The sequence below is a fragment of the Elephantulus edwardii genome, unplaced genomic scaffold (genome assembly GCF_000299155.1).
Source record: "Elephantulus edwardii isolate Elephantulus edwardi_28Jun2011 unplaced genomic scaffold, EleEdw1.0 scaffold00227, whole genome shotgun sequence".
Classification (NCBI taxonomy): Eukaryota; Metazoa; Chordata; class Mammalia; order Macroscelidea; family Macroscelididae; genus Elephantulus; species Elephantulus edwardii.
Window position 1 is genome coordinate 1208592 of NW_006399977.1, and position 72089 is coordinate 1280680.

The 72089-nt window shown below is 38.8% G+C and overlaps 2 protein-coding genes across 2 annotated transcripts in view; one reads left to right on the forward strand and one right to left on the reverse strand.

Annotated features, from left to right (window-relative positions):
* Positions 1-2202: 2202 nt before the first annotated feature.
* Positions 2203-37841, reverse strand: LOC102861415 (uricase-like). The gene is made up of 8 exons (XM_006898374.1): positions 37782-37841; positions 35879-36097; positions 31942-32058; positions 31775-31853; positions 11744-11930; positions 8850-8973; positions 5604-5687; positions 2203-2277 (listed from the first exon to the last, which is right to left on the reverse strand). The coding sequence occupies exons 1-8, from the start codon at positions 37839-37841 to the stop codon at positions 2203-2205; spliced, it is 945 nt and encodes a 314-aa protein (XP_006898436.1).
* A 16751-nt stretch (positions 37842-54592) lies between these two features.
* Positions 54593-72089, forward strand: part of DNASE2B (deoxyribonuclease II beta) — a 26135-nt gene continuing 8638 nt past the window's right edge. Inside the window, exons 1-3 of the mRNA XM_006898375.1 lie at positions 54593-54705; positions 62300-62465; positions 70698-70779. Of these exons, the coding sequence (XP_006898437.1) occupies positions 54593-54705; positions 62300-62465; positions 70698-70779 (361 nt within the window). The remainder of the gene's footprint in view (positions 54706-62299; positions 62466-70697; positions 70780-72089) is intronic.

Sequence of the window (72089 nt, forward strand, 5' to 3'; positions counted from 1 at the left end):
ATAACAAGAAACAAAGGTACTCATCTCACTCAGTAAACACATGCAGAAGTGTGTATGTGTCAGCCACAAGAATCTCCACAGCTCTATATAGACAGTAATACGTGTAATCCTCAAAAACTCTGGGTTTTTTGGTTAGGTTCTTTTTTTTTTTTGCCTTCATTTTACAGGTGAGAAAACTAGGTCATAGACAGAACCAAGATTTAAACTGAATTTGTATAATTGACCACAACACTACGCTACTTAGTTAGCAGTATGCCTCTTCTATACAAACTACCTCAATATCCAAATTACTGTGTTTCCAACAACTTTGAAAAATGCTCAGGCAGTGTCTTCAATGGTGTGTGTGCCCTGTGGGACTACAGCTAAGTCCAAAGTGCCCCCTATGGGTCCTTGCAAATTATATCAAAGACACTCCAGTTATGATGAATCCATGCAGGAAGGGATGTCTTACTTCAGCCATCGATGGTACAGGGCAATGGTAGCATGGCTCAAGGTTGGGGGCAAGCAAAAGAAGACTAGGCAAAGACCCAAAGCTGCTAGGAAGTCAGTAAAGGGAAGACAGAAGGGATCCCACAGGTCATTGGTGCAGGACTGTGCTGAAGGAGGATAAGTGGGGTCCTTGCCCCAAGTAGGCAGCGGGAATCAGTGGGCTCAAGGGATTATCCAACCACAACCCCTTTCTCACAACAACCATTAGCTCTGTGACTTTAATGGAGCGGAAGGTATGGTGGAAATGTGGGACCTGCTGTAAGAAGTATGTATTAAGACTTAATAGGGATGCTCAATGGCCAGTGTGTATGGCCTTGATGCCTCTATGATACCAATTGTACATAATTACCTGGTCTTTGAAACATAACCATGTTGATAGGTGAGGAGCTGTTATAGTATTATAAAGAAGAATTAAACAGCTGTTACTATCAAATAATTATAAATGCCTATCTGTAAGCATTTCTTTGAAAAATCAAAATTGTTCAGGGAAGTTATCTACAATGTTGCTTTGGATAGGTTTTCATTATGAGCTTCTAAAATTATAATTTATGACCTTATATGCTTCACAAATATACAATGGTAATTAGTTGATTGATATAAAAAGAATAACTGCTCAAGTATGTGTGCTTCTCTTAACCATCCATTATGTTTATTCCTGTGATCATTAAAGCAGTGACTTTTCGTATTTGGAAGGTTCAGAAGAGAACTTGGCAGAAACATAAGCACAACATGGAGGGGGAAAAATCATTGTTGATAATTTCATTTGTATGTGTATCTTTCTGTAGATAGATAGGTAAGTGTAGACTTGAGCATACAGCAGATTGTGATGATGGCATAGAAGAGGGCAAGGCTCGAATTTGTTGTTCATAGGATTGCTGTGGGTAGTAGTCAACTAGATGGCACATAACAAATTTACACACACACATTTAGTCTTCTTTCTATTTGTATATCCATCCATCTGTATAGTGAAAACATTTATTAAATGTGGCTCTTTGTGCCAGGGGGATACATTTTTTAAATAGTAACAACAATTTTTATTTTTTTTTATTGTCCTGATGTGTACTAAATATTCTTTAAGAATTGTTAAAGCCATAAAATCGAACATTTCTCTTAATACAAGATAGTACACGAAAGTACTATCAAATAGAAATAAACTCTCAATAATACTCGTGAGGACGTTCTTAAAAATTCAAATATTTAGTCTAGTTGAAGTTCAAGTTGTGATGGAGTTCCATCTGCTTTTTTATCACGTTTTCTGTGTCACTCAGAAGCAAAGTTTTAGCATCAACAGAATGAAAGCAAATATTTCCTTCTCACGCTGATTCAAAAATTAATTGGTGTTACGCCTCCATTGACTGATAATTATTTTCTAAATGAATTAATTCCAAGTCTTCTCTATAATAAGAAAGACCCAAGACAAACAAAAAGAGTTATTGATTTATAATTGTTTAATACTTCTTGGTATATTAAAGGTAAACTGTATCCAGAATGCTTGTGCTAATTACTAATCAGATATCTGCAGAGCACCTTGTTGAGCTAGTTGTAGAAGAAAGAAATGATTTTATGCAAGAGGCAAGTGAACACTACATATCATCTGTGCTTAAAAATCTACGTTAAACATTTCCAAGGCTTCACACAATAACCTCCAGCATTGCGTGAGTGGCTGCAAGGAATCCTCCGGCTGCTGGTGGACTCCTATTGGTGGCTGCAACATCACAGCCGTGAGGAGAGCTTCCTCCTGACTGTACCAGTAATTTTGCCATATGGATTGTCTAAAGGTAGCAAGACCTGCAGAAAAATAGAAATGTTAGCGTCATTGGCATTAAAATACCTCCCCTTCTTTTCCTATTAATCACTATTTGTGCCAGAGTGACCTGTTAAACAGGAAGGTGTATGTGTTGTGTAGTAAATTTAGTTCTAGACTGCCAGTGCCTTAATTTTCTGGCAATGGTAAGAGATGAGTCAATTTATCAGAAAATTTAGAAATTTTGAAAAGTGTTTAGTCATTGGAGCATAAACGTTTCTAAAACACATTACAAAAGAGTGTAGAGAACATAATTTGACCTTTTCTTGATGATTCACTTTGCACATCAATCGTTTTCCAATGCTGAGATACCGTCTGCTCCCAGGAAAATAAGAGGTCTGCAGGGCTGGGAGCCCAGCACTAAATGGCTCTAGACAACAGCATTTTTAGAACTCTTGCTTCTTACTCTGTCATTTGTTACTTCTCTGCTCTTGTCAGAATGTTCTGACTCCTTGCTTTTTCTGTGATGCGTTCACTTTGTACTTACACACCTACTGGGGCAAAGTGGCCTCAGCCCACCCTAAAGTGTAGAAGCACATGCAGAGAGTTCTTTCGGCCTTTATGCAGACCCCTGATGCATAGGGACTCAGATTCTCCTGCCTCCTCTAGATCCTTGGGTTCTAGGATGAAGCTGAGGGAGCTGCAAATCTGACTTCTTCAACAGAGACACTAGGACCTCAGCCCACTGGTGAACCCTAGAGCTGGGATCAGTACAGGCCTGAGGCATCAGAGATTCTGAAGATGCCCGGCTGGTGTCCTGAACACTACTCCAATGGAGGCATGACATCAGACTTTTTCCCTGTTTGGGCCATTTAATTTGCCTCATGGAGTCCCCATGTGGTGAAATGTGAGGCTAACAGTTAACATGCTAGGCTGTTAAGTGAATGAGTGGAGCTTAAAGTCCACTGAGAAACAGCTTGGAGATAGGTGATCTACTTTAAAAAGATTTTTTGGAAGCCCTATGGAGCACACGTGGGGTCACCATGACTTCCAGTAACCTTGATTTTACAACCGATAGTTGCAGGTAACTGGTATTCGATTGTTTGCTCTTTTTCCTGGTGGACCCAAGCAGGATTTCCTTCAGGCCCTGTCTTCTGCCCTTTAGGAGATACTTTAAAAGAGGCTTTAAGTTTGAACTAATAACATTTCAATATTCAACACCATCTTTTGAAGTACACAGCACTATCATTCTTCCAGCTGAAAGAACATCACTTGGAATCAAAGTTCCTCCCCTTTGCAACTCTGGATTCTATATCACCTGTACTAGGAACCTAAGCAAGACCTTCGTCCCCAGTGACAGGCAGAAAAGAACACCTGTGGCAATTCCGTTTTAAATGTAAATGTACTGAATGCTCTCACAGCTGCATAGATGGAAACCATAATGGTTTCAAAGAAGAACCTAGGTGCAGGCTCCTTCCCACCAGTAGTGCCCAGGGAGTGGCCATACTTGCCATACCTTATTATATGCACCTCGGTCCCCAACAGCTACCTGCTGCTGATGGCAGGGCAAAGCCCAGTGGAGCCTGCTACTCATCAATGCAGAAGAAAAGGTAAGGTATTTGAAGAGGAACTGTAATTACTGAGGCTTCTCTATCAGCAGACCTAGAATGCAAAGTCTTCTCAAAGGAGACTTAATTGGCTTTTGGTCAACCAAGGATATATGAGTCTAAGGCAGCAGAGCTATGCCTCTTCTCTCCCCTCAGCACTCCCACCCCAACCACAACAGGAAAAGTGACAAAATGGTGGGGTTTTTAATTATAGAAGTCTGTGGGAGGATGAACCAAATAGAAATTGTATCCTTTTAAAATTAGTCCCTACATGGTACGAATGGGTAAGTGCTTGGCTACTAGATGAAAGGTTGGTGGTTTGAAGCCAAACAGTGATGCCTCAGAAAGCAGAATTCAAAACCCAAAGGAACTCAATTCTATTCTGTGCACATGGGACATTAATGAGTTAGAATTAACTACAGGGAAACTAGCATCGTTTTGAAAGTGGCCCAAAAGGGAAGGACAGTTCAAATATCACATAATTGCCTATAAATTGTCCAAGATTTCAACCTATCTACAAAAAACTCCTGTGTCATAGTGTGTTATATGTTGAACTGCTTACTAAAAGGTCAGTAGTTCAAATCCACCAGCCATCCCCTGGAAGAAAGGTAGTTTCCTCCTGCGAAGATGTACAGTTTTGTAAACCAATAGAGAGTTGCTATAAATGGGAATAGACACAGCAGCAATGCGGTTTATTTTAGTCACTTGCGCAGGTTAAGTTTTGTTGTTAGGTACCATTGAATCAATTATGACTCAACGAATAGCAGATGAATAGCATGTCTGAACCCTGTCCTATCCTGTGCCATCCTCACAATCTCTGACCTATTTGAGCCGATTGCTGCAGTCACTGTGTCAATCCATCTCATTGAGGGCCTTCTTCTCTGCCCACCCTCTATTTTTCCAAGTATGATGTCCCTTGCCAAGGACTAGCCTCTTCTAACAATACTCAAATTATATGCCAGCTATATGCCAATATAGCAATAACAACACTTAAGACAGCTTTATCATTCTTGCCTCCAAGGAGCACTCTGGCTGCATCTTCTCCAAGCCAGATCTGTTAAGTGCTGGGCTGCTAATTGAAAGAGAGGCATTTTAAATCCACCAGGCACTCTGCAAGAGAAATGTGTGGCAAATTGCTTCTGTTAAGCATTGCAGCCTGGGAAACTATACGGGCCTGTAGGGCCGATGTGAATTGGAGTTGATACAACAGCAATGGGTTTGGTAGTTGAATATACAAAGTGGTTTAACTTTCTGACATAGCTAAAAATGAATCAGAGTAAGTGCTTTTTCCAAGATGAGGTTTCCTTTCAAAAAGAACTTTCTTATCCTGCCTTCTGTAAGTGCAATTAGAAGCACAAACACCCTTTCATCTTTTTGTGTGTTGTAGATGCTATTGAACAGACTATTTAATAAGTAAGTAGAGATGATGGATAAACTGAAAATAGCATCTGTTTCTCCCTCTCTGTTGCCTCATAATAGAAGAATAATGAAGCTGTAACCTTGTGTGGCACCTTTTGAGGAAGTAGATCTCAGAGCTGTTTCCTTGGGCACACTCTGTTCTTCTTTTGTTTCTCCCTCAGCAGATTCCCACCCTCCTATAATTATTCATCCACTTCGAGGGTACTCTAGCCTCAGACATTGAAAGGTCCAGGTCTGAGAGAGCTCTAATCAGTGGCGACTATAAATATTCCCCAAACCAACAGCTGCTGAGAGTTTTAGTTGGTGTGTGGGTGAATGTGAATATTTTTTTGAAGTTCTCTTACCTCGTCCTTGTTGATCAGTCCCATTTTGGACATGTCTATGTTAAAGTAGTGAATGTTTGGCAGGCTGATTTCCATGTCTTCTATCTGAAATGCACAATAATTTGTATCATGTTGGGCAATTAAGAGTATCACTGTTCTGTCTTACTCAGGCTCCACCTCTAGGCTTGAGGCTGCCTTTCGACTGAAGAATTCTCTCCTACAAGTCCTATTAGATGATGGGTCCATTCTTCTCATACAAAACCTGCTCCTCTGAAAAGTAAGAGTTCCTTGGATCACAAACCTGGAGGAGCGGTTAGACATCCAATTGGTTCCCATATGCCAGCAAGTCAACCTCCCTAGTTCCATTCCCTCCTCTCTGGGACTCCAACATTTTTAAGCTCTAGGGTAAGACTACTCGATACCTGAAGGCCTAAAGGTTAAAATCATAAAGTTGATTATTTTTTTTAAGAAAAGAAAAATATATTCTAGCTTTCTAACTCTATAAAAATAGCTTTAAGAAACATGGCAACATAAGTCAATCTCAACCTTGGCCAACCTGCCTTCTCTCATAGACTGACATTAGTGGACAGGCTAGCCTGCAAATCAAATCCCATTCATAGATCCTGCAAACAACTGCCCTACTGACAAGCCTCAGACTTAAGGATGTTTATGTCAATAGCTTGATCTGCTCTTAAGAGGGTAGATCTGGGGAAGACACCTACACCTGCTTACAAGTTAACTCAGGGATATTTGGGCAAGAAATACTGGAGGCCTAGCCTTGATGGTACTCAACCACAACAACAATAACAGGTATCCAGAGAGTGGTTTGGCTCTTGAAGAGTTTATTCCCTTGACCCCATAAACCCTTCATTTGGAGAGCAATACGGCTAGTGTAAGGTCTAAAGGGGTATCTAATGAATTGGGTCGTGGCAGGAGCTCCTCTCACTCAGGCCTCTCAATCCCACCGTCACTTTAGCTCAGACTTTCCTTTCCAGATTACTGCCATTGCTCTCACCTGGTCTCCTTGCTTGTTACCTGTCAGTCTTGAAGTTAATCACACTTCTTTTTCTTTTATTGCTCTGTTCATTTTTAATTAGATTTCCCTCATTTTGCATCATTCTATTTAAATATTGATAGTTAAATCCCAAATACTGAATGAGAAGCAATGGTATATAATAAACTAATGGAAAAGAATTCTGCATTAAATTTAAAGTTCACTTGGTTTATAGAGTATGTTCTGCCTTCCTAAACACAGCATAATTCAGAATAAACAATCCCTACTCAGACCACCAAATGTGTTTTAACAAACACAGTACCTTTCTTCAATAACTAATGTCTCGAAACATAACAGACATTCAAATTGTTTGCTGAAACTTTGAAAACCCGAAATCACTGCTTTGGAGACCAACGATTTGTAGCTACTCTCCGGAGGGTGTTCCAAGGCTGTAAATCGCACGGGAGGAGATTGCTCTTCTTTCTCCGCACAGTTACGGGTGGATTCTAATCACCAGAGAGGTGCCACCTTTGCGTTAGCACAACTCCCTACCCACTACACCACCGAGAGCCTTTTGCAGGTGAACATTGTTTCCTTCTCTTTTTCTGCAGGTCTACTGGCTCTCGGATATTTTTGTTTCCCAACAGTTGCTCAGACACATCAGCAAAAGTAATTTCCTGCTTTACACTTATGGGGACATTAAGTGCATACTGTAGTCCTTGAAGAAGCTTCTCAAGCGACTCCATCTGCTCTTCATAATTTTTTACTGTCTCCTCATGAACCATGACTTCATCCTGTGATATCATATCCTGCTGTCTCATTTCGCTTTCTTGTAACACTTCATCTGCAGCAAGGATCTCCTGGAGAGGGATACTCTGATCTTGAACACTCACACTTCTTATAGAGTGATTTTCCAGAGTATAAATATGGTAAAACTACATTCTGCTTGTATCATAACAGCTATCAGAATAAACTGAAAAATTCCATAGCTCATCCCAGACTAATACTTCCTGATCTAGACCCTAGCTCTCATTTTCAAACACAACTGCCGTCAAACTTGATTCCTACTCATGGCAGCCCTTCATCAGATTTCTGAGGCTGTAAATGTTTATGGAAGGAGCCTTCTCAGTTCTCTCCCGTGGAGTGGCTGGTGCATTGGAACTTCTGAACTATCAGTTAACAGTCTAACACACAACACACTATGATGTTTTCACTGTGATACTCATGGAGCATCACATTTGGCCAATAAGCTCAACATTAAACAAGTACCATGCTATCTCTTGTCATCATCATTTTCCCTATACCTCCATCCTCAAGTGTGGTCCCATATAAACTCTTCCTATCCCTAAAGTCTCAACTCAAGTGCTTCTGCCTCTAGAAATCCTGAGTGATAAACTTAGTTGGTGTCTTCCATAGCTTTGTTGTTTGTTTTCTATTCAATAATTCATATGCATTTTGTTTTATAGCGCTAATTACAACTGCTCAGTGTAATTTATTACAACCTCATCTTTCCTTTCACCTTACCCATCCACCCACTAATCACTGCTCCCCTCTCCCTCTCTTCCCAACCTCATCAAAACTCCATAATTGTGTAAACCTTTCCTTAGCTTCCCCCCAGTTTAAGATTTCATCAGTTGTGAATATCTTGTTTCCTAAGGTTAATTAAAATACACATATCTGATAACCTATTCATTCCACATTATCCTTCTGTCTTTGCTTATTCCAATAAAGGGTTATGGTCTATCCATTGTGGGCTTACTCTTTTTCCTTCATTTTTTTCTTTTTGCACTGTATGACGAGTTTTTTCAGGGTAGGGGACCATTTCTAATTTACCTTTGTATCCTCCATGTGCTGCAGAGATATTATAGCTATTCAATGGCATCAAATGGATGGATGGAGGGTTAGATGATGGAATCTCTCTACATCTAGCCTTTATTCTCAGACTCCTCTTAAGCATAGGTTCTCCATTTAATTATCCCCCTTCAAGCCATTCAGGTGTTCTGAATATGAGGGTTAAAATCAGTAACACGTTAAAAAGGCTCACAGAATTCCCTCCAAAATTCAAGAACCACAGCAGTGGCCTATGTTTTTAAGTTGGACAGATTTTTCCATTTTTTGCTCTCTTCTCACTTGCTATAACAAGCTTTTGAACAATAACAGATGTCATTTTTCCTGTGTCTTACAATTTCTTATTTTAACTCTAAACTCTTTATTGGAGTTGACAGGAAACACAAGTTCTCTAAATCCTCAATATGGCAAGTGAAAAAACATACCTCAGGAACCCGACTCAAGGAAAGCACCTGGATGTCATAGAGGGTCTTCTGCACAGAGGGCGAGTACTCGCCTTTGTCATAGGGCCCAGCAAATTTCTCCAGGACGGTGTCCCGAACAACATTCCTGAAACCCAGAAAAGGAAACCGAGGATGTTCACAGGGTCACCTTTCAAAAATTCTTTAGAACCAACGAGATACTGAACCCTGCAGGATCATAAGGGCAGCATTTGTCCAAGGATGAAAGTTCAGAAAGTAGGAAGGAAGTGAAAATGACAGGATGAATGCAAAGCAGAACTGCAGGGAGATAGTGGGAAGAGTGATGATAGTATATGGAGATTGTAATCAATATCATAAAACAAAATATATGTGAATGGCTGAATGGAATATCAATCTGCTCTGTAACCTGTAATTTAAATAATTTTAAAAAGATAACTCATTAGAAAGCTGAGAAGTGGTGGCCTTTCTGCCCTCCAGAAAACAATTTATTGCCAGTTTTAGAAAAGATACATATAATGCCAAGAAACCTCACTTCTCATTTCTCTTTTTCTGTCAATCATATACACACATGCACATCCTACCACTAGCACCATATCACAAACATGGAGTTTCACAGGGCGCTTTTTATAGCCTGATTCCAAGGCCAAATGAGCATTCCAGGGTCAGCATCTTTCCACATTTCAAGATTATATGAGAACTCACCAACATTGAGATTCTTACTGCTCAGCTTTATTGGGCTCTTTATTGTCACAAAATTCAGGTATAGCCATTCATTCATTTTCTTTTTCTTTCTAGCATTTTTCATGACTACCATATTACTCTTGTTTATTTGTGTCTTCTATAAAGTTAAGCTCCACAATGCTAGGAATTTTAGCTGTTTCATGTTATTGTTACAATGCTAGTAACAATCAATGCTGAGAATTTACTGGGGAGCTTTGATGGGGTAGGGAGTTATTCTGCTAACCCGAAGATGCTTCTCGGGTAGTTAGAATGAACTAGCTCATAGGCAGAAAGGGGGGAAAACTCTTCCAGTTTGATTCACAGCCTCTGAAACTCAATGGCAATGAGTTTAAGTTAAGGAGCACTGGTGTGCATGGTGCATACTGGGCCGGGCTGCTAATAGAAAGCTGAGCAGTTTGAATCCTCCAGCTGCTCTGGACGAGAATGAAGAATAAGATGGGCAATCGTCCTGTTAACATTTTCAGTCTTAGAGACTTGATGGAGGACACCATGAGCCAGAATTAACTTGATGGCTGTGGGTTTGAGTTTGGTTTGGTTTAGATATTAATTAGAGAAGTCTGATGGTACAGTGGTTAAGAACTTGGCTACTAACCTAAATGTCAATGATTTAAATCCACACTGTTCTATGAGAGAAAGAGGAGGTATTCTGCTTCCATATTTACAGCCTTGGAAACCACAGAAGCCAGTTCTACTCTGTTCTATAGGGTCACTGTGAGTTGAAATCTACTAGACGGCAATCCTATTTTAAAAATATATTTTTGTTTTGCATAGTTTATCCAACAAGAAGTCCTTAATAAGCCAAACAACTTTCTTTTTGAGCTGTCCTAAGCCACTGTGCCTTTTCATTTAAATTGGATGTTGTGATTGTTGTTAGGTGCTCACTGAGTCAGCTCCAACTCACAGCAATTCTATGCACAACAGAATGAAACTCCGTGATACTAATACAAAGAAGACATGATCTTTGTACTGGTGTGTGAGACTTACATGTAAACAAATATTCATTCAAGAATATTTGTTTTCCCACTAAACACTAGGCAACACTTTGTAAAATTCATTGTGCACAAAGGGCTAAGTTTCCCATGACTGGATGTCAAAGGACAACTTTACCCAAAGAAGACATTTGGAGCTGAGTCTTGGAGGACTGATAGAGGTTTACCAGCTAAGGATAGAGAAGGGCATCAATAGGCACATTCACAGAAAGAACATGAGAGTCAGTCAACTCGGGGAACTTGGGAGTGTTCTTTTTCTAGTTGAGAAGGAAGAAAGTGTTCGCAATTGTTGCAGAGCCATACTTGCATATAATGACATAATCAAAAGGCACACACTAACACAGTATCAATAGGAGGCAGCTACCAGAAGCACATTCCATCTCATCAGGGTGAAATTTCCCAACAATTTTAACTTCAAAGAATAGAGATACTTGGTCAAAAAGCAAGTAGTTTGTTTCTGTGAGTACAGTGGCCTTATTGCTTCTTGTCCAAGATGCTTTAGTAAGAATCATACTTTTACCTTTTAAAGGCACATAACAGTTACAGAATGCTCCCATGGATATCACTGCATTTTTAGTTCACCTAAGGCGGCCAATTATCTAGGTTTTCCTCCCAACTAAAGGGTTTCCGAGGACATAGGAATTTCATTGATAAAACCACAAAAGTCCTGGGCAAACTGGAAAGAATTTGTCATTTTAAACTAGTTTGTTCCTCTCTGCAACCTTTCGAGGCAGGAAGACCAGATTCTACCATTTGCTTTTAATCTAGTGGCTCTTAAAATGTGAGTCCAGTAACAACTGAATCAGCTGAGAGGTTGTTAGAAATGTGCATTACTGGGTCCTATCCTAGATCCAACGAAGAAGGATGGGAAATCTTCTCTAGTGTAATTAACCGTCTCTGAAAACCCACTTGAGGGTCAGCTATGGATCAGTTCCAACTTGATGGTACACAACAACAATAGCCCCAGACCCACAGAATCAGAAACTCTGTTTTAACAAACTCTCCCAGCGATTCTAATGCACATTATGTTTCAGAACCACTGATTTAATAAATTAAAAGCAAAGGGCCTTAAACTAGAAATCCTTTTCAGATACAAGGCTCTGTGAACTCTGAGTCCCAGCAAACAGAAGAAATCCTGCCTGCCCCTGAGCCAGATCTCGTTCATACCAGGCGGCCTCAAAGTCCACATCTCTGTACTGGTGATAGCGCCACTTGCAGTACACCTGGGTGGCAAAGCACCGGTCCTTCACCTCAGGGAGCGTGGTAAACTGGTCTTTAAGGAATCCTTCAAATCCAGACTGAGTTGTTTTCAAGACCTTGAGGTCTTTAATCCCAGAATGAATAACAGGAGGTCCTGTTTTAAGTTTAAAAAAAAGAAAGAAAGAAAGAAAGAAAAGATGGTGGTAATTAGAGGAAGTAAAAGAAGAGGAGGTTATAAACAAAACAATCTTTTTTATTGAGAACATTGGTCATAAAAACACATCAATTATAACTACACTTTGGCTTTTCTTTCTCTTCGTCGCCTCTTTGGTGGTAGTGATAGAGATTGTGAGCCTTTGCCTTCATGTGTTGCTGTTACGTACCATCAAGTTGGAACTGACTCACAGCTGACCCTCCAGTGGGTTTTCAGAGGCAGCATACCGCAGGGAGGGAAATGGCCCATTTTTCTCCTGTGGCGCACTGCTAAATTCAAAACTGTGCCTTTGGTTGATAGTACAACTCCTTACTCATCAATCCTAATTAATTAATCCTCGTTCTGGTATAATAAATCCAAACACAAAATTTAGAGGGCTCACAGCATCCACACACAGCTGTTTATAAGCCTTCTGACACAAACTGAAAGTTCAGACTTTTTCAACTTTATCTTCAGGTTTGATAATTCCCTAGAAAGATTCATGAGGAAAGGTATTATTTCACAGTTGCCATTTATTTGGAAGTTCTAGTGGCCTAGCAGGGAGTTCTGGTGGCTTAGTGGCAAGAAGCTGCACTACAATTCCAAAGGCACACAGTTCGAAGCCACCAACTACTCTGTGGGATAAGGATGGGCAATCTCCTCCTGTGTGATTTAATGCCTCTGTACAACTGTTAGAGGGTCAGTTATGGGTTGATTCCAACTTGATGGTAGTGGGTAAGGGTATTTTGTTGTTGTTTTTTTTGTTTGTTTTGGTTTTTTTTTTTTTTCCAAAACAAATTAGACGGTTTGAATCCATCAGCTGTTCTTAGAGAGAAAGCGAGGCAATCTCTTCCGATGTAATTCTTTAGCTTCTAAAAACCCATGGGACTATGAGATGATTCTGACTTGAAGGCACATAACAACAACAAACATTAATTTCAGGGAAAGGACACAAAATCAACAAAGACAAAAAGTTCATAAGATGGTCCAAAAACCCTGGAAGACCTGAGGATCTCTTCTATGGAGATTACAGTCCAGAAAACTCTCTGGAGCAGTTCTTCAACAACATGGGATCACTGTGAGTCAGAATTTAGTCAAAAGCAATGGATTTGGTTTTTTTTATTTATTATACACAGAGAGAGAGAGAGAGAGAGAAAGAGAGAGAGAGAGAGAGACAGACAGACAGACAGACAGAGATGGAGATAGATACCCAATGAAAACAAACTTGGAAGCAGGAGTGGCATCCACTTCCGAGACAGCTTGCCTCCAGAAACTCTATGAACTTGGAGAAACGATGAAAGTTATACAAATTTTCAGGTGTTTTTCTCACAGGATCACTATGAGTCATCTACAACTCAACAGAACTTAACAACAATATACTTGTTGGTTTGTTTGAACAGTTAATTTTTAGGAAGATTTTTACTGTTGTTAGGTGTCATTGAATCTAGTAAAACTCATAGTGACTCTATAAACAACAGGTCTGGCCTTTGACCTCTCCCGTGCCATCTTTATCATTTCTGACATGTTTGATCCATTGCCACTGTGTCAATCCATCTCATTGAGGGAAGTTGAGCACAAACCATTTGCACATGGAGACTGTGAGTTGAATCCAGTGAATATCAAATAAAAAGCATCTGTGGCATAGAGTCAGGATACAGTACTTGTTTAAAACGGAAATGTAACAATGTGCATGAACACTATCTACCAGGGAAGCTCACTCATGTCTAGGTGGTCAGATTTTTTATTGGTACTTTGTTATGTAGGCATGATGTAGGTTGATTGTGTCATTGATCTCAGTCTCCAGGTCAGCCTATATTGCATTATCCACAGTTGTTATGTGCTGTTGAGTTCCTTGCTATTCATAATGAACTTATGGACAACAGCCCTGAAACCTGCTGTATCCTGTGCCAACTTTACTGTTTCCGACACACTTACCCTCACTACCCCAGTCACTGTATCAATGCATCTCATCGAGGTTCTTCCTCTCTGCATCTCCTGTCTTGCATCTCCACCCTTCCAAGCATGATGTCCCTCCCCAAGGACTGGTCCCTCCTTGCAACATGCCCAAAGAATGTCAGTCGCAGCCTCAGAATCCTTGCCTCCAAGGAACAGCCTGGCTTCACCCTCTCTAGGACAAACCTGTTTGTTCTCCTAGCAGTTCATGGTATATTCAACACTCTTCTCCAGCACCACCGCTCAAAGGCATCAATTCTCTTTCTATCATCCCTAGTCATTGTCCAGATCTCTGATGTATGGTAAGCAATTGCAAAGTCTATGGCCTGGATCAGGTGAACTTTAGTCTCCAGACTGACATTGTTGCTCTTCAGCACTCTGGAAAGGTCCCTGACAGCCGACATATCAACAGTACTCACCCTAAATCATAGTTGGTATTACTGTCATGCCAGCTCTCACAGTAAAGTTATCCAGTGACTCAAGGCCTCTAGACAAACAAACACATTCCTGTCACGAATAACATTCCGTGAGCCCAGAGATGATATCCCAAAGAACAAAGGCCAGAGTTTCCTTTGGACAAGACCAAATTATTTCTTACACATCTGCCTTCTCCTGTCCAACACCAGAAAATAGAATTTTTGGTTATAATGAAGCTCACAAAAATGAATTCCTTCCTCTCAGATACTTATATGGGTGTTTTCTAGGCCAAAATACCTTATACATGTTTAACTCCATCTTGTTCAACAGAAAATTATTCTGAAATGAGTTAATAAACTTATCAGAGCCATTATTCTACCTGCTATTGCCACTGTGACTCATTTTACTGGGGAATGTTCTCATAGGACACTGCCTACACTGAATAATGACAAGTTCAGACCCTAATAGTGTCCCTGTCCCCTTGTAGTAATGAGCTCAGTAAAATCAGAGAGCCTCATGCATGGATAGAAGTGTGTGCCTGGCTGAATCTAAGCTAAGACTGAGAAGATGAAGTCAGTGACCTAAAAAATATTAATTCATCTCAACTGATACCCATAAAAGATTTATAGTTTTGACTGAAAAAGAAAGGAAATATTGGTTCCTATATACCTAAGGGATAGACAGAAAAGTTATAAACAAAGGCAGACATTATGACTCTTCCATTATCTCTGAATGAGAAAGGATAAGGATGATAAATCATAATCCTAAAAGGCTGCGCCAAGCAGTTCCAACTCAGAGTCCAGGTGGCGGGTGGGGCACAGAATTAAGAAGAGGAAGTCTTTCTACATGGAGCATACTGTAACTCCACCAACTGGATCAAGATTAAAGAGGATATTATTATTAGGATATGTTAAATATTATATTATTAGGATATATAAAATATTTAGGATATTAGACTAAAGAGGATATATTATTGTAATGTGCCATCGAGTCCACTACAACTCATAGCGACCCTATGAACAAGGGTTCTACAATTCTGAGCCAATCTCCTTGTGTTCTATATATCTAACCCCATTGCCACAGTCACTGTGTCAGTCCACCTCATTCAGGGTCTTCCTCTTCTGGGTTGATCTTCTACCCTTCCAAGCATGATGTGTTTCTCCAAGGACTGGTCCCTTCTTCAAGACATGCCCACAGAGTGTGGGACTGAGCTCTAAAATCCTTGCCTCCAAAAGGCAACATGGTTTTACTTTCTCCAGGACAGACTTCTTTGTTCTCTTGGTAGTCCATGATATATTCAGTACTCTTCTGCAGCATCACAACTCAAAGGCATCGATTTGGATTCTTCTTCTGTCATCCTTATATACTGTCCAGCTCTCAGATGCATACCAAACAATTGAGAAGACCATGGACTGGAGCAGGTATACCTTAGTCTCTAAACTGACATGATTCCTCTTTAGCATTCTGAAGAGATCCTTGACAGCAAATTTTCTGAGGGTGACTTGTCTTTTTATTTCCTGACTGCTGGTACCAAGAATGTTGACTTTGGATCTAAGCAAGATGAAATCATCAACAACCTCTATCCTTTATCCATTTGTCATGACACTTCCTGCTGGCCCAGTTGTGAAAATCTTTGTTTCCTTGATGTTGACATGCAATCCATATTGAAGGTTGTAGTATTTTACCTTCTTCAGCAAACACTTCAAGCCTTCCTCAGTTTAGGCAATCAAGGTTGTTCCATCAGCATAATTCAGGTTGTTGATGAGTCTTTCTGGTGCCATCTTCTTCTTCATAAGCCTAGCTCCCATGTGATCTTTTCCACACACAGAATGAAAAGATATAGTATTATAAGGAAATGTGTAAAGAACTGGAATCAGAAAATCAAAGAAAAAGAACTCACTTGGCATTCCTCATGCTGAAAGTGTTGTAATGTGGAAAGGATTCTGTGGGAAATATACTGAATGATCCAGGAATCATCAAAAGAGGATGGAAGGACATAGAGATATTGTAATTGAAAAAATTGGCAGACACAGAACCTTTTCAGGAAGTAGCATATGATCAAGAATCAATGGTGATAAAGGAGGAAGTTCAAGCTGCTCTGAAGAAACATAAGGCAAAAACATAAGGCCCAGGAATTTATGGAATACCAACTGAGATATTTCAACAAATAGTGGCAGTCCTGTATCTGCTCACCAGGTCGTACTGGGAAATCTGAAGGATAGCTACCTGGCCAACTGACTAGAAGAGATCCATATTTATCCCCTTATAGGTGATCCTACAGAATGTTAAAATTATTGAACAACATTACTAATACCACACGCAAGCAAAATCTTGCTGAAGATAATAAAAAATATTAGAATAGTACATGGACAAGAACTGACAAAAATGCAAGCTGGGTTTAGGCAAGACTGCACTGCTGATGTTAGATGAATCACAGCTGAAAGCAGAGAGTACAGAGGGATACCTGTTAGTGTTTTATTGACTATGCAAGGGTGTTTGACTGAGTGCATCACAACAAACTGTGGCTGATGTTGAGAAGAATGAGAATCCTGGAACACCTGATTGTGCTCATGTGAAACCTATATCTAGAGCAAGAAGCTGTTGTCTGAACAGAGCAAGAGAACACTGCATGGTACAAAAATCAAGAAAGGAGTGCATCAATAATATATCCTTTCTCTTAGAGAGAATATAGAGTTATGTTATACAATGGGAAGTCCCCATGTACAGTACTCTCTATAGAGTGTCCCTCTTCCCAAATGACACAAAGCAATTATGGACAGAGTCCACGAGGTGGTATTTGTACCCATTATGCAAATTTCTTCTTGAGCACAGGGTCAGATGTCTATGGGTGGTGTCAGAGGCACAGATAGGAAAGTTTAACTAGATAGGCTCTGTGTCTTTGTAATGAGGAGCTTGAGGGTAGGGAGATTTAATACGCAACATTAGCACCATTACCTTTTTGCAAAGCACACGTTGATAAGATCAAGATAGATGTTGAGTGGACAGTTGAGTATAAATATCAAACTCTAAAAGCTGGAAGACTATTAAGGTCATATTTTCAGTCTCACGTTTGTTTCAATGATCTTTCCCAATTTACTTTATTTTAATTCAAGAGCCTAATGTCTCAGGCATCACACATTGCAGATTGTCTTCATTGAAGAACAAGTCTGTAACTCATGATCTACAATTAAAATCCAAGATAGTTATTAACAATTCAATTATTTAATTTCCCTGTGTGGTTTCAACAACTGTGGTTAACTCAGCTATAGAGCCTAAAAACTAGGTAAATAATGACCATATTTTGATATTTCCTCTGCTTTATGTGTATAACAGTGCTCAGGCCTTTCGTTCATAGGGTCGCTATGAGTCGTCTATGACTCGATGGCACCCAACAACAACAACAACGTATGTGTATACCTATCAGAAAGAGCAATGGCCGGTAGGCAAAGGAGGACCTGGTGATTAAATATGTACTGATCAAATTAATTAGGCATTCTCTATACGGTACTCCAGGATAGGAAAGTAAAACAGAAAAGAATATTTATTTAAAATTATGACATTCTCATTGGAAGCTATATCTGAAAGAAGATAAAGATACCAACAATATTTCATGAGACTGCATCATTCAGTCCAGAGAATGAGCCTTACTATTGCCCATTATAGCAACTACGTTTATCAGATTTAGAGCAGAGCTTCTAAATGTACAAAGAAAAATTAATTACAGATCTGTGAGCATGCATCAGAGAAACAGCATTTCTAAATGCATTATAAGGCTTACCAAATCAAGTCTAAGACTCAAACTAAGAGAACTGTGTGAGTATAACAAAATTGAGTCATCTCAAAGAATATCTTACAACCTAACATCTTTTTCTCTTTCATGCAGTTCACCTCCATCAATCTTTGTCAGTCATTTGCCTTACTAATTCCTTCTATTTAAATGCATTGTGGTATGAATGAGAAAAGGGCATGAACATTGACTGAAATATTCTTGTCAGATGCTGTGCTGACTATATTTTAGTCTTTATCTTATTTAAGGGGACATTATGTAGGAAAAGTGTGTGTGTCTGGGTTGTATCCTTTTCACCATTCTTGTTCAGTCTAATCCAAGAAGCTGTACTACATGGAGAAATACGAGGCACTGGGATCAAATGAAGACTCACTAATAACCTGTCATATGAAGATGACACAGCCTTGCTTGCTGAAATTAAAGGGGAGTTCAACCACTTATTGGTGAAGATTTAAGTTGACAGCTTTCAGTATGTATTGCATCTAAACAAAAAAAAAACAACAAAATCCTTCATAACTCAACTAATAAGTAAATCATGACAAATGGAAAGAATATTGCTGTTGCTAAGGATTTCATTTTGCTTGGCTCCACAATCAACAGCCATGAAAGCATCAGTGAACAAATAAAAAGAGAGGGAAAAAAATTGAAGCTTTCTATAAAATTTTGGAGGCTGAAACTGATGAAACATACAACTGTTGTTATTAAATACTGTCGAGTATGTCATAGCGACCCTATAAATAGTAAATCTGAAACCTGCCCTAACCTTTGCCATACTCACAATCTCTGACATACTCGAGTCCATTGCTGCAGTCACTGTGTCAATCCATCTGGTCTTTCCTTTCTTTAGCCATCCTTCCACCTTTACAAGTATAGTAAGCTATACTAAGCCAGAGGAAGACAGGCTTGGAGCAGAAGTTCACGGATAATGACCTTCCTCTAGAATATCAAAGAGAGTTTTCCTGTATCACTGGTGCCTGGGATTCATATATATTTAGGAGGATTTATAGCTTCCTAAATTGTATGACTTACCTGTCAGTTTATTGGTTTGGAGAAATGATATGGATATTTTGTTGTTTGGGGGAAATAATACACATATTACTAGGTACTTTATAACCTTTATACCTTAAGTATATACAGTCTTGCTTGTTTATGATTGTTTTCTTTAGTACAGCATTTGTCTGTCAGTTTGCTGTACTGGAGTAACTTGTGGGTTACTATAATGCTGAAAGTTGTACCATTGATGTGTCAAATGCCAGAAGGGCACCCATGGCAGACAGATTTTAGTAGAGCTTCCAGATTAAGACAGACTATAAAGCAGGATTGACATCCATTTCTTAAATAACAGGTCTCTGAAAACTGTATGACCAATAGAGGAACTTCCAGTAGTTGTCCTATATAGAAAACAAACTCATTAGAAATAAAGCATAAGTTTGCGATCAAGAGGAGGCACAGAATGACTAGTGAGAACACCTGAGCAGGGATAAAGAGACAGGGAAGGACAAACAAATGCAAATTTTACCTACTTTACCTTTTCCTGTAGAGTTGATCTTAATCACCAGCATCAAAGTAAGCTAATCAGACTTTGATTCTCCCCCCCAAATGGTCTTAATCATAAAAGCATTCCTGACTGCAATGTTTCCTATCAGTTGAGTCCACAGCCTTGGGACTCAGTTTCCCTAAATTCAAGTCCTAATGACTCTCCCCATCCCCTCTTCTTTTTAGCACTTTGTTTTGAGAAGTTTTCTCTCTATCTATATTTCCTCATCTCTAAAATGGAGACAATAAACTACCTACATCCTAGAATTGATATATGTCTAATATAATATGTACAAAAGATTTGGTACAATAATTATCCCACTGAGAATGTTCGGTAGACGTTAGTTATTCTGACTATTTTGTCGTATCTGGTTTCTGAATTTTCATCTCTATTATCTGTAAATATTTCACAGAGTATCAATGTGTTTTGAAAACAGCTTCTGATCTACTTCCCTTTCTTGCCTCCAGTCCTGGGATGAGATTTATTTACCTAAGGGGAGTTTCAGTCCTCCTAGGCAACTATAAAATGGTCTACTTTCTTGCTAGAGTCTAAAGACAGAGAAAGCAGTTGTATTTTCTCACGTGTCTTGGCTTCAATTTCACACAGAATAAAATGTCTCATGTTCCCAAAGACAATTAACTGTTGCCACAGATTTGGCAGAATGTAAACCATCAACGTTGGCATTCTCTTCTTTCTATCAACAACAACAATTTTCTTTGATTTAGGGGGAAAAAAGTTTTCCTTTGGCACACATTAGACACTCTTGATGAAATCAGAGTGCTTATTTTATCTTCTCTGTTGGCTGTGCCCCAGCCATCTGAACACTGGTAAAAACCCAAGCTTTTCAAATGCACGGCCCCATCAACTAAAAATATGATGCCTAACATGCTCTAAAAAGATTCTAATTTAGGCTAACGAGAATTAATTCAGCCAAAAAGACTGTCCTTCCCTAGGTTGCTTCCCCTGAAACCACTTAATCAGCTTTTTAAAATTTGTTTCTGCTCTTTCACTGTGATTGTAGAGTAATGCAAAAAAGAAGAATTTTTGCATTTTACTTTGCAAGAACAATCTTTCCTAGCTTTTAGTGTCCTCCTACACACTTAACAGATTGTGGTTTATCTCTCAGAGAAGCATACATCCTACTCTTTAGCTCTCTAAGGGAAAGAAATTCACTGAGAATTAATAGAAAATAAGCCCAATTCTTTACCTACGCATCAGGTGTCACAAGGCACAGATCTTTACTGAGCCAAAGGCGGGGAGGGGGGGGGAACCCTGTCATGAAAAGGATAATTGCTTCCATGTTTAACACCTCCAAAAAGGATGCAAATAGCTGAAAGGAGGATATTTTAAAACTGTATTAAATCATTCTAGTAGAAAATCTTAAATTTGTAAAGTGCTAGAACAAGTGAAGATCAATTAATTACCATTTGGCTTTGAGAGTCCATTTATCTCATGCAGGGAGAGTGAAAACTCCTTCCATGAAATTCTGCATGAGGAGAGATGACATCATCTAAAAGCAAAGAATTTAACTGGGATTTTGTTTGCCTAGTGAAGATTCAGGGGGATCTTTAAAGAATCTAAGTCTACCAAGAACCGTACTTTCAGAGGAATTGAAAAGCTTCTGTTTGGAGGTTTTTGATAAAGAGTTCTGGATGCACTGACTAACCAAAAGTCTGCTAATCAAAAAGCCAGTGGTTGCAACCTAACCCATTACCCTAGAAGGAATGCTGGTGGCCTAGGCATTGGCAAACCAAAAGCATGTCATTTGTATCTCCCAGCCGCTCTGCAAGAGAAAGATGGGCAATCTCCTCCCCAGTGATTTATAGCCTCTGCAAACTCACTGGAGGGTCAGTTATGAGTCAATTCCAACTCAACCACAAATAACTACAACAACAATCATTTTTCAGGAGAAAGTTGAGGAAACCAGCTCCAATAAAGATTACAGTCTTGGAAATATTTATTCATTGCCTTACAGGGTCACTGTGAGACTGAATCAACTTGATGGTCATGGACTTGGGGTGGAGGTTAATTTTGATGGAGAAAAGACAACAGACATTTTACCATGGCTCTCCCAATTCCTCATTTTCACTTCATCCATCTGCCTAGCTTGCAGCTTCTCAAATCTGTTCACCCTCAGGACTGTAGTTTCATCATCTCCAGCCATTCTCCTATACCTTTTTAGCCTCCATGTCAACAGATGGGAGTTTCTTCCCTACTATTTGAGGCATTATCTCCATATTCAATTTCTCTGCAGTTATACTTTAGTGGCTTTCAAATCATTGGTGTTAGAATGAGAAATATTTGATGCTTAAAGAATTATGAATTGAAAGTCTAATAATGATGAAGTTTGGGGGCCAATTTCATTCAAAGTAGTTATTCAACAGCTTTAGTAATTTCAAGACCCACTAAGTTTGCTGTTGAGCAGAACGAGAGGGCCTGAAGAGCAAGATGGTACATAATGCCAAAAACCAACAGTTTATGTAACACATTCACAGCCTAGGTCTCCTCTAAGCACAGTTCTCCCTGGTTTGTATGGATAAATTTCTTTCTTCCACATTCTTCTTTAGGCCCAGTAGGCTTGAAACATCTAAAAATATAGCTTAATGATACAGCTTTACAAGTTCTATGAAGTGTGTGTGTGGAGGGGGGGAACAGTGTAATAGGAATTTTATGGCAATTTCCAGCACCTAGATGGTTCTTGGCATTTCATAAGCTCTTCTAAAAATGTTTATTCCATTGATAAGAATGAATCTAGTTCACCAAGAGACATCCAGTCATATGACAAACTGAGAAGAATCCCTTTTGGAAATTGCATCTCTGAATTTACATTAGGTAAATGTGCTTGAAAATGCAGCATTCTTCCATCTTCAACCTACAATAGACATAACTTAAGAGGTTGTAACAACAGCCTGCATCAAGTGAACTGTGGAAGGGAGTATATCTGTTTAAGATTATGACCCTTTTTTACCTTCAGTTAAGCCTATAATGTAAGGACAGTGATTGTAACATGGACTTCCATCACAATTCCTGTGGTTTTAACTCTGGTGTAATAAATGAAAAAAATAACTGAACTCTGTCAACAAAAAAAAAAGCATGAATCCTCACTCTCAAAAGACAAACACAGGCTAAATGCTATCTTTCTACACACGAAGTTGGACGATTTGCACAATCATCGAGATGTGCATACCCAACACATGCATGCATTTAAGGCAACAGATGCCTCTGCTCTAGCCCGTCTCTGCCCGCCCTGCATGATAATCAAAGAAGGGCTGGACTCTCAATTAGCCAAGTTGGAGCTTCTGGGCACACTGCCATGATGACTGTAATACCCTGGAGCCTTGTCAATTTCTGGAGAAAGAAAATGCCCAGTGATGTTGTTTTTATTATAATGTGCCATGGACTTGACTCTGACTCACCACAACCTTACTTGGACAGAGTAGCACTGTCTTATAGAATTTTTTAAGGCTGTCAATTTTGCAAAAACACACTGCAATAATTTTCTTCTGCAGAGGAGTTTGTGGATTCAAACTACAGACCTTATGGTTAGCAATCAGACACCCAGCCACCACCCTATCAGGGCTCCTGAGCCTAAATTATGGTAATTTGTTTTTCCTGCAGCAGCCAAGTGGCAAGAATTCAAACTAATGAGTGTTATTAAGCACTGCTGAGTTGTTCCCAACTAATAACAACCCTGTCTATAAGAGAGCAGAACCCTGCCCGATCCTGCCCCAGGCTTACAGTCTTCGCTGTGCTTACGCCCATTGTTTCAGTCCCTATGTCAATCTATCTCATTGAGGATCCTATTCCCCTTCACTGACCCTCTTTTTTAAACAAGATATTCTTTTCCAGGACTGATCCCTTCTAATAACATAACCAAAGCATGTGAGACAAAGTTTCACCATCTTCTTCTCTAAATCTCCACCTGCCTACATGTCTTTTGACGTCTAGTTGTTGGTTCTTTTGGTCATCCAAATATATTTATCATTCTTTATCAATACCACAATTCAAAGGCAGTAATTCTTCAGGGAGCTCTGGTTGCCCTGGAATAAGGAGCTGTGATATCAACCCAAAGGTATGTTGTTTGTATCCACCAGCTTCTCTGAGGGAAAAAGATGGACAATCTTCTCCTGGGTGATTTACTGACTCTGAAAACCTGCTGGAGGGTCAGCTATGAGTTGGTTCCAACTTGATAGTCATGAAAGAGAAAGACAGCACCTCTGGTGCAGTTTAGATTTCTTCTTTCAGCACTTTAAGTTCTTGTTCATATGCTTCTTCTGATACAACATCCTGGTAATTCCTAGAAAGAACAGAGTATAAGAACAGCTTTTCTTCTTCTGATTTACAGACACTGAACTTGGCTACTTGGCTTCCACATCCATGACTCTGTTGGAGGTGTTTGTGAGGAAGTCAATAATGACATCCATTTACCAAATTCCACAGCTCCTTTTGAACTCTCTTTCATCTCAAACTTCTTAAACCTCCATGCAGGAACTGCTAGCTGTTCATGAAATCATTCCCTCCCTCTTTTAGATACTCAGCAAGACTATTTTTTCCCCCTGTAGTTAGGAGTGGCTGTGTGATTGAATTCTTTCCAGTAGAAGTGTTATGTGCTGCTTCCAGGCTGGGAAGGGGCCTTTATTCCTCTTCCCTGATGGGTATAGTGTGTCACAGGTTGGGCTGTTACCTGAAAGGTTGGTGGTTCAAATCTACATGCAGTATCTGGAAGAATGATGAGGTAGCTTTGTCTCATTAAGAATTACAGACTCCTCCCCCCACCCCCCCAAAAAAAATTACAGACCCAATGCAGGGTTGCAATGAATCAGAATTGGCTCAAGAGCAGTGTATTTACACTTTCTACTCCTGTCCAGTCCTAGTTTTCTGATATGAAGACTTACTCTAAGGGTGACCGCAAGAAGAAAGTTTAAAAAATATAACAACTTATTTAGTCACATACACACATACACAGAGAGATGATGTTGGACCATTAAACTACACCACACTCAAAGATTAACTCAAAGCAGGCAAAAGACCTACATACATATAAGCACTGAAATGATAAAATTCTTGGAGGAAAAATATAGGAGTTAACCTTAATGTCCTTGGATTTGGCAAAGAAGTTATATCTATGACATCTGAAGTGGAAGTAAAAAAAGAAAATCAGATGAGTTGGACTTCTTCAAAGTTAAAGATTTTGTACTCCGAGAACAACATCAGAAAATGAGAAAAGCAGCCTACAGAATGGAATAAAACAACTCTCAAATTGTATATCTGGTGAAGAACTGGTCCAGAATGCACAAAGAGCTACTCAATAATTAATTGATTTTTAAATAAATTTAAATCAATTATTTATCAATGAACTGATAAATAATTGAATTTATTTAATAAGCAAATGAGATTGGTAAACATCTATCCATGGAAGACATACAAATGTGGCCGATAAGCACATGAAAATATGCTAGGTATCTTTAGTCACTAGAGAAATGCAAATAAAAATCACAATGAAATGCCACTTCACACCTACTGGGATGATTAGAAACAAAAGTCAGATAAAAAAAACATTGAGCAGGGATGCAGATCAATCAGAATCCTCATATTTTGCTAATGGTAAAATCAGAACCTTCATATTCTTCTGACGAGAAAATAAAATGGCAGATCCACTTTGGAAACTAGTGTGGCAGTTTCTCAAACTCTTACATATAATGTTACCATATAGCCCAGAAATTCTATCCCTAGGCATCTCTCTCTCATTGACTTTGAGTTGGAACTGCCTTATAACTGACCTTCCATTGGGTTTCCGAGGCTGTAAATTGTTCCGATATTGAACCGCCAAGCATGGCCTTAGGACTAGTGGTGCAGCTCCCTACACACTAGACAACCAGAGCTCCAACTCCAAGGCATGTTCTTTTTAAAAATGAAAATATATATTCACACAGAAACTTGTACACACTGTATAGCAGCTTTTATTTATAATAGCCAAAAGGCAGAAACAACACAAATGTCCATTAACTGACAAAATAGAATCTATCCATACAACAGAATGTTATTTAGCCATAAAAGAACTGAAGTACTGATACATGATATACCATATTTGGACATTGAAAACATTAGACTAACTGAAGAAGCAGTCCAAAAGACCACATATTACGTGATTCCATTCACATAAATGCAATAATATGAAACTCATCAGAGACAGTAAGTATATCGATAGCTACCTACAGCCAAGAGTGGACATGTGGAAAGTAGGAGAATACAAGATGACGGGCGGGAAAGCCTAAGAGATACCATCAGCCCACGTCCCTGAACACGTGGAATTTTAGAAACGGAAGTAACTTTCCATTCAGCTGAGCCATTACATAGAAATCCGATATGCATCTTACTACCCTAAAACAATTTCCTTGTTTTCTGAAAATCCAGTTTTCCATTGCCTGCTTTTATGGCAACTCTGCTCCTAATATTTCTATTCTTTGACCACTTTTTTGTCTAGCCCTTAAACTTGAGAATATTCTTAAATCTGCCATTTTTCCCGTCTTCTCATTTATTTCTCCTTCTCAAGTGATCACTTTCCTCTCCACAGTGTCACCTACTATCAATCTATTAATGATTTCCAAATCATTCTCCACCCCATATTCTTAAATTCATGATCTTCCTCATGAAAACTTCCTTGCATGCATTCTCCACAGTCCAATTCCCCCAGTTTTAACTCTTCTTTTTTCTCTAGTCTCCTATCCCTACTCAGCTAGTGAGACCCAGTGGCTAAATTTGAGAGGTGCCCTTACACAATGCACCTGGCCAATTTCTTAATTTCTGTTGCTGTTGCATTCGGACAAACCCCATCACTTCTACATCTCTGCTACACATCTCCAAATATTCTTGTACTGGCTGTTTCTCCAGCCTGTTGGATGTATTTTGGTAAAAATTACTGAACATAAGTATGCATGTACACAAATGCACCACACACACACACACACACACACACACACACACATCTGAAAAGACCTTCCCAGATTCCTGCTGTCATTCTAAATTATAATGGTTGCCGTCTAATGGTTGCCCTGTGCCAGTTACTGTGCTGGGGGCTTTCCATTCTGTATTTGTCTCTTTTAAGTATCTGGATAACCTTTTGAGGTTGTTGTTGTTAGGTGCCGTCCAGTTGAGTATGACTCCTAGCAACCCTGTGAGCAACAGATCTGAACGCTGTCCTATTCTGTTCCATCCACACACTTCCTGACACACTAGAAGACCGTTTCTGCAGTCACTGTGTCAATACATCTAGTCACCAACCTCTTTCTCTCTTTTTCTTTAAAAATCATATGGCTAAGATAAAAGGGAAGGAAAGAAAAGAGAGAAAAAGAGAGAAGAAGAAAAGAAAGGTAGGTATGATTGTATTGTATCCTCCAAATATATTATGTTGTACTAACCTCTATACTATGAATGTGATTCTATTTAGAAGAACACATTTTCTTTTTATGTTAATATGATCATGCCAGAGTAGAGTGGATCCCAAATCGAATCTCTTCTCAGTGGTATCTTATAAAAAGACTAGTTGTCATTATGACTGATAGAAACTCTATTAATAATGGCTCTGAACCTGTTGCAAACATCCACTAATAATTAGAACATGGAATGTATGAAACATGAATGTAGGAAAATTGGACATGTTAAAAAAATGAAATAAAATACATAAAAATTGAAACACCCATGGCATTGGTGAGCTGAGATGGATGGCACTGACCACTTTAAATCAGATAATCATATACCAGGAACTATGCCGGAATAAAAAAGTAAGGAAAAATAAGGTTGCATTCATGTTGCAAAAAGACCATTTCTAGATCCATTCTGAAGTACAATGCTGTTGCATTGAAGTGACAGAATGCTTAACAAGGTAGACCTGATAATACAAACATCATTCAAACATATACACCAAAACTAAAGCCAAAGAGAAGGATATCGATGATTTCTACCAGCCTTTACAGTCTGAAATAGATTGAATATGCAATCAATATTTACTAATAATAATAACAACCGGAAAAAGAGACACAAAACCAGACATAGCATCTACAAAGCCAGGAATACCAAGGATTTCTAAAGTGACTAGAAGCTAAAAAGAGGCAAAGGAGGACATTCCCCTAACGTCAGTGGCTTGAATAGGGAATTTTATCCTTCTTAATTGCAATAAAATAAATATTTGTTCTTTAAAGACACTTACTTTGAGATATTACATTATGACAGTGCTAGAAACTGAAACACCAGAGAAGGAAAGAGGAGGAAAGGAGAAGATTTTAACAATCTACTCTTTTAAGATTAATATTTACTATGATTACATATATCAAAGTGAATAAAAATCATTACAGTTTCAAGTTAATTCTAAAACTATTAACTTAGTCCTTTTTTATATGGTACTAAATTTAGAACTGTTAATCAGACATTGAAACATCCTTAGCTATATATAAAGTTTAATATACATTAAAAAATACTAAGTGATTGCTAATAGTGACATCCACTTCCTGAAAAACATGGCTCTGGAATCTCTATGAACTTTGATAAATGTTAATAGTTGTAGAGGGGCTTCAGGCCTTTTGTTCATAGGCTCGCTATGAGTCGTGCTCGACTTGAAGGCAATCAATAAAAACAACAATACACTAATGGATTCCCATTCTTCTAAATATTGAGAAGGATGGGAATCTCAGAGCACTTACTTGTTCTCATGTGAAACCTATACCTAGACCAGGAGACTGTTGTTAGAACAAAGCAAGGGAACAGTACTGTTGTTGCTCTGTGCCATAAAGTTGGCCGGGACTCATAGCGACCCTATGCACATAGCTCTGAACCCTGCTCTATCCTGGGCCAGGCTCGTATCTGTGACTCTACTACTTTCCCTACTCCAGGCATTGTGACAATCCAGCTCATAGAGGGTCTTTCTCTTCTGTGCTGTCTTTCTACCCTTCCAAGCATGATGTCCTTCTCCAAGGACTGGTCCCAACCAGCAGCATACTCAAATCGAGCCCCAAAATCCTAGCCTCCAAGGTAGAGTTTGCATAACCCTCTCCAGGATAGACCTGTTAGTTCTTGGCAGTCCATGGTTCAGTAGTTATCTCCAGCACCACAACTCAAAGGCCTTAATTCTTTTGTCATCCTTGGTCATTGTCCAGCTTTCTGACACATAACAGGTAATTCTGAAGACCATGACCTGGATCAGGTGCACCTTAGTCTCTAGATGGACATTTTGCTCTTTGGGACTCAGCAGAGGTCTCCAATAGCAGACTTTTCTAATGTAATTAATTCTTTGATTTCCTGATTGCTGGTGTCAAGAGTGTTGATTGTGAAACCAAGCAAGCTGAAATCATTAATAATATCAATCTCTTCTCCATCTAGCATGAAGCTGCCATTGACCCAGTGATGAGAATCTTTGTTTTCTTGATATTGAGTATGAATCCATATTGCAGACTACAATCCTTGACCCTCTGCAGCAAATGTCTCAGGTCTTCTCAGTTTCAGCAAGCAAGGTTGTGTCACATGTATAGCACATGTTGTTGATAAATCTTTCTCCAATCCAATGGGAACACTACCTGATTTAAAATTAAGAAGGGTTGTATTCTCTCTCCATACCTATGCAATTTATATGCTGAGCAATTTATTCGAGAAGCTGGACTCTGTGCAGAAGGATGTGGCATCAAGATCAGAGGAAGATTCATTAATAATTTGCATTATGCAAATTACACAACCTTTGCTTTCAAAGAAAAAAGCACTTGTTGCAGAAGATCAAAGAATATAGCTTTCAATACAAATTGTATCTCAGTGTCAAGAAAACAAAAATTATTCCACTGGACCAATAAGCAACATCATGACATATGGAGAAAATACTGAAACTGTCAACAACTTAATCTTACTTGGATCCACAGTAAACACCCTTGGTACTATCAGCCAGGACCTCTCCAGACTATTGAGGAGTAATGATGTCAGTTTGAGGATTAAGGCACACCTGATTCAGGCCTTAGTCTTTCCAATCACTTGCTATGAATCTGAGAGCTGAACAATGAATAAGGATGACAGAAGGATTGACTCCTTTGATCTGTGGTGTTGAAGAGGAAGACTGAACATCCCATGGACTGTGTAAAGAACAAACAAATATGTCTTGGAGTAAGTGCAGCCAGAGTTGTCTTTGGGGTCAAAGATGATAAAGCTTTGCCTCGTATACTTCAGGTATGTTGCTCTAAGGGGATATTCGTTGGAGAGGGACATGATACTCAGAAAGAGGGTTGGTGAAGAAAAGAAAGACCCTTGACCAGATGAATTGGCACAATTACTGCTGCAATGGGTTCTAATGTGTCAGAAAGTTGTAGATGGCACAGGTTAGGACAGCGTTCAGATCTGTTGTTGATAGGGTTGCTATGGGTCAAAAAAGACTCAATAACACCTACAGCAACAACAATGCACTAAAACATTCTAAAGGGAATACTATCCAATAGGGCTTAGAATTTTTAAAAGGTCACATATTTTATTAACCATATAGTATGTCTTAAATGTATTAGATGTAACCTCAAATTTCTCCTCAAGGAAGCTAGAGTAGACAGGAGAAACAGAATAGGAAAGTTTAAAAAGAGGGAGAGAAAGAAAGAAGGAAGTTAGTTCAGAGTTCATACCTTCCATTTATAACCATCACTAAAACTCAAAATTCCCTTTGCTGTGAAATAAACTGACTCATAGCCGAGCCTCCAGTGGGTTTCCAGAGGTAGTAAATCAAACAGGAGATTGTTCATCTTTTTCCCACAGGAAATAGTGGTGGATTTGAACTGCCTGCCTTTGGGTTAGCAGCACAACTCCTTACACGCTAGGCCACTAAATATATGAATACACACACTACTATGTTTCATTTATGAGTCTTAGAGATCTTCTAGTCTCATTCTTAGCCATTACTTAACTCTATTCTGACCTCAACCAATCAGAAGACAAACTGAGAGTTTTAATAGTATTTGCGAAGTTTAATTATCAGTACTACTAATGTCCGTATTACGATTATGTTTCACAGTTAACTTCAAAATTTCTTAGTAATATAAATATAGAATTATCACTTTTATTTTAAATTACATTTCTGTTCTAACAATTAAATAATCAACAGCTTTATTATTATGTAAACAAAAGGTAATAGAAATGTCCAGTAAAGACTACGATATAATTGTAGTATAGCAATTGAACAAAAAATACTGGTAATAAAGTTGAAAGATTTTCTCTGTCGAGGCCTCTTCTTTTGCCTCACCTTAATAATGGGTAATAAGAATGTCTTATCCCATTTAACGTCCAGACTTTTTTATGTTTTTAATTCTTTTCTTTTAGTTTTTTTTAGATTTTATTTTAATAATTTTAATGAACATTTGCAGAGATTTTGGATTTCCATTCATTCATTGTTGCACTTTTCTCCCTGTCCAGCACTCCTTCCTGTGCCCCCCACCCCCAGTTTGCTCCTCTCTTTGAAAAGTAAAAGAAAAATTATTTCTTTGGTATACAATCCCCCCGCAGCACTTCCACAGACTCTTGTGATAACTATAATACTCTATCATATATCACTTTTAAATTATTCTCTCCCTCAACTGTTTCAATGCAGTATACAAAATTTATCAAGTTTTTCTCAGTCTTATCCCAACCCTGATATCAGTCCCATTTTACAGCAGTGGCACCATGCAGTATCTGTCCTTTTGTGACTGAGATATTTCACTTAGCATCATTATTTAAATTTTTTATATTTCATTTTTGTATTTTTATATTTGATGGCCTAGTGGCAAAGAGCATGGTGCCACCTCAAAGCTCCAGAGTTCAAATCCACCAGCCACTTAGTAGCCAATCTCCTTGCATGTGATTAACAGCCTCAGAAAACTCACTGGAGGGTCAGCTTTGAATCCATTCCACCTCAATGGCACATAACAAGAACATTTTAAAGAGAAAAGTGGGAAGTTTAATATAATCCAAAATCACAATGCTCATTCACATCTCAGATTTAGAAGTCATCAAAATTCTCTTCACAGTTTCCTAGGTGCTAATAAATAGAGTTGTTTAGAGAGCAGAGAGAGGACTTGGAAATGCTATTGCAGATTCAAAGCATAAAAAATGATCTCTCACCACTCCTCATCTGTTCAATGTCACAGAAGTGTGTTCCAGTGGAAGTGTGAATAAATGCATGGACATGTTTAATACCATTCTGGAAATTAGAAAAAAAAATAGTTAAAATTTTAGCATATGTCAGAAAGACAATTTCCTAAATTGAGAAGACAAATAAGTGAGATAACCTTTTCAAAACGCTTCCAAGGGACTTCTTCCACATAAACTTGAACTCGGGTGACATGGTTAAAGGAAGAAAGGAAGTGCTCACAGATGTTCATAGCGAAAGTTTCTATGTTTTTGATCTGTAAAGAAATAAAGTGGCAGCCATCAGAGATACTTGCCTCATTAAAAAATTATTTTTAGGTTAACATGAGTCTCTCTTCTCTTACCAAATTGCTTTTAAAATTAGAGACACACAGAATTAGAATCTTAACAGAGGAGATGATTCTATAACTTCTCACTAGAGCTCCAAGTGTGGTTACTAAATACCATCATCAAGTAAGAAATCCATTTTGCAGAACAATATCTCAACAACTGAACAAAAAGTAATCAACATTCAGATTTTTCTTATTATTCCAATAACCATCTAAATTTCATGACACTTTGTATTAAGTTTGTAAATGGGTCTCCTATTTCTGAATGCAAAGTTCATGAAGGGTCACTTCAGCGTCCCTATTTTGCATGCTTTTATTGTTAATTGCTGTTGAGCCCATTTAGACTCACAAATACTTCATGCATTCTGGAGCAGAACTGCACTGTGAAAGATTTTCAAGGCTGTGATCTTTGGAAGTAGAAGGCTAGCAACTCTCAATGGCTTTCAGCTACTTGGTTAGGAATCAAGCTCTTAAACATTTATGCCATACAGGGACTACTTGCTTTGCATATAGACCTTCTACTGACCATCTTCAGCTCTCAGCTACCATAAAGAAGCTTTCCATTTCTATACAGACCCTTGCCTCCAAGAAGCAGCCTGGTCTCACTCTCTCTAGAACGAATCTGTTTGTTTTCCTTGCAGTCAATTGTATATTTAATACTTTTCTCCAGGACCACAGCTCAAAAGCATCAATTCTCTTTCTGTAATCCCTAGTCATTGTCTAGCTCTCTGATGTATAGCAAGTAGTTGCAAAGACTATGGCCTGGCTCAGGCACACCTTAGTCTCCAGACTGACATCATTGCTCTTTAGTACTTTGGAGAGGTCTCTGATAGCAGACTTTCCTAATGTAATTCATCTTTTAATTTCTTGGCTGCTGGTACCAAGAGTGTTGATTGTAGAGCCAAGCAAACTAAAGCTATGAACAATCTCAGTCTCTTCACCATCTATCATAATGCTGCCAGTCGGACCAGTGATGAGAATCTTTGCAAGGATAACAAACAGATTCGTCCTAGAGAGGGTGAGAACAGGCTGCTCCTTGGAGGCAAGGATTCTGAAGCTTCGTCTGACAGACTTTGGACATATTGCAAGAAGGGATCAGACCTTGGAGGCAAGGATTCTGAAGCTTCGTCTGACAGACTTTGGACATATTGCAAGAAGGGATCAGACCTTGGAGAGGGATGTCATGCTTGGGAGGGTGGAGGGACAGTGCAAGAGAGGAAGACCCTCGATGAGATGGATTGATTCAGTGACTGGGGTAATGGAGATATGTCAGAGACAGTGAGACTGACACAGGATAGAGCAGGGTTTAGGGCTGTTGTACATAGGGTCGCTATGAGTCGCAGATGACTCAAACACCACATAACAACAACATACAGATCCTTCATCAAAAACTCTAGGCAATGTTTCAGGATCCTTGCACAGTTTGTGAATTATTTGTGGTTCTATCTATAATGAAAATGGATTATTTTCACATATTTCCCTGGAATTATTCTGGTTTATACTTGTCTCAGAATAAGTATCAATGTTTCATTCCCAAAAGTATCTTAACTGTAAAGGAAATTAAATTGTTACTCTCTATAATGAATTAATTTTAAACTATCTTTAACATCTAGGTAATTTCCTTTCTTTTTCTGCAACTTCCCACGTAATTTTAGGAAATATAAGGATCTTGGTGCTGATCTTCCATAACACAGTACGGAGCTCATCTCTCAACTGATTTTTGAAAAGAGAGGACTGATATTTTCTCTATCTCTGCTATGCTGTTGTTGTTGTTATGTGCCATCGAGTCACCTGCGACTCATAGCGACTCATGCCCTGCTATGGTAGCTGGGTCAATCTGATTATCAAGAGAAAAGTTCAGGGTAAAAATAGGTCTTACATAAAGTGTATCTTCATTTTGTTATATCAGTGCAACCTGTGCACATAGTTACACATAATTTGGTGCGGGAAGATTTCCAGTGTACATTTCAGGTGTTTGGAGACTTCTAAGCAAATGTAAAGTTATCTTGACTTGGATGTATTATGGCTGACCAGAAATCTGCTGGATTCTTGGAAAGTGCAACTAACACATATTTATAGTAAGGTTTTCTAGCATCATAATAGTTAAAGTACTGAGGTGCCACCCCAAGGATGGTGGTTTGAGCCCACCACCAGCAGTTCCATAGAAGAAAAGACCTGAAAATCTTCTTACGTAAAAATATATAGCTTAAGAAACCCTATGGGACCATTCTACTCTGTCCTGTATGGCCTCTATGAATCAGAATCAATTCAATCAAACACAATACCTATCTCTTTTCCCGTCTCTCTCTCTCTTGCTCTCTGCCTCTGTCTCTCTCTATCACACAAACACTATCTCTCTATCATTCAAACACACACACACACACACACAGAGAGAGAGAGAGAGAGAGAGAGAGAGAGAGAGAGAGAGAGAAATTATGTGATAAGCTTTTAGGAAAATTGTTGTTAGCTTCCACTGAGTTGGTCCTGAGTTGGCATGGCAACACCATGCACAACAAAAGGAAACAAAGTGCCTGAGTGTGACCTACAAGGCTTTTGGTGTACAATATCTTTTATTGTGATTTACTACCTCTGAAAGCCCACTGGAAGGTAAGCTATGGGTGGGTTCTGACCTGATGACACACAATAAAACAACAGCAGGTTAAAAAAATGTATTGTCAGACCTTTCTTTCTTTCTATTCTGTTTTAGAATGGAAGCTCTGTTAAAATTTGTCAGAATCTAAAAACACAGAGACCATTGTTGATGGTAGCTGCATATGAGATGCACTGGTTGAGAATCAAACAGGTGTCTCTCACATGACAGGCAATGATTCTGCCATTGAACCACCAATATCACCTTAAAAGTTAGTAAGGCATTACAATTTTTTTTCATTTCAATGAACATCTACAAAGATTTTGGAATTCCATTCGTTCATTGTTGCACTTTTCTCCCCACCCACCTACCCCCAACCCCAACCCCAGTTCGCTCCTCTCCTTGAAAAGCAAAAGAAAAACTCCTTCATTGGTACACAATCCCCACCCCCGTCCCCCGTGCATCCCCACCCCCACCCCAAGTATTACAATTTTTATCAATTAATTTCTTTGATAAAAATAAATTTATTCTATACTCCATATGACCTAGTGGATAAGAAGCTGCTCTGACAACCCAAAGGCAGGAGGTTTGAATCTACCAGCTGTCCCTTAGGGGGAAGATGGCCAGTCTCCTCCCATGAGATTTACAGTATCTGAAAACCTACTAGAAAGTCAAGTATGAGTTGATTCTGATTTGACAGTATGAAAGTTCTTTTGAATGTAACCACAAGAAAGAAAATTACACTTTCTTCTATAAATCTGTATCACTCCTTTAAAAAAAATAATTCAACTCAAAGAAATGCACGGTAACAATTTTCATCCTGAAAGATTATCAGGGACTGTTTTATTTAAAGAGATAACATGTAGAGGTGTTAGGTAGCCTTTTCTACCAAAAAGATGTAATGAGTTGAAAATTAAAAAAGAGAACACAGAGATAATTATAAAGGAAAAGAAAGAAGATGCACATTATTAACAAATATAGAAAAGCAAGCATTTCTGAAAGTCTTACAATATAGACAGAGAAATATTTTTAAATGGTTAATGTAAAAATAACAGTTAAAAGTTAAAGGGAATTTGAAATAAGTAATTATTCAACTAATATATTATTGAGAATTCTGCATTAAATTGAGCAGTTTATAAGAAGAAAAATGATACATACCCCTTTGAATTTTGCCAAGACATGGACTGTGTTCTTGATGGTGTCTGTAGGGATGATGTCTGAATTGTCTCCATACAGATAATCTTTTTTGGAACTCAGAGTCAGTTGCACAGAAGCTGACACCTGTTTAATGGTATGGTGTTTTCCATCTCTCTGAATATGGAGAACTTTGACCATATCCTTGCCATAGCCAGTTCGCACAAACTCCACCTCATCGTTCTGAAATTAAAACATAGTCATCCTCTTAAAGAAGGTCAAGGTACACTTGCATGTCAACTGCAAATTCTTTTAGTTCAAACTTTGTGACACACTTCTCAAGTGTAATTATTCTGGGTAAGGGACAAAACCCTACCTTGAAGACGATTGAGAATTTGTACAGAGAAAAGAGAATCCCAACAAAGAGTTGAAAATGTATCAGATTGAGTTGAAAATTGAGATTCTTGGTAACAATGCTAATTTACTGTTTTATTTGATTCATGCTAACTTAATCCTCAAAATGGCTCCGAGAGCTACTATCTCTCCTCATGGATGGAAGAAACTAAGGTTCATAGAGATTAAGTGGCATGCCCAAATTCACGTAGCCAGTGAAGGCTGGTGTCAGAATTAGCTCAAATTTGCTGACTCCAGATGTACATTCTAAAGTGGCATGTGCACTTCCCTTCCTCTGTAAAATTTCTTGACTACATTAACTGAAAATAATTATAATCTTTGCAGAAAGCGATATTCTGTAGAAAACTCCCTGAGATCAATAGAAACAATTTTAAAATTGCTTCTTCTACTTGCTGCCAGGAAAAAGAGTAATTAGTTGATAGGGTCCAGATTACCTTGAAGAGTGTAGAGTCAGGGCCATCTGGCTGCAGGGAAAACTATGCTTTTAGCAAATAGACATGTTAATTAAAGCCCAGTGATTGACTCATTAACACCCTTGTCTGAATCTAGGGCTCATGCTAGGGAACATGCCCATCTCCACTGCTAGAATCCAAAAGACTTGTCCCTGAGCTTGGCTGCTGGGTGGAAGGTCAGGGGAGGTCAGAGAGACGGAAAAGCCTATTCTAGTTAACATGGCAATGGAACATTATGATGGTAATAAAAGATGGTGGCAAAAATAAGGGCAAATAAAAAACCACACTCAGTGAGGGTCTTGAGAGGGAGGCAGAGGGGTCCTGACTACAAAGCACGCATAAGTTGTTGAACTATATCAAGGACTTTCTAAAAATCTATTTGTATAAAAACGCACCAGGTCCCCTGAGAGAAACTTGGAAATAATAGCCAGTATCAGAATTGTTGCCATTTTTAAGCAAAGTGAAGGACGGGTGATGCTTGTTTGCTGTCACATCAACTACAATTCTTAGTGGTCCTATGAACAACAGATCTGAGCCTTGCCTTGCTCTACACTGTCCTGACAATCTCTCACATAATGGAGGCTGATAGACTAAGGGGCTGTCCTAAATCATGGAGGTAGAGTTGGGAGGTCATGTCATTGACATGATTTGGGTATGACATGAATTCTATCCTTCCTACATGGAAGAAGGACCCTTGAAGAAGACCCTCAAGAAGACCCTCATAAAACTCTGACTCAATCATTGGATAATTCATCCTCAAGAAGGGTTAATAACAAAAAATCTAAATGGAAATAATTGAAGGATGTTAATAGGAACCGTGGAAGTTCTTATTAACATCCTTCAATTCTTGTGTCTGTTCAGTGGCAGAGTTCTCATCTGTCACACAGAAGGCCTGGACTCAATTCCTGACCAAGGTACCCACGCAGAGTAAATGGGAGCTTGCACGCAACTATAATGCTGAATAGGTTTCAATGGTGTGTGGAGACTAACACACACTGGGCATAAAGACCTGGCATTCCACCTTCTGATAATTAGTCAGTAAAAATTCTACAGATTATAGCTCTCTGAATATTATCATGAAAATAGGACAGGCTCTGACAGTGTTTACTTCTAAATTGCATAAGGTTGGTATGAGTCAGACCAACACAATGGCATCTAACAGCAGCAATTAAAAAATTACAATGTTGACAAGAAAAGAGGCAATGTTATGCAGAGTGATTTTTTAATCATGCTAGGTTCAGATCCTATCTTGCCTCTTATTAGTTTGATGGATAGAGGAAAATAATTTAATGTCTCTGAGCATTAGTTTCTCCATTTGTCCAAATATAGATAAAACCTTATAGAATTACTGTTTTATTAAAGGGGCTGAATCAGTGCCTAGTTCTCGGAAATACTAAATAATGTTGATTCCCCTCCCCCTGTTGAGTACAAACAATTTCAGTGGCTGCATCAGAAGAGCCACAGGAAAGAAGGACAGCAAGGCCAATCTCAGAAACGATGGTCAGGCCCGACTGAGGAAGCAGCAACACCAGAAGCATCAACACAGGCCTGGACTAAGAAAGCCAGTTAATAGAATGGACAGTGTTGCTCTCAACAGGAAGAGGAAGATTCAGGAAGGTGCATGGAGAATGTGTTGATAAATGAGACATTCTACTTGAGAGAGGAGGTCTTGAGGTCCCTAGAGGATACAGACAAAGGCACAGGATTAAAGATCTCTGGGATCATTCCTATCCACAGCACACTTCTGTTATTGCTATGTGTCATTGAGCCATAGCTCACTCAAACATATTAGTACTCAGAAAATTATACTCTTCAGTCCCATCACCTCCCACTAAATGTCTGTTGTTGTTGTTGGTTGTTGTTGTTACCTGCCATTGAGTCATAGGTGGCTCATAGTGACCCAATGAACGAAAGACCTGGATACCTGTATAACTTTCAGCCTTTCTCCAGGTTCATAGGGTTTCCAGAGGCAAGCTATTGTGGAAGTGGATGCCACTCCTGCTTCTAAGCTTGTTTTAATCGGGGAGCTCCACCAAACACTGTCCACCATGGGTAACCATTCTCTCATTTGACTCATCAGTGTTACAGTGTTCAGCTTCACAGCAACCACAAGTTACCTCTGCATATACCAGGGTTATATGACCTAGAAGAATGTTTCACCAAAAACAATTAAAGGTAGGCCTGAGGGCTGCGGAGTAAAGTCACTCACCTTTGGCTTAGGAGCATGACTTTCTGTCCACTAGGCCAACTTATCTCTCTCTATGCTGTTATTAAGTGTTATCGAGCCGTAGGCAACTCATAGTGACCCTATGAATATCTAGTGTACAGCAATTTTGTTTGTAAAAGCAAGTGATAGCTACACGGTCTACAGAGAGATTAGGCAACAGCAACCCTCATAAGGGAGCTTTAGTGATCTGGTGATAAAGAGCTGCGCTGCTAACCCAAAGGCACATGTTTTAAAACCACCAGCTGTTCCATAGAAGAAAGATGGACAATCTACTCCTTATTCTTCCAATAAAGTCATTTACTGGGTGCCTCTGAAAACCTGCTGGGTGATCAACTATGAGTCAGTTTTGACGAGATGGCACATAAAACATCCCCACCGTGTCCACCTTTCCAACTCTGTATATTGCCACATCCTATACCAAACTCAAGAGCAACAGTGTCTCTCTGGAGACTAAGGTGCACCTGATACAGGCCATGGTCTTTGCAATCACTTGTTATGCATCAGAGAGTTGGACAATGACTAGGGAGGACAGAAGGAGAATTGATGCCTTTGAGCTGTGGTGCTGGGGAAGAGTATTGAATGTACCATGGACTGCCAAGAAAATAAACAGATTCATCCTGGAGAGGATTAAACCAAGCAACTCCTTGGAGGCAAGGATTCTGGGGCTTCGTCTGACATACTTTGGACATGTTGCAATGAGGGGCAGGTCCTTGGAGAAGGACACCATGCTTGGGAGGGTGGAGGGACGGCGCAAGAGGGGAAGACCCTCTATGAGATGGATTGATTCAGTGACTGGGGTAATCAGGATGGGTGTGTCAGAGGCAATGTGATTGGCACAGGATAGAGCAGGGTTTAGGGCTGTTGTGCATAGGGTCGCTATGAGTCGTAAACGACTCGACGGCACATAACAACAACAACATACCAAACTCAGCTTCATTCATCCTGATTTAATAGCTGCTTCTTAGGTTTTGGAAGTTTTTTCTGTCACTAGGTCTTTCAACTTGCTATTTCTTCTTTCTTTTTTTGAAAAAAAATTTTTTTTAATTGTGGAAAAGTATGTATAGCAAAGTTTGCCATGTTAACTATTACTATTACTTATTTTAATCCACCAGAACTATTTCTTTTGCCAACCTTTTCATAATTTTAAATAGAATCTCGCTATACCCATTAAGATTGTATTAAGATAATACATTTCTTCTTTCTTGAAAACTTTTTTTCAGCAATCTTGTCACCTACCTTACTTTTAGTCATTTCAGTTCTTAGATTAAATGTTACTTCCCTCAAGTAATTTGCCCAGCCTCTCGAGTTTAAGAGAGTTTCAGCCCCTTCCCTGCATCCTCATAATGCTTTGTATTGCCTCTTAGAACCTTTATCAAATTTTATTGCAATTGCCTCTTTATGTGTCTGGTTCCTTAAAAAAAAAAAAAGTAAACTCTGTGAGAGCAGGAACAATTTCTAGTTTGATCACCATGGAAACTCTGGTACTCAGAAAAGTGCTTTCAAGCAAGGCGTTTACTAGGTGCTTAATAAATGCATTATAAGTATGTGAACGGTGTCTCACCAGCTCCCCTGCCGATGTGATGACACAGAATAGTTTATGAAAATTCGCCCGAAAGTTCAGTGCCGGAAGAATTGCTTCAGCTCAGATTCCAGTCAGGAAGTTGGTCTTCCTGGTAAAATGGGGAAGGAAACTTAGATCCTCTTGTCACCATAGTCTGGAAATCAGAGGCACAACTGGGCAAAAGACAGCATCCCATGGGACAGAAGTCCATGCGGAGATAGTCACAGATGGAGCAAGACAGAGCGCGCTAATCCAGCCCAGTCATCTGAGTTCTCCAGTGACCCACGCGGGAAAGGTCAGTGCTCCTTAGCAAGATCATATGTGGGCCTTGGCACTTGTGCAAAGCTTAAATAATCAAAATTACTGCGCAATATGTCAGAAAAAAAACCAATGTAACGATGTGGGCCTGAGTTGGATGAGAAAAAATCTCCTGTGACTCCCAAACGTCTCTGCAGGACCTGAGAGAATTATGCACAGGATCAGAACTGAGGCTCTTTTCCAGAATGCTTTCACCTTTTCTGTAGTAAAAGGAGTCAGAAGAAGGTATCAGGACCCCATGTGCATAGTGTACAAAAGTGTACATAAGGAAGAGGGATCTGTGGCTACATAGTAAAATACAAAGTTGAGTGTAGGGCTGCAAGAAAGGGCTCTGGAGTTAGCAGGGCGAGTATGAATAGTAATGAATTCTGGGAACAAAGAAGAATTTCTTTACCTGTGTACTGAGAACAGCGATAGTACTATGATCTCGGTATTTTGGTGAAGATTAAATGGTATTTTGGTGAAGAAAAGCCATAAAGCAAGTATAAAAGTGGTGGAAAATGTTGTTATTGATAAAGAATTGACAAAGTAATTGTTAAAAATGATGGTTAATTTCTCTGTCACCTTGACTAGGCTATCGCTCTCAGTGATTTGACCAAACACTAGTCTAATTGCTATTGTGGATTTGGAATAGTTATGTGTGTTTAAATAAACTGGTCTTGAGTACAGCCTATTCCTTTCAAGAACGCATTCTAATGTAATGTAATATAATCGTTTTCCATAATACAGCCTGCTCTAATGCAATCAATCAGTTGAGCTCATACTTCTATGCCATAAATTTTAAACTTAATGGTTTCTAAGTTATAAAAAGACCTGAATAGAGACAGACATTCACATACACCTCATGCAGGTTTTAGCTATCTTAAAGATGTGTTTACTAAACACCTCATTGTACTTCTTTACATCTACGTCTAAATTAAAATATTCTCTAAGCTCACTTGATAAATTACTCACACATATGATATTATGTACATGGTGGTTACATGTAACTTGAAGGCATTATGGATTCTTAGGTGATTCCCCCTGACTTGGACACAGCCTACATCTTCACTATTACTTCTTGGAAGTAAGAGAGCACTCCTATCTCATTGTTGTCACATGATGCTGAGTTGGTTCTGCCTCATAGCAACAACAGAACAAAACACTGCCCAAGCCTGCACTAGCTTCACAATCGTTGCTAACCACTTTGTCAAGAACAACAAGAAGACGGTGTCCCTTCCTTTCCCCCCCACCCCCACCCCCGGACTAACATTCTACTTTACCAAGCATGATATCCTTCTCCCGGAACTGATCTCTCCCAAGAACATATTTAAATATGTGAGACGAAAGTCTTGTCACTCTCTTTTTGAAGGAGTATTCTGGCTGCACTTTTTCTAAAATTGTTGCTGTTGTTGTTGTTGTTATGTGCCATCAAGTTGCTTGCGACTCATAGCAACAAGCTATGTACAAGAGCCCTAAACCCTGCTCTATCCTGTGCCAACCTCACCATCTCCAACACACTCACTCCCACCACCCCAATCACAGAATCGATCCATTTCATCGAGCGTCTTCCTCTCCTGCACTGTCCCTCCATCTCCCAAACATGATGTCCCTCTCCGAGGACCAGTTCCTCCTTGCAACATGCCCAAAGTATGTGAGATGAAGCCTCAGAATCCTTGTCTCCAAGGAGCAACCCAGCTTCACCCTCTCCAGGACAAACCTCTTTGTTCTCCTAGCAGTCCATGGGATATTCAACACTCTTTTCCAGCACCACAGCTCAAAGGCATCAATTCTTTTTCTGTCATCCCTAGTCATTGTCCAACTCTGATGCATAGCATGTATTTGCGAAGACTCTAGCCTGGGTCAGGCGCACCTTAGTCTCCAGCCCAACATCGTTGCTCTTCAGTACTCTGGAGAGGTCCCTGACAGCTGGCTTTCCTAATGCAATTCATCTCTTGATTTCTTAGCTGCTGGTACCAAGAGTGTTGACTGTGGAGCCACGCAAACTAAAACGATTAACAATCTCAATCTCTTCACCATCCATACTGATACTGCCAATTGGTCCAGTGGTGAGAATCTTTGTTTTCTTGATGTTAAGCTTCAATCCATATAGAAGGGTGCAGTCCTTGGCCGTCTGCAGCCAGTGCTTCATGTCTTCCTCAGTTTCAGCAAGCAGGGTTGTGTCATTTGTATAACACAGTTTGTTGATGAATCTTTCTCCAGTTTTTATACCACATTCCTCATTATAAAGTCAAGCCTCCTGAATGATCTGTTCCACATATAGACTGAAAACATGTAGAGAAAGGATGCATTCCTGGCATACATTTTTACTGATCTTGAACCATGCAGTGTTTCCTTGCTCTTTTCTGAGTACTGCCTACTGGTCCAAGTATAGGTTCTGCACAAGCACAGTCAAGTGTTCACAATCAAGAATTCCCTTTCTTCTCAAGGTTAGCCACAATTTGTTGTGATCCACACAATCAAATATCTCTACGTAGTCAATTAAACACAGATAGACACTCCTCAGATACTCTCTGTTCTAGCTAAGATCCATCAAGCTTTGGCTATAATACCCCTAATGCCATGGCCTCTTCTAAGCCCAGCCTGCACATCTGGCAGTTCTCTGTTGATGTGCTGTTCCAGCCAGTCATTTTTGGATAATCTTCAGCAGTATCTTGTTTATGTAAGATTAATGATATTGTTCAATAATTTCCTTACTGTCGGATCACCTTTTATTTTGGAATGGAAATAAGTATGGGTCTCTTTCAGTCAACCAGGTAGTTGTCCTCCAGATTTTTTGGCACACCCTGGTGAGCACATTCAGGGCAGAATGTTTGTTGAAATATGGCAGTTGGTACGCAGACAATTTCTGAGGCCTTGTTTTTTGCCAGTTCCTTCAGAGTAGCTTGAACTTCCTCTTTGATCACTATTGCCTCTTATTTTGTTTTATTTTAAATTTTTTTATGTTGATTTGCATACAAAATTCAGATAAATTGTATCTCACATTTTCCTTCATTCACATTGTATTTTATACAATCATTCCCATACATTGTGTTTTATAAAATTAACCACCACTGAATTATGCCTGCCATTACCCCAACTTTTTGGGTCCCAACTTTTTGGGTCCCAACTTATTGGGTCCCAACTTTTTGGGTCCTCACTGGATCTTTCCCATTTTTTTATCCCCTCCCACCACCATAAAATTTGTGATGCAGAGATTTCTTCCCTGCTTGTCCTCACCCCTCTGCTCACACCCTTCTTGGATCCCTAAACACATGTTACTAGTTATCCTTCTATTTTTACAATAATGGTCTTATGCAGTATTTTTCCTTATGAGACTGAGTTCACTCAGCAAAATGTTCTCCAGTCTCTCCAAAGTTATGTAATATTTTTAAAAACTGTTGCTCCTAAATTCTGCACAGTATTCCATTGTGTGAATGTACCACAATTTCTCAATTCATTTGATTATGGTTGGATGTTTTCATGTTATTGTGATTGTGAATAATGCTTCTATGAACATTGTTGTACAAATCATCACTTGTGACTCATTCTAATATCCTTGGGGTATATTCCTAGGAGTGGAATGGCCAGGTCATATGAATTTTTATGTTCAGCTTTTTGAGGAAATGTCAAATTGCCTTCCATTGCCTCTTGATCATACGCTGTTTCATGAAATTCTTCTGTGTCAGCCAATTCTTTTTTGCTGTAGTGACTCTGTGTACTACTTCAAACTTCTTTTGTTGCTTCCTGGTTCATTCAATATTCTGTCCACCACATCCTTAAGCATTGCAACTCAAGGCTTGAATTTGTCCTTTGGTTTAAGAATTATTAAGTGAGTTCATCCTTTTTGATTTTCCAACTCCAATTCTTTGCACATTTCATTATAATACTTTGCTTGGTCTTCCCTATATGCCCTTTGAAATCTTTTGTTCATCTCCTTAAGTACTTGATTCCTTACCTTTTCTTTGGTTTCTCGTTGCACTAGTGCAATACACAGAGTCTCTTCTGACATCCATCTTGGTCTTCTTCCTCCGTCTTTGTAATGACCTTCTGAATTTTTCATGAATGATATTCTTCACATCCTCCCACAACTCATCTGGGTTTTGCTAATTAGTATTCAAGGCCTCAAAATTATTCCTGATCTGGTCTTTAAATTAAGGAGGGATAGACTCAAGGTCAAACATTGATTCTTGCAGGTTTGATTTTATTTTCTTTACCTTCAGTTTGAATTTGCATATGAGTAGTTGAGGGTCTGTTTCACAATCAGCACCTGGCTGATTTTCACAGCTGATAATGAACTTCTTCAGTGATTTTTCCGCCCAGTTATAATTAATCTAATTCATGTATAGGCCATCAAGTGAAATCCATATGAGTTTCTTATAAAAGGTATTTCCCATGAATAAATAATTGATTGTACAGAATTCTATCATTCTGTCTCCAGCCTCATTTCTGTTACCAATCCCTGTTTCCTAACTACCAATCCTTCTTCCATGTTCCCAACTTTTTCATTCCAGTCACTCATTATTACTAATGTATCTTGGTTGCATGTTTGATTGATTTCTGATTGCAACAGTTAGTATAAATCATCTTTTTCCTCCTCTTTGGCTCTACTTTTTGGTACAGGAATTTGAATGACAATGTTATTAGCAAGTCTTTCTTGTATGTGTATGGATATTATTTTGTTACTCACAACCTTGTATTTCAAGAAGGCTCTAAAAATGTTCTTTTTAACTATGAATGTGACCCAAATTTTCCTCACCTTTTCATTTTCACCCTATGGATTATATGATTGTTCTGATTCAAAATGTTTCATGTCAATCCATTTCATTTCACCAATGCCTAGCTGTTAATATTTATGTATTCCGTTTCATCCTTAGTAATCTCCAATTTTCTACATTCGTACTTTTCACATTCCACATTCCAATTACTAGTGTCTGTTTGCCACTGTTCCTCCTCCTTTGTGATTCCCAATACAAAGGCGTAGCCTCCCTCTGGTTCTAAATCAGCTAGGCTAATCTAAGTGAGCTGTGTGTTCATAGGGATTTTGAAGGTTTCTTATTTCAGAAGTGGATGGCCAGTCCTTCTCCTTAGTCTGTCTTAATTTGAGTGTTCAGCTTTAGAGAAATATTTGACAATGATTTGGAAAGCCTTTTACCCTAAAGAGCTGATAAGAGAATGCAGATGAAAGCACAAGTGTTGGTTCCTGAACCCACCCTTTAGGTGCATGTGTTGTGTCCTCACCCTCAACCCACCCTACCATCATCCCACTCAGTTTCCTCTCCTTGTCCCTTGAGCACCTCACATCTCCTGCCCCCAGCCGACTTTGGTTTGATAGCACAAGCCTCTAACCACTTCTATCCTTCCATTTCTCTCCATGCCCATTCCTCACCATATTAGTGTTCCTGGCTCAGGAGCAGCGAACCACAAACCCTAGCTACAGGGAACACCTCTGAGTTCAAATTGTGACTAGGCCTTACTCCTGGGCCACTGTTTAAACATTTGAGGTCTAAAGATTTGATGTCCAGTCATTGAGCTGACACTGCAATTATTAATTGCAATTCTCTAGTCATAATTTAATGTCCTGAGTTCTGATAGCTTGCAATAAATTTAAAGAAGTTTATATCCATGAAAAACCTAATAAATACGTATATACTCTTAAAATAAAAAATTTCCAGGAATTCTTAACTTGGAGTCTATTGACTTCCAGGAGACCCATTGAATTGCTCTGAGCTAGAACTGAGTACTCCATAAAGTTGTGGCCCAAATTCTATGTTTTGTGTTTTCAGAAGCAGCTATTTGTCTGGGGAAAGCATTTATGAATTTCATTAGATTCCCAAGTTTATGATCCATAAAGGTTTAAGAATTATTGACCTTTATGATTGATGTCTGAGCTGTTAGGGTCACCTTTGACCAAATGGACTTTGCTAAACCTGGCAACTGGTCGTAAAAGAACAGAAGAAGGAAGAAGCATTATGCTTGGTATATATCCACATGAGCGTGAAGCAGTGGTCTAAAGATCAAAGGCAAATAAGCTGTAAATTCAGACTGCCTAAGAAGTATTGTTGATTCCACTACCTGCTAAGTGTGTGACTTTATAGTATTAGCTTTTATTGAGTCAGCTCCAGTTTACAGTAATCCCACCTACAATCAGATGAAATGTTGCTTATTTTTGGGCCATCTTTACAATCATTGTTATGCTTAAATTCATTCTTGCAGTTATTGTGTATTTTGAATGACATGCAACCTGAGTGGTTAATTTTCCATCACTATAACACAATATTCTGTTGTAATACTTATTTCATTGGCTACTCTACAGAAGTAGATCATCGAGCTTTTCCCCCCTTAGTCTATCTTAGTCTGGGAGCTCTGCTAAAACTTTTCCACCACAGGTGATCTGCTAGTGTTTGAAATATTAGTAGTATAGCTTTCAGTACCATAGCATCAGGCAAACTACTATAGTACAACTTAACTGATTTATACAAATTGCTTAATTTCCTTGTTCTTTCATCTTTTAACCTGTAAAATATAATGATAGGCCCTACTTCCTATAATTGTTTTAAGGTTGGTTTTAAGGACTTTAAATAATGACTTCATATTATTAATGTACTGTCAAATCAATTTGTGGCTCTTACTAGCTCTTTGAACAATAGATCTAGATCTTACCCTATCCTGCACTAAACTAACCATGTCTGATATGTTAAAGTCTGTTGTTACAGTAACTGTGTCAATCCCATCTTTTTCAGGGTCTTCCTTTCTTTCTCTGCTCATCCAACTTTCCCAGCTTGACGTCTTTTTCAAAGAACTGGCCCTTCCTGACAATATGTATGCGAGATGCTTGCCTCTAAGAAACACCCTGGTTGAATATTACACATAACAATTGTCAGTGAATTCCGTTATCAGAATTTAGCTTAGCAATTTGACCAAAAATCACAGCTAGAACATTTGATGTTAGTTTCACCATCAAGTATGATGAAATAGTCATTTCTCTTTTGACAAAGAAACCAAAGACCCTACAGCATTGTGCATTGCTTTATGTTTTGTGATGCTACTAAATATATAAATCTTTGTTAATATTAAGAATATTTTAAGGGAAACTTAGAATACAATTATATAGTAAAGAATAGAATATATAGCAAATATTTTTATAAAGCTAAAACAGACTCTTCTACTCTGTTAGAAAAGGAAAATATTTCAAATTCTTTTTTCTATTTTCTTTTTCCCCAATATTTAAATGTTAACTGTAGAACTATCAAAGTAGAACTGCTTCATAAGGTTTACTGCACAATAATCTTTGCAGAGAAGCCCTGATGATGCAGTGATTAAAAATACTTACCTGCTAAGCAAAAGGAGAACAGTTCAAATCCACTAGGAACAATATAGAGAAAGTTGTGGCCATCTGCTTCTGTAAAGATGATAGCTTTGGGCATGCTAAAGGGCAGGTCTACTCTGTCCTTACGCATTGGAGATTTCTGAAATCTTTACAGGAAGAGATCATCAGGTCTTTTTCACCAGCAAATTGGCTGATGTTTTCAAACTGCTGACCCTTAGGTTAGCAGTTGAGCACTTAAACAGAGTTTCATCAGGGCTCCTTAAAATTTAAATATGACATTGTGTGTGTGTGTGTGTGTATTTTCAGCAAATGTGTGTTCACATTTGTGGCTCTTCATTAACCTATGTATTAGAAAATGATAAGGCAAGATAAAAAAAAAAATCTTCTGTAACTTTAAAATGACCCCAAACTTTTCCTCAAGTCTTAGGTAGTGAGGACCTGTCACACATGTGTAAAAGCCGATTCAGTTGACACATGATGAGATGAACGGAAAAGCTACACATGGAGACTGCCCCAACCTCTGTGTCTAGAAGAGGTCTTTCAATTCTTTGCCCAGATTTCACCCAGCTATTTCCTTATCCCTCTATGAACAACAACAACAAAAAAATTCAGAGAAAAATTCCAAACAAAAAGTTATGCGGGGGGGGATAAAGCACTAATGAACAATCTCAATAGCATTTTATTGGATTTTAAGAATATATAATAACCAGAGGAACAATTATTGTGAGTAATTATCTTAAAGCTAGCTGACATTGTTGACTGTCCTAAATCCATTAAATATAAGATGGAAAAATATTGTTATTAGTTAGAAAATGTCATGTTGCCTTAGTCTGCAGAGTGGTTTATTATTTTCAAGGAGGATATGACTTGCCTTGTGTTCTCAGTAGGACTCTAAAGGGATTTGTCAAGCAGATGTTTCCACAGTATAAACACTTACATGCCTAATTATAGTAGGAAGAAAGGTTGCCCTGTGACTTAATGAAGACAAAATTTTTAAGTTCTTAGTTATATTCTTTCTTAGTTTAAGTTCTTAGTTATATTTTTTTATATTCAAAGAAATAAACTTGTCACTAAGAGCTGCGGGAAGTGGTCATTTTCTTGCCAGCACTCTATAGCACTAACAGCTTTAGGTAGAGAACTTGGAGCAAGGCCCACAGGAGCCTCTAGGATTGATAGCTGAAATCCCATAATAAAGAATTGAGGTTGTTAGGTGCTGTGAGTTGATTCTGACTCATAGGAAAAGACTGGACAAAGTTTTCTTCTGTCTTATTCTATTTACACCAAACGCGGTAGTTGTTGTTGTAGTTGTTTTGTTGTTATTGTTATGTGCCGTTGAGTCGCTTGCGGCTCATAGCGACCCTATGTACAACAGACCTAAACTCTGCTCTGTCCTGTGCCAATCTCATTGTCTCTGACACACTCATCCCGATTTCCCCAGTCACCGAATCAATCCACCACCCAGAGGGCCTTCCCCTCCTGCACCTGCCCTCCACCCTCCCAAGCATGACATCCCTCTCCAAGGACCAGTCCCTCCTTACAACATGACCAAAGTATGTCAGACGAAGTCTCAGAATCCTTGCCTCCAAGGAGCAGCCCGGTTTAAGCCTCTCCAGGATGAATCTGTTTTCTTAGCAGCCCATGGCACACTTAATACTCTTCTCAAGCACCACAGCTCAAAGGCATAAATTCTCCTTCTATCCTCCCTGGTCATTGTCCAGCTCTCTGACACATAATAAGTGATTGCAAAGACCATGGCCTGTACCAGATGCACCTTAGTCTTCAGAGACACACCATCGCTCTTCAGTACTTCTGAGAGGTAAAACTAGGTAGAACTTATCCTATATCAAGATAAGTCCCTTACTTATCTCATCCTCTTTACTAATGCTTCATATTTTTTTCTCAATTATGGGAGACTCTAAGCTTATGTGGATTCTTCATTCATGACAAGGATGTTTAAGTTATAAAGTATAGAATAATCAAAGGGTAGTTGCCCCTTGAGGCATGGTGAAACGTGAACTTTGCTTCATGCTTTCAACAACTGAGCACGTGTTTGACTGGAAAATTAAACTAATAAAGACCATTGAAAAAATGTAGGCTCTTTGAGTGGCCATTATATCACCAATGTAGTTTTTCAGTTCACAGTGGTAAGAGTATTGAAGTAAAGGAAACAAGGTAGGAAGGGACCAGTACTTAATGAGCACAAGTTCTGTACCAGCAGCTGTGCACACAGCAACTCACTAAATCCTGGTAGTTTTCTATGAAGGTAGAGAGCATTTATCTCACTTTTACAATCAGAAACTGAAGTTCAGTGAGCTGAATCATTTGGGTCAAAACTACATGGTTAGATGGGAACCAGGCCTAGCCTAAAACCCAGGTATTCCAGATTCTAAAACCTATATTCTTTTCATTGTACCTGGATGCCTCCCTGATGTAACACTATAATGAAATTCTTTATAATAGGATAAAAAAATCAAGAACAGCCAAAATTGACAAAAATTAGAATTACTAGACACAAAATATAAAGTAACAAATGTTTTTATAGGTAGAAAAACAGAATTCAGTCTATAAGCAACAAAGATGACACCATATAAAAAAGACTAAATACATTTAAATGTCTAGAAATACCTTAAGAAGTGAATTATGAAATATATTAAAGAGCAACGAAATATGTATTTAGAATTAATAATTAAAGTAATAGATGAATACTGCTAAGAGAATTCGAGAACTGGAGATAGACACAAATAAAGAATAACGTATTAATGTCAACATGCATTATGTTTGAAAAAGGCCTAAAGAGTACTGAGAAATAATGAAAGAATGTTAAAAAGGTACTATTTAAGAGGTAAACATTGAGATTTTCTAGAATTACTGGATGAATGAATGTAAATTTTCAGGCCTAAAATGAAAACCCTATTACCACGTGAAGAACTTATTTAGGCTAGTTGATAAATTATGATGAAATTTCTACCACTTTGAGAGGTAATCATTTTGGGGAAGAAGATGTGACTTACCCTTTAAAAGTGCCCAAATCATTCTGTTCAACTGCCAGATTTTCATCAGCTAAATTAAATGTTTCTTTACTTAAACACAATGCACTTTACATGACAATAGTTTATTGTTTTTAATAAAAACCCATACACATTGGGACTTAGCTTAAAAGGTTAATGCTGAAATCCTTTGAGCTCTCATGGTTTAAGGTAACCTTGCCATTCCTGAGTTCCTTGGTGGTGGTCACACAGCATCTTTCTAGGTTTTTTGTTTTGTTTGCCTCTTTCTGTGTCTAATCTGCTCTTTTGATATCTCAAAAAAATCCTTCAGTTTAAGACCCACTCTACAATGGTGTATTCTTCCAATACCATAGAGCTTTTGAAAGCCGATCATTTCTGAGGAGGACAGCCAGTCTTGCTTCTTCATCTATCTTAGTCTGAAAGCTTCATTGTAACCTGTTCACCATGGGCGACTGCTAGTATTTTAAATACAGGGTAGCCTTATGGCAAGAAGTTGCACTGCAATCCTGGAGGCACGCGTTTTAAATCCATAAGCTGCTCTGAGGGAAAAGAATGGCTATTCTCCTTCTGTGCAATTAACTGTCTCTGAAAACCCTCCAGATGGCCAGCTATGAATAGGTTCCAACTCAACAATACACAACAACAAACAGCATATATTCTAACTCCACAGCAAAACACAAGCCAACATAGTTCATCAAATTGACAGGCAAGTGATGGGAAGACAAAAAAGAGGAAGACCCTCAACATATGGATTGACACAGTGACTAGTTGGGCGTGAGCTAGACAGAAATGATGAGGATAGGACACAGGATAGGGCATGGCTCAAATATATTGTTCATATGTTGCCAAGAGTTGTGGTTGACTTAATGGTACCTAATAACAACTTCATTTGTATGGTTTCATGTAGAAAACTCTACTCTCAAATGAGACTGCCTCCACAGGTTCTGGGTTTAACATTCCAAAACACATTTTTATAAAACAACAACAAAAATATTTACTGCCCTCGAGTGACCCTTGTTGTGACTCATAATGACCTTCCTAATTTCCCAGGTTGTAAATCTTAATAGGAAACTTTTCATCTTTTGCCCACCAGAGAGCTCCTTAACACGTGTAGAGACAAAATTCAATCCACAATTATCATCCTGATACAGATGCCCCCTAATCCAACCACTTGCAGGGCTCGGGTTCCAATAAAACAATTCAGCTACATTTGTGGATCATTTACCATTTTCCAGTCACCGTGCTAGGCATGGTAGGAAAAGAAAGCAAGAATTCATTTATGTTTGTTGTAATCAACAAATATTCTTTAGCCTATTTGACTGAAAATAAGTTGCTGACAAGGTCTAAATGTATCCATGATCCTATGCCAGGTGTATTCTTCTATTATTATCATCACTGTGGTGACAAAAATAACAAGAACAATTAAAAAAGTCACAAAATAAATGAAATGAATTTGAATTTGTGTCCATTTAGAACAGTAAACTTCATGCCATAAAGTCAAACAAATGGTCCAAAGTTTAGGTTGTTGAAATCCTTTTCCTGAATACAGTTAAAATATATAAAATAAGATGACATACATAGAACCCAAAACTAACTGCCATCAAATTAATTCTGAAACATCCACACCTTCTGTTTGGGCTTCTGAGGATATAAATCTTAAAGGGAGGTGAAAGCCTGCCTTTCTCCCATAAAGTCCCTGGTAGATTTGAACCACTCGTGGCTTTTGGGAAGCAGTGCAAGTCAGTATGAACGGTGTTACCAGAGCTCTGTCTCAATAGAAAGAAATAGGTTAATTTTTTAAAAAAATAGTTCTTGGTTTAGACAATCCAATCCATTCACTGCTGACGACTTTGAAACTACCAGATACAGTACAGCTGAGTCCCAAAATTTGGGATCCACAGAGTCACATATGAACTCATTTAGAAATACATATTCTTGAGCTCAGAGAATTATTAGTCAGGTTTGGGTTAAAGCTCAAAGGCTCAGAATTCTGCATTTTGTTTTAGTTGTTTTCCACACATCATGGATAGATGTGGACAAGTGGTCGAGAACACCTCTTACTAAAGTTTATCCTAGTAAAAATAAAGTTTCAAATTTTCCCTGTCCCAAGAACATAAAGAATCATGGGTAACTCTACACAGATATAAATGTGATCCAATATTCAACTGTCCAATTTGGTTTGGATCAGGGGAGCAGACTCATCATAATTTCCAAGCATGAGAGAAACTGGAAGTTATGACATTATTAATAACTAAAGGGGTTTTCCCATGTAGATTATTGTTATATTCCATCAAGTTGGAATCAAGTCATGGTTAATTCTCCAGAAGTTTTTCAGAAACAGTTAATCACATGAGAGGAGATTGCCCATCTTTCTCATGAAGAGCCTCTGGTGGCTTTGAACTGCTGGACTTTGAATTGGCAGCACAACCCCTTAAACACGAAGCCACAATCATATATGGCCACTAGCCACATCATGTATGTATATCTAACATATTTTTATGCACTTGGCAAGATTTTTACTTTTTAACTCTTTTTTTCCTCCTTTAATCCTAATAATTAATTTAAATAGCATCAAGCATTAAGGAAATGATTTTCATGTGTTTAGCTACTCTCTTCCTCCAAAAAGTAATTTGAACTCACCTTTTCAAAGCCAGCACGGTAATGGGCCATTTTCCTTTGTAATTCAGATTCCGTTACAGGAATGAGAAAAAATAATTTGAGAAAGACAGATATTTGTAACATGCCTTATTTTATTGACCTAGAGTGGATGGTCAATATGTTTACTTGATTGCAATATAACCAATGGACTCTAGGATCTCCTACGAGCAAGCATGTTGAGTGGTTAAAACCAGGGAGGTGGAGAGGATATGTAAACACTGATGATAAAATTTGCTTTTACTTTTGAACAGTCTTTTAAGTATCCTTTGGTAAATACTTCCTTAAGATAGAGGTTATTGAAAGTGATATACTCTGATATACTCTATAATTAACACATAAGATTTTGTAATTTCTGTCTAATACATATATATGTGCCATAAACATTTTTGTCTCACAAAGAGTCTAGCTATCATTAGGGAAATACCACAAAATCTACTTCCTTTAGCATCTACTTATCAATGTGGAGCAGCCCATCCACTGAGCATTACAGTGCACGATGTTCATCCCAGTGAGTTAACCACATATCCCTTTTTCCCCCACCCAGAACTTTTGATGACTTTGCAAACCAGTCAACAATTCAGCACAAAGGCGTTCTGAGTCACGCTGGCATGTTGTGACAGAATCACACAATTGCATGCAATTCTTCCCATTTTGAAAATCCCCCGGACAGCAGATGCAACTAGAATCAAACATCAGAACCAGCACATCCTGAGAGAGACTTTGCAGCCCAGACTGCAGCCTCTGGGGGGGGGAAACCTCCTTTTGTGACATGGAATAAAGCTGATGGGGAAATGGCAGAAGGACTTCCAAGAACAACTTTAGCTTTGCTCTTCCTCGGATTCTTTGGGGCCGTGGTGGCAACACCAATATCATGCAGGAATGAAGAAGGTGAAGCTGTGGATTGGTAAGTATGAACCATAAAGATTGATGTGTGAGAAAAGAAAGCAAAGGCAGGTTGTTTCACTGTAAAGTTCTTAACAAGAAGTTCTTAACCCACCTGTCCTGTCCTCCTGCTTCCCTTTAGGAACAAGGGGTGGGGGGAGTGTGCAAATGTACAAATTACCAGATAAGGTTAGTATTTTAAGCTGGTTTCCCCCTACGAATGTTCAGAACCGTCTCTCACAGGTCTGATTCACTACTCTCAGAAGGGCAAAACTGGTTGCCTCTAAAGTAAAGATGACAGTTTTTCAGCTAGCAATTTCCTTTCATTAGAGCATAGTTTTGCCTCACAGTAGCTTTCTAATTTTAAACAAACATACAAGAAAACACCACCACCACCAAACTCATTGCCGTTAAATGGATTCTTACTTTGTAGTGCTTGACATAGTCTGTAGGAAGCTGCACTGCTAACCGAAAAGTGGCACCGACCTCGAGGTTCGAACCACCAGCAGCGCCTCCGGAGAAAGATGGGCAATCAATCTACTCCTTTGCGATTTACAACCTTCAAAAAACGCTATGGAGGGTCACCTATCACTTGGTTCTGACTCGATGACAATGAAAAGAGGGAAAAAAGAAATGGCCAGAGTAGAGCTTCCCCATAGGAAGCCCCAGGGCTCCTCAACATCTTTTTAGAGAATGGCAATGCAGAAAAGAAATGTAATCTTCTTCTGAAGGGAAGTTCTCTTTGTATGAATAAGAAGGTCTGCTTGATTAACTTCTGTTTGTTAAGGCAGTTTCAATAGGAGCTGGAGTGGGTGGTGGGTCACTGAACTTTTACACAGTGTTAAAAAGACTAAGTGTAGGGTTGCATTATAATAATGGATTTTCCTCCTGCTTTCATCCCTCTCTGCTCTCTAATTAGGGTGTTTAGTTTTGCCATTATGGTTGGCATCAAGCTTATGATAAAATTTAGGACATGGACTCACAGACGCTTTCAGCAAACACTTCTTGGGCACACACCAGGCCCTGTGCTTGATTTTAAAAATACAAAGATGAACAAAAGATTTTCTGCCCTCACAGAGCTCACAGTTATGTGGCAAGGGAATAAACGAAGCATTACAGGTGCAAAGAACTGAGAAGGTCCTTTGGGAAAGTGGATTTTGAGCTTAAGTTTTAAAGAATAATTATGAGTCAGCTAGAAAAAGAGTGATATAAGAGCAGGTCGATGAGGAGACCAGAGACTAGAAGCCATGTGAATGAAAACATCAGCATCCATGAATGAACCTGAGACCAGAAAGAAAGTGGATGGTGCCCACATACAACAATTGACCATTCTAAAAGGGATCGCGGTAGAAGATCTTGGATATAGTGGGGCAGGAAATGTGGAACAAAACTCAAAACCACATAAAAAGCCAAGCTTACTGATCCAATAGAGACTGGTAGAACTCTCAAGCATAATCACCCTTCAAACCTGGAACAAAAGTCACTCCTCTCCTCCCTCCCATGTCGCTGAACTTTCAGTCAAACACCAGAGAGATAAGATAGTTAATAAAATTAGGGAGGCACTCGCTTCTTAGAATAACTAACATTGTAAGGTCATAAGAGCAGTATTTGCCAAAGGATAAAAGGCACTGAGGAATAGAGGAATTAATGGAAATGAGAATTACAGGGAGGAGGGATTGGGGAAAGATCAATTTACATCATGAGTATTGTCATTAATGTTATAAAACAAAACTTGTATGAATGGTTAAATAAAAAACTAATTTGCTTTCAAATGTTAACTCAACAACTGAGAAAAAAAAAACATGAAACTGTATGAGAAGTTTCAGAGCTTCAAATATTCCTGTATTGCTGCATCTTCAGGAGAATGTAAACCAGAAAGTTAGGTGATGGTCAGATCTCAGAGTTTTGTGTGCTGAGCGGCAGGGTTTGAGCTTGATTGACCTTGAAAGAAAGCCCCTAAATAAAATCAAGCTGTAGCGTCATACGGCCAGATTAGGGTTTAGAAAATTCACTGACAGAACAGTGAAGGCTAGATCAAGAGGCACCATTCGAGAGTAAGCAAAATCAGCTGGAATTTCATAGTCTTGCATTTGTGAAGAACAAGACCCTGAGTTGAACGATTGGCAGTAGAAATGGAGAAGAAACATTCGAAGAAGATTTGCTAATGGATGTGAAATGGACAATGAAGAGAAATTAAGATTTAAGACTTTTAAGTTTTGGCTTCTGTGACTGCATGGATGATTCCTTAATTGGGGGAGATAAACAGTTGTTGTTGTTGTTGTTATGTCGAGTCGTTTCCGACTCATAGCGACCCTATGCACAACAGCCCTAAACCCTGCTCTATCCTGCGCCAACCGCACTGCCTCTGACACACCCATCCCGATTACCCCAGTCACCGAATCAATCCACCTCATAGAGGGTCTTCCCCTCCTGCGCTGTCCCTCCACCCTCCCAAGCATGATATCCCTCTCCAAGGACCTGTCCCTCCTGGCAACATGTCCAAAGTATGTCAGACAAAGTAAAATATTACAAACTTGTTTTAAAAAATAGGACACTGGAAGTTGCTGGGACACCTTTGTGTCTAGGTTTTTCTGCAACTCAGTATGATCTGTGAGCTAGCAAGAGATTCAGGAATGCTCAGCATATAAATGAAAAAAGTCACTAGGAAGAATGTTTCTTTTTTTCCTTCCCCTCCTTATTTAAACAGTTATACATATCCCATTCCTTGTGAATAATTGCAGTCCAATATTGGCCATTCATTCGTCCATTCTTTTCTGGGAGATTCTTTCCCTCAATGTTTTACTGTGTTTATGTACATTCTGTTTCTGCCCTCTCCGTCCTCACTCCCTACCCCCATCACTCTTTTCATAGTACTGGTATTATACTTTTGTGACTGAGTTATTTCACTCAACGTCATCTTCTATGTTGTGTAGTATTTTATGAATCCTTCGTGGATTGGTTGTTGTTGGTTTTCTTTCCATGCTGAATCATTGTATTTTACTCCACAGAACCTAACAACAACAACAAATATTCCATTGTGTGAATGTTCACAGTTTCTCTATTCATTTGTTGATGAGCTTTGGGACTGTTTCCATCTTCTTGCTATTGTGAATAATACTGCAATAAACTTGTTAGTTGTCATGGAGTCAGAGCCAGCTCACAACCTACCATCCAATGACTTTTCAGAGGCAGTAAAAAACGTGAGAGGAGATTGCCTGTCCTTTCCTGTTGAGCAGCTGGTAGATTCAAACCACATGCCTTTGGATTACAATAAACACAAGTGTACATATATCTATAAGTGTCTCAGCTCCAGTGTCCTCATGGTATATTCCAAATAGTGGAGTAGCTGGGTCATATGGAATTTCTATATTTACATTTTTAAGGAAACACCATGCAACCTTCCATAGTGGCTGTACCATTTTACATTCCTGCTAGCAGTACATGAGAGTTTCAGTCTCTCCACATCCTTGCCAACATCTATTGTCCTGTCAAACTTTGCTATTGCTGCTAGGATGAGACAGTATCTCGTTTTGAAGAACAGCTCCCTAATTCATAGCAATTTTGAGCATTTCCTCATGCATTTGTTGGCTATCTGAATAACCTCCTGGGTGAAGAGTCTGTTCATGTGTTCTGCTCATTTTGTAATTGAGTTATCATTCTTTTTCTTGTGGAGGTATTGTAGTATTCTATAAATTTTAGTTATGAGTTGCTTGTCAAACATGTCATTGCCAAGCGAGTTTTTTTCCCAGTCTGAGCTTTCTTTTTTACTTTTCTTACTTTTTATTCTATATTGGTTTGCATTCAAAATTCATCTAAATTGTGCTTCACACTTTCCTTCATTCACATTATGTTTCATACATTGTTGTTGTTGATTGCCATTGAGTGGAACATGACTCATAGCAATCCTATGAACAGAAGACCTGAAGCCTTTCAAAAACTATCACTGTTTCTCAAAGTTTATAGAGTTTTCAGAGGCATGTTGTTTAGGAAGTAGATGCCTTTCCTGCTTCCAACATTATGTTTATAAAATTAATCTCCATTGAACTATGTCCATCATTACCCTGTCTTTTTAGGTCCATGCCAGACCTTTCTCCACCCATCAAATTGTGCAACTCTGTGTGTGGGCTTTCTTTTAATTCTATTAGACAAGATTTTTGATGCGTGTAAGGATCTGGTTTTTTTATGAGGTATCATTCATCCATTTTATCCCCCTTGTTTATGTATTTTTGCCTATGCTTGCAAGCCTATTCATGCTGTGGTCTAGGGTATCTAACTTTGTCTCTATTTTTTTTAATAACCTTTATAGTTTTACTTTCACCTCTAGCTCTCTGATGCACTTTAAGTTGGTTTTTGTCTATGGTGTAAGAGGTAGAACTTGTTCCATTTTTCTATAGGTAGTCATCTAGTTTTGTCAATACAATTTGTTAAAGAGGCTGTCATTTACCCACTTAGTTTTTTCTCCTTGTTGAATATCATTTGATAGAAGTTAGAATGACTGATTTCTTTTTTAATGACATTTTCTTTTAATTGTTATTTTAATGAAAGTTTACAGAGAAGATAGACTTTCATTCATTCAGTTTTGCACATTTTAGCCCCTCTCCTCCCTTTCCCCTTCCCTCAGTTCACTTTTTTTTTTAATGTGATGGTTTAATTTCTTGGTTTTAAATTATATTCTATTGGTCTTTCTGCCTGTTTCTGTACCAATTCGATGCTGTTTTCATTACTAGAGCTGTGTAGTAGGCTTTGAGATCAGGAAGTATAATGCCTTCTACTTTGTTTTTATTTTTCAAAAGACTTTCACTTATTTGTTGTTTCTTTCTTTTCCAGATAAAATTGGAAATGGCTTTAGCATTTGTATTGAGATTGCATCAAACTTGTAGATAGCTTTTGGTAGTACTGTGATCTTTATAATGTTGAGTCTTCAGAAGAATGTTTTGAAAATACTAGCCATAAAAAAATATCAGCAATGGAATACATAAAGACCATAAACCCTTCAATGGTGCACCCTAGAATTAGCATATGAAACATATTTTTGCTACAGTTGAGTGGATGTATTACTTAGTCACGTCCATCAGAGAGAATATTGAGCAGATAGTCTCAAACTGGTACAACCTAGTTGCAGTGTTAATGAATAAAATAACAAAATGTCAGCGTCAAAAGAAAAAGTTTTATGGACCATGTGAAGGCCTTTCCCTATGAATTAGAAAGTCTGATCAGGGCAGGACACCATTTACTTCAATTGGTGGTGGTGGTGCTATGTGCCATTGAGTTAATTATGACTCATAGCAACACCATGAACAACAGATATGAACCTTATTCTATTCTGCACCATCCTTAATATAAGCAAGCTCATTGTTCCAGTCACTGTTGTCACCCCATCTTATAGAAGGTCTCTATCTACCACCTTTCATATAGCAAAAAACTGAAGAGAATAGAGTGAAGAATTTGATTTCTAACAGACAGTGTAAGATACTTTTGCAGTAACTTTTGTTTAATCAATTGTTAAGCTGATTCCAACTCATGGTAACCCTATGTTACAGCGTAAAACTGTTCTTCATAAAGTTTTCCCTGGCTGAGTTTTCAGAGGTAGATTACCAGCGCCCCCTTTTTTTAGGTACCTCTGGGTGGGTTCCTAATTTGCTTCTGAGTTGTGCCGGAAAAAAATAGTACTAAATATCCATGGATTGCCAAAAGAACAAAATATATATATCTTAGAGAAGGTATAGTCAGAATATTCCTTGAAGGCAAATATGGTGAGGTTTCATCTCATAGACTTTGGGTATATTGCTAGGAGATACTATTTTTTTTTAATTAATTTTAATGAACGTTCACAGAGACAAAGAGTTTCCAGTCATTCATTGTTGCATTTTTCTCCCTACCCACTCCCTCCCCCCCAATTCATTCTTCTCCTTGAGAAGAAAAATAAAAACTCTTTAATTGTTATGCAATCCCTCCCCCCAAGTCCACGCCACTATTCAGCCTTCACTCTGGACTTCTGTAATGACAAGAATACCCATTCGTGTGTCCCTTTTAAACGGTTCTCTCCCTTGTCTGTTTCAATGGAATAGAAATATCCTCAACCAGATAGATTGACACAGTGACTGCTGCAATGTGCTCAAGTGTGTCAGAAATAATAAGGATGACACTGGATAGAACATTGTTCAAATCTATTGTTCATAGGGTAGCTATGAGTCATACTCAATTCAACAGCACCTAATAACAACAACAATAGTAACAAATACTGCATAGGTTGGAACTGCAGTTAGCAGCTGAGAGTGTTTATTATTTTCATCATTCAAGGAGTCCTGTACAGTAATGTTGTTGTTGTTGTATACCATGGAATCAGAACCAACTTATAGCTGACCCTCCAGTGGGTTTTCAGAAGCAGTAAATTGTACAGGTGGAGAATGCCCATCTTTTCCCCACTGAGCATATTGTAGATTCAAACCATGTACCTTTGGGTTGGCAGCACATTTACTTGTCACTAAGCCACCAGAGCTCTCTTTTACAGTTACAGTGATTGCAATAATAATATTAGGTTCACGGAGAATGTTTAAGTGTTAATCAGGTCCTGCTGCAAAAAATATTTGGTTGGACCATTAGGTTTCAACGGGGGAAGGTTTGCCCTCCAGAAGGAATTTGGCAATGTTAGAGCCATTTTTATTATCACAACTTGGGATGCTAGTAAGCAGAAGCCAAATATCCTGTAGTGCATAGGACAGTCTCCTACAACAAAGAATTCTATTTCCCAAAATATCCAAGGAGGCATTCTTCAGAAAGCCTGGGTGGCACAGTCCCAGAATGCCTGCATGCTCTAAGGGCCCAATCACCTCTCCTCTTGAGAGACAGTCAGGAAAAATACAAGCAGGAGCAATCCCCTTCATTGCTACTGAGTCGGAACTCACTCATAGATGGCCCTCCAATGGGTTTTTCAGAGGCTATAAATTGCACAGGAAGAAATCATACATCTTTCTCCTGAGGAGCAGCCAGTGGATTCTTACTGCCTGTCATTGGATTGGCAGGGCAGCTCCTTACCCACAAGGCCACCAGAGCTCCCTAACAGAAACATTAGTAAAGGAAAAGAAATTGCCCATGTAATTAGCTATACTTGACCTTGATTCCTTTATGAGGAGCAGTCTGATAAACTGAGCTAAGGAATGTGACTGAAGTCAGAGGATCTAAGGGGTCTCCACCTTCCCTGGAGCTCAAACTCAAAATGTCACACACAACCAACCAGCTGCAAATAGAGGAACATACCAGGTAAAAAAGAGAAACACACCCAATAGTCCTCATGTCCAGGCCTAGATCTTGACATTTTCCCTATATGGAAGCAACAGAGAGAGCTACTGTCACTATACACGAGCTCATGAACTTCCACTACAGAAAAAAGTTTACAGACCAATGAATGTATTTCTCCAATCAAATTCACATTTTCTTTTATGAAGAGGAGCAAGAATAAAGGTAGAGATGAGACAGGGAGGTAGATAAAATTCTTTTCCTTAAACTTTGAGGTCTCCTATGAAAAACAGTTGTGATGATACTTTTTATTTCTTAGTGTGACTGACATGAGGCAAGCCTTATAATTATTCATAATTGACAATTGTTTCCCTTGTCAGGTTTATCTTTTATAAGCTACCTAAAAGGCAAAAAGAGACTGGATTAGAATACCTGTACCTAGACTCTACAACTAGAAACTGGAAGAGGAGTAAGCAACTAATGAATGCCACCAAGAGTGTTTTGGGAAGGACATTACAGCAGTTATATGAAGTATATGCCTCCAAGGTATGTATTAGCTAAACATTCAATTAAATCATAACATATGCATAAAATAGAATCCAAAGCTTCTAAAATATTTTCCCCTATTAATTTTCCAACCCCTTAACATAACATCTTTAAGTAAACTAATTCAGAATTAGCCCAAGACAACCATCTGAGCCAATCTTATCAAGACTTCAGGGAATATGCAACACACTCCACAGCAATGTCAAATTGTTAGCACATTAGCCACCAAGTCTAATGATATGACTGGACAGGGTATGTATTAATCACATTTAAGTATACAAATACTTAAAACTCCTGTCAATTTACTCATTTTTTTCATTTAATTTTAGCTCATCTGATTTAATCTATATAACTTGGTCCATAGATTTTAATGCATCAAAATGACACATTTATTCATCTCAAAGAAATAGAGATTACTCTCCTGTCACAATGGAACAGAGACTAATGAATTAATACAATCAGACATTATGGGTTGTACTGGCTCACATAAAGGACCCCTATCGGTCTTCCTTTTGGTTATTTTCTAATGGTGGATTGAGAGCCAAGGGTCTCAAAGCCTTAAAGCTAACTTGCCTGGATGGAAATGACCCTGTTATCTGAACTTCACAAACCAAAGAGCTAGCCAGTAATAGATAATGAAAGCCACATAATTCAGACATAGGTGGATGGCTTGTAAGTAGGCTTCCTGGCTCAATATGGGCAGCCTCCCAGCATCCCACACAACCATCTGCTGTTCAATGACAAGATTATTGCTTTCCAATCAGGGATGACAAGTAAAGCCAAGCAATAATTGACATCCTGTTACTCATTTCTGCATTTCCAAACAATACCTTATAGAGAAGGAAGCAAAGAAGATGATGAAGCACTTATAATGTGCTAAGCTTTCTGCTGGGTCTTCACCTATGTCAACTAATTCAGCCTTCAGCACTGCTACTGCACAAGCACGTCTGAATATTTACTCAACACATAAAGGGAGCGGCCACTATGTGTGGTCATATCTTATTCACTATCATCACTTTTCAGAGTCAAGTTACAAAATTATAAAGGATTAATAGAATCTTTGAATGTGTAGATGTGCCAAGTGTTTTAAAAGATTATTTCATGAAGGAGCTTTGGTGGCCTAGTGGCAAGAAGCTGAGCTGCAATCCCAAATGAACGCAGTTCGAATCCACCAGATGCTCCACTGGTGAAGAAGGGGCAGTCTCCTCCTTTGACAGTTGGAGCTGACTTGACGGTACACAACAACAACAACAACAAAAATTATTTCATAGCGTTTCAACCACAGCCCTACTCTGAATAAAGATATTTTTCTTTGAAATTATAACTGCTTGCAACTGCTGAGGATACGGAGCATAATCCAACAGAGATTAAAAAAATATTAAAAATCACCTGCCTCAAAAACAAAAGTCAACAAGATTTCCTTCTTCATTACAAAGTCCACATGCTCCAGGAGGAAGGGGAAAGTAACATCTTAAAGCCTCTGCCATTACGCTATATTGGTTTTTAGTTTGGCAGAATACAATCGATCTTTGGCAAAGCAGAGGTTGCTCCAAGATTCTATGCAAGAGAGAGAGCTTGACTGCTCACAAAGCAAGCAAGCAAACAAACCAAAAAAGTAGAGGGGAGTCAGAGATTTTCAAATGTGAGAAACCTAGAAGGAGACTGGTAGGGAACAAGACAATTTAGTAGTCACAAATCCTTCAATAATCTCAGGCCTTCAGTTAAATCTGCTCATCCACAAATGTCTTGACTTGAGTGCTTCTGTGAAGAAAATGACAGCAAAGGACTTATGCCCATATCTGATGGTAATGGAGCCAAAAGAAGAGGCCAACAGCAGGAAGTGGCATCCAGATGAACATGAATGTTCCTTTAAAGTTGGAACTGTTGTTGTTATGTGACATCAAGTTGGAACCAACTCACAGCTGACCTGACATCTGATTTTCAGATGCTGATAATGGCACAGGAGTAGATTATCCATCTTTCCCCTCTAGAGGAGCTGGTGTATGCAAAACACCTGACTTCTTACCCACTACAGAACAGCATCAGAACTCCTGAAGTTGGAACCATGAGCCAGAAGTGACTGAGAATATTACTACTATAGCCATCTCTTCACCTGAAATCGAATTTGTGATAAAATGAGATTAGTTAGTTTTAAATATCAAGTGTCAAGGTGACCCAAGTCAATATATGGGTTTCATTTGGAATTATTTTCCCCCTTTTGCAAATAAGAAAATTGGCTTTGCAAATAAGAGCCATTCATAGATAGTTAAAATGTCTTTGTTGCAATTGTTATGCACTGTCGAGTCAAAACTGACTCGTAGCTGACCCTCTACCAGGTTTTCAGAGGTATCTCATTGCACAAGAGAAGATTGCAATAATAATACATATCAAATGGCATGGTAGTGGCCTAAACTTGTCCATATTCTCTACTAGCTTGAAGGCAAACACTATACCCTTACCGTGTCCAGTAACCAAAACAATACCCAACTTAGGCATTAAAGGAATTAAATTGCATAAAAGCACCCACCTAGATCTACCTTATTCTTAAGTCCAAGATCTGTCAAATCACCTTTCTTTACACCAGGGTTACAATCTACTTAAATTTAGTGAGTCATCAAACTGCTGGTTAAAATAGTAGCCTTCATCTACTCTAAGAACAAACTTCCTCTCCTAGCTTGTCAAAGCCTCTGCACATTGCACCCAGGGGTGCACAGCAGCCCCATTACTACATCGAGAACAGGTCCACAGAAGAATTGTCAAAGTTCTCCAGGGAAAGTGGATATGAATGCCATTCAGCAGCATGATCAATCATGGAAAATGAGAGTAAGAAAAAAATATAACTTCCTGGATATTATGAAACATAGTGGCCAATAATGCTACACAGGCGATTTCATGTCTATTTTTTAAATTACACCAAATAATTAAGCAACTTTGAGGGATTCATGTATTGACTACCTGCTATCCACCAATAGAAAAGCAAGGACCTTTTTAAGGAAGTGAATATTTTTTCATATTTTTAATTATATCACTGAGGCTTTTAAATATTAATAATATTGACCTCAATAAAAATCACCACATCATGTCACAAATGAAACAGAGCACACTTAGAGCAGACTAGCAGACATGGCACCTGAAACTGAGTCCTCAAATTTGGAAACAAAAAAACAGGTGAAAGTAGACACTAATGATTGGAATGTGGAAAGGGAGAAGCATGAATGTAGGAAATGTGTAGGAATGTCAGAAAATAGGACATCATTAAGAAATAAAGGTGGTGGTTGTTGTTATGTGCTTGCGACTCATAGTGACCCAATGTACAATAGCTCTAAACTCTGCTCTGTCCTGTGCCAGTCTCATTGTCTAAGACACACTCATCCTGATTGTCCCAGTCACCGAATCAATCTACCTCCCAGAAGGCCTTCCCTTCCTGTGCCTGCCCTCCACCCTCCCAAGGATGATGCTCTTTGTCAAGGACCGGTCTCTCCTTACAACATGAACAAAGTATGTCAGACGAAGCCTCAGAATCCTTGCCTCCAAGGAGCAGCCAGGTTTAACCCTCTCCAGGACAAATCTGTTTTCTTAGCAGTCCATGGTACCCTCAACAGTCTTCTCCAACACCAAAGCTCAAAAACATCAATTATCCTTCTATCCTTCCTGGTCATTGTCCAGCTCTCTGACGTATAACAAGTGATTGCAAAGACCATGGCCTGTACCAGACGCACCTTAGTCTCCAGAGACACACTGTTGCTCTTGAGTACTTTAGAGAGGTCCCTAACAGCAGACTTTCCCCATGGCAATACGTCTTTTAATTTCCTGGCTGCTTGTGCCAAGAGTGTTGATTGCGGAGTCAAGCAGACTAAAGCTATGAACAATCTCAAGCTCTTCACCGTCCATGCTGATGCTGCCAATTGGTCCAGTGGTGAGAATCTTTGTCTTCTTGACATTGAGCCTCAATCCATACTGAAGGCTGCAGTCCCTGACCCTCAGCAGCAAGCGCTTCAGGTCCTCCTCAGTTTCAGCAAGCAGGGTTGTGTTGCTCAGCATTTCTTAAGCTCAAGGAACTGAAGAACAAATTCAAACCTCGATTTGCTATAATCAAGGACGCTTTAGGAAGAGTATTAAATGATCCAGGAAGTATCAAAAAAAGATGGACTATACTGAGTCATTGTATCAAAAGGAATTGGCAGACACAGAAGAATTTAATGAAACCACATATGAGCAAGAGCCTATGGTGATGAAGGAAGAAGTTCAAGCTGCTTTGAAGGAAATAGCAAAAAATAAGGCCTCAGGAATAGATGGTATACCAATCGACATATTTCAGCTAACAGATGCTGCCATAGACGTGCTCTCCAAGGTTTGCCAAGAAATCTGGAGAACAACCACTTGGCCAACTGACTGGAAGAGATCTATATTTGTTCCTATTCCAAAGAAAGGTGGCCCAACAGAGTGTGGCAACTATAGAACAATATCGTTCATTTCACATGCAGGCAAGATTCTGCTGAAAATTATCCAAAAATTACTGCAACAGCACATCAGCAGAGAACTGCCAGAAGTCCAGGCATGGGACATTTTTAATCAATCATATTATCTACTATGCAAGAGATGAAAAGATGAGAAAAAATCGGTTTGTTTTCATAGTTGCAAAGGTTATTTCTAGATCCATCTTGAAATACAATGTTGTAGCAAGAGGAAAGTAAGCATATGCTTACAAGGAAATCTGGTGAATACCGCCATCATTAAAATATATGCACCAACCACCAGAGCCAAAGCGGAGGAATAGGTTATTTCTACCAACTTTTGCAGTCAAAAATCGATCAAACATGCAACCAAGATGCATTAATAACAATGGGTGACTGGAATGTAAAAGTTGGAAACAGGGAAGAAGGATCAGTAGTAGTAAAACATGGACTTGGTGACGGAAATGAGGCTGGGGATTAAAATGATAGAATTCTGTACAATTAATGATTTCTTCATTGCAAATACCTTTTATAAGAAACATAAACACAGACTATACACATGGATTTCACCTGATGGTATGCAGAGGAATCAGATCAATTATATCTGTGGAAAGAATCATTGGAGAAACTCGATATGAGCAGTGAAAACTAGGCCAGGTACTGATTGTGGAACAGATCACCAACTATTCATAAGCAAGTTCAAATTGAAGCTAAAAATAATAAAATCAAATCCATAGGAACCAAAGTTTGACTTTGAGTCTATCTCACCTGAATTGTAAGACTATCCAGGTCTTGAACACTAATGAATGAAGACCAGACGAGTTGTGGTAGAATATCAAGAATATCATCCACAAAGAATGCAAAAGGTCATTATAAAGACAGAGGAGGAAGAAAAGACTGAGATGGCTATCAGACAAGACACTGAATATTGCACAGTGCTGAGAAGCCAAAGCAGAAGGAAAAAAGCAGGAAGATAAGGAGCTGAAAATAAGATTTCAAGGGTGACATGGGAAAACAAAGCAATGTGAAATGTGCAAAGAGATGGAGTCAGAAAATGGCCCCAAAGGGCTGAACTCTCTCAGCACCTTTTATCCTGGAGAAACTAAGAACTAATTCAAGCTTCAAGTTTCAATACTTAGGGACACTATGGGAAGAATATTGAGTAATCCAGGAAATATTTTAAAAGTTGGAAAGATCCTCCCCATTTCCTCTAGGAAATGGGGAGGATCTTTTGTGAAAAACAATGTATTCAAACTTTGTAAATAATTCAGAATAAACACACACACACACACACAAACACACACACACACAAACACACACACACACACACACACACACACACACACACACACGACAATGTACAGAAATGATTGTATGAAAATAAATGTACATGAATGAAACAATGTATATGAATAATTGTATGAAAGTGAATGATGGGACAAGTAATAATAAATTTTAAAAAAAGAAGTTGGAAGGAATATACAAAGTTACTAAAAAGAATTGGCTGCTGACACAGAAGAATTGCATGAAACAACATATGATCAAGAGACAATGGTTATGAAGGAGGACATTCAAGCTGCTTGGAAGGAACTGGCAAAAAACAAGGCCCAGGGATTGATGACATACCAATTGACATATTTCAACAAACAGATGCTACACGGATGTGCTCACCAGGTTATGCCAAGAAATCGGGAGAAAAATTACCTAGCCAACTGGCTGGAAGAAATCCTATTTATTCCCGTTCCAAAAAAAGATGACCCAAGAAAGTGTGAAAATTAACATACAATATTACTAATGTCACATGCAAGCAAAAGCCTGTTGAAGATTATCCAAAAAATGACTGGAACAGCACATCAACAAAGAACTACCAGAAATACAAGCTGGGTTTAGATTAGATTGTGGTATTAGAGCTATTGTTGCCAATGTTAAATAGATCTTAGCCCCCCGCCCCAAACAAAGTACCAGAGGAATGTCTATCTGTGTTTCATTGACTATGCAAAGGCATTTGGCTGTGAGGATCACAACAAATAAATAAAAAACCTTGAGGTGAATGGAAATCTCTGAACACTTGTTTGTACTCATGCAAAACCTATACTCAGACCAGGAAGCAGTCCTCAGAACAGAGTAAGAAAACGCTACATGAGTCAAAGTCAGGAAAAGAGTATGTCAGATATGTGTCTTGTCTCCATATCTTTTCAATCTATATGCAGAATAGATCGTTCAGGAAGGCTGGACTTATAAGGAGGAATGTGGCATCAGGATTGGAGGAAGATACATCAACAACCTGCATTATGCAGATGACACAACCTTGCTTGCTGAAACTTGAAGTGCTGTAGTCTTCAATATGGATTGAAGCTCAACATCAAGAAAACAAAGATTCTCACCACTGGGCCAATTGGCAGCACCATAAGAGATGGAGAAAAAAAAATAAGGTTGTTAACAATTACAGCTTACTCAGCTTCACAAATAAACACTTTAGGCACCAGCAGTCAGGAAATCAAAAGATGAATTGAACTGGGAAAATCTGATGTCGGGAGAAAATCTCAGTCTAGAGACTAAGGTGTATCTGATCCAAACAATGGTCTTTGTAATTACCTGCTATGTGTCAGAGAGCTGGACAATGACTAAGGATGACAGGAAAAGAATCAATGTCTGAGTTGTGATGCTGGAGAAGACTACTGAACACACTGAACACACTATGGACTGCCAAGAGAACAAATAGGTCTATCTTGGAGAGGGTGAAATCAAGTTTCTCCTTGGAAACTAGGATTTTGAAGCTCCATCTCACAGACTTTGGCATGTGGCCAGTAAGAACCAGTCCTTGGAGACAGACATCGTTCTTGGAAGGGTGGAGGGACAGCACAGGAGAGGAAGACCCAGGATGAAACAAATTGACAAAATAACTGGGGTAGTGGGGGTAGGTGTGTCTGAATCAACGAGACTGGCTCAGGATAGGGCAGGTTACAGAGCTGTTGTACACAGAGTTGCAGGTGACTCAACAGTACATAAAAACAACAACAACAACAAAACAAATATAAACAAGTTTCCAAACCATAGCAAAGGGATGCTATGAAAATAATAGCTTCATTTTAACTTAATTATTAATTCATTTTGACATTTGGGCAGCTATTTGGAGAACTTGTTGTTATTATTTTGCCTGATCAGAGGAAATTCAGTAACCCATGTGCAATTTTATCACCTTTGTAAGCTGAGAAACATCTAGTTAGAAAGAAGTGACTCTGAGAAGTGGATTGAAGAAAAATCCCCTCACGTGGAAAGTAGAGGGAGCAGATAGTGAGGAATTCTGATTAATTACAAGCTTAGCCAAGCAGCAAAGCACAAAGTAGACAGAGGAAATCAGATCCTGACAGGCAATTCTGTGTTGTATCTACTACAATATTAACTGGAAAAACTCAAGTGTATTCTTTGGCTGGTTGTACCTACTTAATTTCCTGAATAAATATTTAAGTATTCTTTTATTATACACTGGTTACTTAATCAGAAACCTAGGTCCAAAACCACCAAGGGAAGTAGTGATATCATCTTCATAAGTCATCTCACAATGCATGGGGCTCCTGTCACAAGAATACATCGTACATGGTTGAGAATATACTTTCTTTCCTCTGCTTTGTGTTTATAGAATTTATAGTGATGGGCAAGTTGCCTGTCAGGGGAAAAGACATGTTTTAATGAAAGCTCTGTATTGTAGAGTTATCAGAAATGTGAATGTATGTGAGAGGAAGATTTATGGTATTATAATCTTACTTTGTTCCTACAGAGTAACAACACAGCCTATCTCATATACAATGATGGAATCCCTAAATCTCACAGTTACAATAGAAAGTATGGACACACCAAAGGTATGACAGAGGTTCTTAGCTTCCCTTTTCTACTGAAAATCAACAAGATTTTGTTAACATTTCATCATAAATATTTTTATATTCTACTATGAAAAGATAACATAGCTTTTCTTTTCAGTGGCTTATACTTAATCATTAAAATTTGTTATTTCCATATCAGACGTCATATTATTCTTTGTATTGGTGATTCCCTTTTTCACAAATTCCATTCTACTTCTTAGCACATACATATATTTTTTAGCACATATATTTTTTAGATAATATACCCTGTAGTGTAAATGATTATTGGGAATATCAGTCACTGCAAATGACTACCAGGAATACCAGGGCCATCAAGTCAATAACAGTTCATAGCCACCTGACCATGTGAACAACAGCTCAGAACTGTGCCTTATTCTGTGCCATCCTCCAGATCTCCACCATATTCAAGCCGATTGTTGCAGCCTCTGTGTCAGTTCATTTTGCTAAGGTCTTCCTCTACTCTCTGTTACTGTGGTTATGTGCCAACAAGTCAGAATCAACTCATAGCTGACCCTCCAATGGGTTTTCAGAGGCTGTAAAATAACAAACAAGGAGACTGCTTACTTTTCTCCTGCTGAGCAAATAGTAGATTTCGTCATGTGTCTTTGGGTTGGTAGCACAACTCCATACCACTAGGTCACCAGAGCATGTGATTTCTCATACTCCGCTTATAACCGAAAGGTTTCAGTTCACCAGAGGCTACTCAGAAAAAACGGGTGGAAATATTAAAAATCAGCCCTAAGGAGAACACTTCCACTCTGACACTTCTACTCATGAGGTCACCCCTGAGTTGGGACTGACTATGAAAATTTACTATCAGGGACCTCTCCATAATGCATATCAATCTAGAGTCTAAGATGTGCCTGATCCAGGCCATGGTATTCTCAATTACTTGCGATGCATCAGAGAGTTGGGCAATGATCAAGGATGAATGATACCTTTTGAGTTATGGCGCTGGAGAAGAGTACTCAACATACCATGGACTACCAAGAAAACTAACTGGTCTATACTGTAGAGGGTGAAACCAAGCTGCTCCTTGGATGGAAAGATTTTGAGACTTTGCCTCACATCCTTTGGGCATGTACTCAGGAGGGACCAGTCTTTGCAGAAGGACATTCATGCTTGGAAGGGTGGAGTGCCAATGCAGGAGAGGAAGACCCCGGATGAGATGGATTGACACAATAACTGGGGTAATGAGAGTAGATCTATCAGACCGTGAAATAGTCTCAGGAGAGAGCATGGTTCAGAGCTGTTTTGCATGGGTTTGCCATGAGTCATAGTCGAGTCAA

Bases quoted from the DNA above. Each gene is read 5' to 3' on its own strand.
- LOC102861415 (XM_006898374.1), bottom strand. From the start codon at position 37,841: ATGCAATTTAGAAGTAAACACTGTCAGAGCCTGTCCTATTTTCATGAT. The intron at 32,059-35,878 runs GTATGTATCATT...ATTTCTTTACAG, and splicing joins TCTTGGCAAAATTCAAAGGG to ATCAAAAACATAGAAACTTT. The intron at 11,931-31,774 runs GTGAGAGATCAT...AACTTAAAACAG, and splicing joins CATTGAACAGATGAGGAGTG to GACCTCCTGTTATTCATTCT.